Source organism: Petromyzon marinus, assembly GCF_048934315.1.
Source record: "Petromyzon marinus isolate PM22_M1 ecotype Great Lakes invasive population chromosome 68 unlocalized genomic scaffold, UKy_Petmar_22M1.pri1.0 chr68_unloc.1, whole genome shotgun sequence".
Classification (NCBI taxonomy): domain Eukaryota; kingdom Metazoa; phylum Chordata; class Hyperoartia; order Petromyzontiformes; family Petromyzontidae; genus Petromyzon; species Petromyzon marinus.
In genome coordinates this window covers 631837-685691 of record NW_027422597.1, presented here as the reverse complement: position 1 = coordinate 685691, position 53855 = coordinate 631837, and the positions used below count along the sequence as shown (strand labels likewise).

Sequence of the window (53855 nt, the reverse complement as noted above, 5' to 3'; positions counted from 1 at the left end):
TGCTCCGTATTTGTTTTTGTTTCGTTGTATGTAATGGCAGAGATTCGGGATTAATAAAGTACAACCATGACCACAATCACGTAAACATAAATCTACGCGTTGATTTATATGAAGACGAGTCCAGATATTGTGGCCAAGGTATAGCAAATTTTTATTTACATAGCATAGCAATTATTATAGCAATATATTAGGGGTGGGCATTTTGAGCATATTTGAATATAGGGGGAGGATGTGTCCCCCCCAATATATATAGACTAGCTTTAACTACCCGGCTTTGCCCGGGACTTAGATTCACCACGCCCGGCCGCCTTTGTCTCCCCAGTGGCGATGTTCACACAGCACACCAGTTACTCGTTTGAGGCTGAGTCGACCTAGGGGAGGCCCGGGACCGGTTCAGATAATCGTCACTGGTGTTGGCCGTGAGCGGGAATCGAACCCGGGTCGCCAGGTTCATAGCGCAGCGTAGCGCTAACCACTACACTACCGCTCCCCACTAGGCACAGACACACACACACAGACAAAGATCCCCCGTATAGCCTTAACAGACTGTAGGGGCAAGTGCTGTTAGCGAGCACCTATGAAGGCCGGAACGGTACACGAGGGGGTGGGTGGCCAGCACCACGCCCGACCGCCTTTGTCTCCCTAGTGGCAATGTTTACACACCGCACCAGGTACTCATTTGAGGCTGAGTCGACCTAGGGGAGGCCCGGGACCGGTTCAGATAATCGTCACTGGTGTTGGCCGTGAGCGGGAATCGAACCCGGGTCGCCAGGTTCATAGCGCAGCGTAGCGCTAACCGCTACAGACACACACACAGACACACAAACACACAGACACACAAACACACAGACACACACACAGACACACAAACACACAGACACACACACACATATACACACACACAGACAGCGCGCTAACCACTCCACTACAATGCGTCACGCTTCCACGTGCGCGGGTCACGTGACAGAATTGACGTCACAGCTCACTTCCCGTGCACAAAATAAATGCATTAATGAGCTCGCCCCCCACACCCAAAAAGAAAAATATACAAAAGTTTTATTTTTATAATGTTTGCATGGTGTACAGTCTGGAAAGTACCCACGTGCCAAATTTCAAGTTTGTTGCATGTCGGGAAGTACGCTAAAACATTTTCAACACATAATCACAACTTCTGCCTTTTACACATGTGTATATATAGATTACGGCCTTGGTGCAGATACACATCTGGGAAGGAGGCGCTGGGCATTCCTCGCATTCCACGCGTGCATAACCACGGGAGGAGCGGTGGCGCAGCAGTTAGCGCGCTGCGCTACGCGACCAACCGGGCCTAAGACCCGGGTTCGATTCCCGCCCACGGCCACGGCCACCGCCACCGCCACCACCGGTGGAATAGATGAACCGGTGCTGGGCCTCCCCTAGGTCGACTCAGACCCAAACGAGTACCTGCTGCAGTGGTGTGCGCTAAACATCGCCACCGGGGAGACAAAGGCGGACGGGCGGGCGGGCGGGCGAGATTGGTGCTGGGCACCCACCCCCCTCGTGTGCCACAGTGCCGGTAGCCTTCATAGGCGCTGCTGCTAACAGCACTTGCCCCAACAGTCTGTTACAGGCTACACCGGGGAAGAACCTTTGTCTTTGTACATTGCCACTCCCTTCTCTTAGCGCACCTCACGACTGACGTCACGCTCACCTGACCGCATATTTTGTGATAAGCGGCAGGTGTTTATTTTTTTATTTTATAACGCAGTGCAGGGTTTTAAATTTGATTCGGGAAGGGTCGCGTTGCTTGTTGAAGACGAACAAGGCCAAGCGGAGCTCACTCGCGTTTTTATCCCAGTCGAATCACTCTCACGCTCATCCACACACTCACTCACTCTCACTCTCGCTCATACACACATTCACTCTCGCTTACTCTCACTTACTCTCACTCACACACTCACACTAACTCTCATCCACACACTCTCACTCTCATCCATACACTCTCACTCACTCACTCACACTCACTCTCATTCACCCTCACTCTCGCTCATCCACACACTCACTCTCACACTCACTCACTCACTCTCACACTCAATCACTCTCACGCTCATCCACACACTCATTCTCACTCACTCACTCTCACACTCAATCTCACACACAGACAAACACAGACACTCACACTCAAACTCACACACACTCAGACACTCACACTCAATCTCACACACACTTAGACACTCACACTCAATCTCACACACACTCATACTCAATCTCACACACACACAGAAACTCACACTCAATCTCACACACACTCAGACACTCACTCACACTCAATCTCACACATACACACAGACACTCACACTCAATCTCACACACACACTCACACTCAATCTCACACACACACAGACACTCACACACACACTCAATCTCACTCACACACACTCAGACACTCACAATCAATCTCACACACACACTCAGACACTCACACTCAATCTCACACACACTCAGACACTCACTCACACTCAATCTCACACACACACACAGACACTCACACTCAATCTCACACACACTCAGACACTCAAACTCAATCTCACACACACACACACAGACACTCACACTCAATCTCACACACACTCACACTCAATCTCACACTCACACACACACTCAAGCTCACACTCACTCAGACACACACACACTCAATCTCACACACACACAGACACTCACACACACACAATCTCACACACACACTCACACTCAAGCTCACACACACACACAGACACTCACACACTCACACTCAATCTCACACACACACAGACACTCACACACACACACACTCAGACGCTCACACTCAATCTCACACACACTCACACTCAATCTCACTCACACACACTCAGACACTCACACACACACTCAATCTCACACACACTCGCACACACACACTCAATCTCACTCACACACACTCACAATCAATCTCACACACACTCACACACACACACTCAATCTCACTCACACACACACTCACACTCAATCTCACACACACTCACACACACTCAATGTCACTCACACACACTCAGACACTCGCTCACACTCGACGCACATGACAGGCGGCCAGCAAAGTGAGGCGAGCGACTGGGAGACTGAGCGGAGTCCGTGACGAGTGGCAGGAGATCCTCACGACCCCCTGGACAGCGATGCTCCGTCTGTTTCTCATGGTGAGGACAACCGCTCCTCATTCACTCACCTTCGTCATCGTCACGGTGGTGGCTAGGAGATGTTAACCACCTCGCCTGGTACACAGGGAATGTCGTGGGTTCGATGCCGACCGACGAAGCCTGCTGCTGCTGCTGTTTATTTAGAATTTGCGTGTCTCTCTCTCGACAATATGGTCGCGTGGATTTTTCTCCACGTGACGATGATCTCCGGATCTCTTTGGGGCCCCATGGGTTCTCTCGAAACACCGCTTGCGTTGCGTTCGAAACGACGTGATTTATTTGCTTTTCCAACTACGTGATGACTTTACCGAAAGATCCAAAGAGTTTGGATTCATTCCTGCAGTCACGAAAGCTTCAAATCAAGATTTCTGGAGCGTAATTGCAACCTGTACTTCACTTCCGTAAGAGTTTTATTTTTTTTTGGGGGGGGGGGTGGGGGGGGGCAGAGGTTGTGGTTATATCGCGTGAATATTAATGTTGTGTCGTCGTGCAAGCCGCCACCACCACCACCCGACACAGCCAGTCAGTAAGAGGGGTTTGTCAGGTAACACTAAAAACGTAGCCAATGAGTTACTAGTTTCAGTACCCAACCGGTCGTGTTTCTGTGTTGGAAAGTAACCCCACTACACAACTGTCAACACGTACGGGTTATTGTAGATTTGAAGTTTTCGTGACTGCAAGCATCCTTACGCTTGGTTCTTTTGGTAAAGTCACGTAGGCGATGAAAGGTATAAATAAAAGAAAAGATTCATCTTCTTTGGTTCTTTCGGTAAAGTCACGTAGAATGATAATAAAATAATAAATTGATAAAATAAAATAACACAATAATATTCTCACGACGTTTCGGCCACAACACAAGCGGCCTTCATCTTGTGTTGTGGCCGAAACGTCGTGAGAATATTACTGTGTTATTTTATTTTATCAATTTATTATTTTATTATCATTCTACGTGACTTTACCGAAAGAACCAAAGAAGATGAATCATTGCAGTCACGAAAGCTTTAAATCGAAAAATAAAAGATTACTAATTAAAATAACGAGTTTCGGTAGCAACACAAGCAAATCATCGTTGCAACACAAGCAAATCATCATCGATGACGATTGCGTGTGTTGCGATAGAAATGTCGCGATTTAATTTAACTTATTTTTTTTAATATCTTTTAGTTTATTTCTATGTTGATTTATTTTATTTGTTTTTTATTATTTTGCTTTACCTACGTGGCTTTACTGAAAGAAACAAGAGCAAGTATACATACCGTGTACTCCCTATTCATACGATTCGCTCCGTGATCTTGTACAGGGACATTGAGTTTTCAGGTCCACACAGCATACAGCCGTTTCGCTACGGGCAAAACAAAAAAAAAACACAGTATTTGTTTTTTTCTTCTTTGGTTCTTTCGGTAAAGTCACCACCACCACGTAGAATGAGAATAAAATAATAAATTGATAAAATAAAATAACACAATAATATTCTCACGACGTTTCGGCCACAACACAAGCGGCCTTCATCAGGTGAAGGGACGAGACTGTCTGGTAGGACAGCGCTGGAGTTAAAAAAAGCCACGTTCAGATCACGACCTTTAAGCTGTGTGAGAGGAAACAAAGCGCCTTGACAAAGGAATTAGCATTTTACAGACCAATTCAGACCTCTAATTGTGATGGGACTTTGTAGGATGAACGTTGAGATTTATAAGGGGGCACGGGGGTGACCAATAAGGTCTTAGTTAGTCTGTAATAAGGTAGGTAGGGGTACTGATTAGGAGTTGATGCAGGCAGTAGCGGTGTGTGTACTAGTTGTGAGTGCAGTGGTGGTGACTGTCTAGTTGTTTGCGTTTCTCCCCTTGCGATGGGACTTTGTAGGATGAACTTTGAGATTTATAAGGGGGCACGGGGGTGACCAATAATGTCTTAATTGATCTGTAATAAGGTAGGTAGGGGCACTGATTAGGGGTTGGCAGGTATTCATTCCGCGATTGTGATTTTATTCAGATGAATCCAGAGAAGTCTGCAGAGAAAAGAAGAAGCCGACTGAACGTAAACAAGCAGCAGAGATGGCGCAGTTGATAAAATCGAGAAAACCCGGATCGTTTACTTACTTGGAAAAATACCAATACATGTCCACCTCTTATTAGCGCCTCCCATTTTACAGACCAATTCAGACCTCGTTGCTCACCCAATGCCCTCATAAATCTCACAGCTCATACGACAAAGTCCAATGAGGTGGGAGAAACACAAAAAGACCATTGTTTTTTATTACTACACGCTTTTATTTAACTCACTCAGTGTGTTGTCCTATCCTCAAAAAATCTTGTAACTAAATTTTTTACCCGCTTCCCAATGTGGTATCGACTGAAAACTTGGTATACTTACGTCGCACTGATGTCAAGACTGTGTTCTATCGTTAAAATTAAAAAAATATAGATATATTTTTTTACATTTTATACACGCTTTTATTTAACTTACTGTCTGTTGTATTCTCAAATCTTGTAACTCAATTTCAACCATTTTCCCAATGTGGTATCGACTGAAAACTTGGTGTATGTATGTCACACTGATGACAAGACTGTGTTCTATCGTAAACATTTTTAATTATATATTTTTTTACATTTTATACACGCTTTTATTTAACTTACTGTCTGTTGTATCCTCAAATCTTGTAACTCAATTTCAACCATCTTCCCAATGTGGTATCGACTGAAAACTTGGTATACTTATGTCATACTGATGACAAGACTGTGTTGTATCATTAAAAAATGTAAATATATTTTTAAACAATCCTTTTTTTTACGGCTCGAATTGTACCACGCTCAATATTTGATTTTCTTGACTTAAATAAGGCTTTTCTTGACTTAAATAAGGCTTTTCTTGACTTAAATAAGGCTTTTCTTGACTTAAATAAGGCTTTTCTTGACTTAAATAAGGCTTTTCTTGACTTAAATAAGGCTTTTCTTGACTTAAATAAGGCTTTCGTGAATGGCAGGAATTCACATTATTTGGGTATTTACGTTAAAGTCACGTGGATTGATTCAAAGAAAATAACAAGCGATCGCCATCAGGAGGAAAAAAACAAAATAAAAGATCGCTCGTGTTGTGATCGAAACGTGGTCGTAGCTTTTTTTTTCGTAATTTTATTTTGTTATTTTCTTTGAACCTATCCACGTGACTTGACCGAAAGACCCAACGAATATGAAGAGCATTGTTTGAGCAAGAGCTCAACGCCGTATGGACCTGCAAGCTCAACTTCGCTGACGAAACGGCGACGCCACTCGCGACGTCTACGTATCGTGCACCGTGACTTTTCTCCGGCAATTCACAACGACGACGACGACGACCACGAGGACGAGGAGGAGGACGAGAGCAAAACCGGCGTCACGATGAGCCGTCAACCCCCGATGAGGCTGTTCGCCGACCCACCCGGAGGCCCACCGTTACAACTCCCCCCCCGGGGACACTTGGACACTTGGACCGGCGATAAAAAAATAAAAACACCCGTCCACTAAGGCAGCTCAAAGGTCACCACCCTGCCCACACACCTGGGTGGCCATGAGGTCAGTGACGTCAAACTCGGCACTCCCGCTCCGATTGGTTCAGCCACGATGGCGTGATTGAATCGCCCTCACCTGGGATGCAGGGAGGTTTTCCGTCGTTTCGATCTCGATTCCCCCCCGGGGCCCTCGCTGCTGCGGATTTGGAGTCTGCAGTCTCCTCTGTAAGATAACTCGCGATCAAAAAAACGTCAATCCATACGGCAGCCCGGAAGGATGTATTGAAGACGTTTGTGAACTCATCCACCGTCAAACAACGCTTGCGGGCTTCCTAGAGTCAAGCGGTTACTTTGAAGGGTTGGCGTATGGCCGCACGTAACACTTGGACGATTTCGCGAAAAAAAAAATATTTGATGTTGATTATAATTAGGGGACCGTCCATAAATGACGTCACGCACCTTGGGGGTGAGGGGTCAGACATTTGTGACGATTTGTGACGAGGGGTGGGGGTGGGGGGTTCAGAAATGTGACGTCACATCAAAATGCTGCAACTTTATAAATAAATACGGACAACACGTTCTACTTAATTAAATTGACTTTTTTAAATAAATGTTTTCTACCTACAACATCAGAGTGTAGCGCCACATTAAATACGCACTACTACAACGACAATAGTTTAAAGCGATTTGAAGCGTAAAATTTTAATTTAAAGCTTTCGTGACTGCAGTAATTCGTACTCTTAGTTTTTTCGGTAAAGTCACCACGTTGAAGAGAAACAACAAAATAATATATAAATATATATAAAAACAATAAAAAATTCTCACGACGTTACGACCATAACTCAAACGGTCGTCTTCAGGTGTGTTGGTTCGCATTAATTTATTTTTAAACGGCGCATTTATTTATAACTGCCAAATCGTTGCGCGTGGCGCTAACTTTTTTTATAAATAAATAAATGCGCCGTTTAAAAATAAATTTATGCAAACCAACACACCTGAAGATGACCGTTTGAGTTATGGTCGAAACGTCGTGAGATTTTTTTTATTGTTTTATATAAATATTTTATTATTTTGTTGTTTCCCTTTCAAAACTAAGAATACGATTTGAAGCGTGTTTTATTTTTGAGGGGGGGGGGGTCAGAGCTTTGTGACGTCATATTTGAGGGGGTGGGGGTGTCTGACTCTTTGTGACGTCGTGTGACGAGGGGGGGGGTTAAAAAAAATCGTCCAAAATCGCGTGACGTCATTTATGGACGGCCCCTTAACATTATTTCTCAGAACCACGTTGGGGCGACAGGCAAGGGTGGGGTCCCAACGACTCGGCTTGAAATGCAAATTCAACAAGTGGCCAAAAAAACAGGTTGACAACCAGATTAGGATTTTAAAAAATTAATGAAGTGAAGCTGCCTTGCACTGTGATGCGTTGTGGCCGATGGTCACGAACAGGGGCGGAGTGGCAGGGCTATAAGTATCTGTGTATCTGTGGGTCTCTGTGTATCTGTGGGTCTCTGTGTGTATCTGTGGGTCTCTGTGTGTATCTGTGGGTCTCTGTGTGTATCTGTGGGTCTCTGTGTGTATCTTTGGGTCTCTGTGTGTATCTATGGGTCTCTGTGGGGCTATGGGTCTCTGTGTGTATCTGTGGGTCTCTGTGTGTATCTGTGGGTCTCTGTGTGTATCTGTGGGTCTCTGTGTGTATCTGTGGGTCTCTGTGTGTATCTATGGGTCTCTGTGTGTATCTGTGGGTCTCTGTGTGTATCTTTGGGTCTCTGTGTGTATCTATGGGTCTCTGTGGGGCTATGGGTCTCTGTGTGTATCTGTGGGTCTCTGTGTGTATCTATGGGTCTCTGTGTGTCTATGTGTCTCTGTGTGTATCCGTGGGTCTCTGTGTGTATCTATGGGTCTCTGTGTATCTGTGGGTCTCTGTGTGTCTATGTGTCTCTGTGTGTATCTATGGGTCTTTGTGTGTATCTATGGGTCTCTGTGTGTATCTGTGGGTCTCTGTGTGTATCTGTGGGTCTCTGTGTGTATCTATGGGTCTCTGTGCGTGTCTATGGGTCTCTGTGTGTATCTATGGGTCTCTTTGTGTCTATGTGTCTCTGTGTGTATCCGTGGGTCTCTGTGTGTATCCGTGGGTCTCTGTGTGTATCTATGGGTCTCTGTGTGTGTCTTTGGCTATCTGTATCTCTCAAGGTCTCTGTATATTCATGGGTGTCTGTGTATCTATGGGTATCTGTATCTCTATGTGTCTCTATGCGTATCCATTGGTTTATGTGTGTATCTACAGGTCTCTGTGTGTATCTATGGGTCTCTATGGGTCTCTATGCATCTCTATGAGTCTCCATGCGTAGCTTTATGCTTTGCGCCTCTTGCTTGAGCTTCTATCAATTTGTGACGACCAGGTCGCTCCTGAAATCAAATCTGCACAGCAACTCATTGTGAACCTTGCCTGGTAAAATAACACGGAGTAAGTAGCAGGGGTACAAGTACGTCCAAACGTAGGAGACGCGGCGTTTGGCGGATCCTTTGCATCGCAGAGCCGTGAAACATTTCAGACGGCTTCGGGTAAGGCCTTCATCAGGCAACAGATTGATTATAATCAATTATTGATTGACGCCGATGAATGTTTAGCCACGTGTCATTCCATCTAGACTCAATGAATTCTGTCCGGAGATTGCAATCTCGGGAAAATTCCGAGAAACCCCTCCCCCCACCACCACCACCTGGTACCTGTACCCTGCATCCCCCGGAAGTCGACTCAGCCTTAACAACAACAACAACAACTAAACACACAGATGTACCTGGTACGGTGTAGTAGTGCTTATCATCATTGGCACGTGGGCGTGGGGTGTGGTCCTGCCCACGCGCCGACCACGACAAAGGTAACGACAAAGGTAACGACTCCCCGTATAGCCTTAGCAGACTGTCGGGGCAAGTGCTGTCGGCGAGCTCCTATGAAGGCCGGTAACGTCACACGAGGGAAGTGGGTGGCCACCTTTGTCTCCCTAGCGGCAACATGTTCACACACCGCTACACCAGGTACTCGTTTGAGGCTGAGTCGACCTGGGGGGGGGAGGCCCGGGACCGGTTCAGACAATCGTAACTGGTGATGGCTGTGAGCGGGGATCAAACCCCGGGTCGCCGGGTTCACAGTGCGGTGCGCTAACCGCTGCGCCACCACTCCCCACCAGCGCTTCCCCGTCGCAGCAAGCGGCAGTGTGTGTGGGGCCATCCTGGTGGGTGGGGGGGGTGGTCGCTTTGTTTTTGTGCCTCTCTCATCAACTACAAACGAGGCCCTCCCTTAAAATGGGCAAGGCAGGGGGGAGAGAGCCCCCGAATTGGCCCATGTGCAGCCGAGTGAACTCGCCTCTGTGGCTCCGTCTGAATGTGAAATTTGCAGCTGTCGCTCTGCCCTCTACAATCAGCCGCTCAATTCCGCCGCGAATCTTCCCCTGCAGATGCTTTTCCCGCAGCAACTGTCCTCCGCCGGGGAGTGCGGCGATGGATTCTACAAAACGCCGCAAGGAGTTTGCTGTGAGCTGTGCCGTGCAGGTAAAGCGACACAGACACGGAGGCTTCCGATCTATGCGCCTCTGTGGAATGACAAAGTGTGGTGACCGGATGCTTCCGTTCCTCCACCCAAGTCAGCTCCTCTCACTGCATTCTAGGCTATGGGGTTGGTGGTTACTGGAGAAATGAGAAATGAGAGATGTTGCCACTTGAGAAATGTATTGCTGTCGAGGTGGATACTTGCTGCGTCAAAGAGCTGACCGACGTAGAAGTCAATTAAAAAGGTAGCGCCATAGAAGAAGACAACCTGATGATGATGATGATGCAGGCAGGGATCAAAGGGAAACTGACACTAGTTCATACCTGTCAACCTCTTATCTCAGTGCCTTACCTTATTACAGGTCAATTCAGACCTTATTGGTCACCCCTTTGTAGGATAAACGTTAAGATTTGAAAGGACAAAATCTCATCACAACGAACAAAACACCAACAAATAGACACAACAATTGCCTGTATTGAAACGGCTGAACGCTGTATGGACCTGAAAACTCAATTTCCCGGTAAGACATATGGGTTGACAGGTGTGCTATTTGGACGCACATGTGTTGTCGGATGAACAACGACAAGAAATGCATAAGTGTGTTGTTGTTACTTACATTATGAGACCTCATTTGCCAGTAACAAGATACAGTAATAGGTTTTTACCCTTTTTATCCGGCACAAAAACTGACACCTTTATTCAAGGGGATCATGTTTGCAATAACCACAACACAAGCAGTCAAAATGCAAACAAAAAAGACAACTCTGATAATAATAATATTGGCACTGTCCTTGAATTTGATTGGTCCACACCCGAGACGACTTTTCTTAGAGCCCAGTCTCCACTGGTGTTGGACCAGAAGACGCCAAAAGGCGTACAACTCAAAAACAGCGCACAATCAGAGTTATTGAGGGCTAGGGGTGAGCATTTACATTATGAGACCTCCTTTGCCAGTAGCAAAGATACAGTAATAGGGTTTTTGCACTTTTATCCGGCAACAAAACTGACACCTTTACACAAGGGGATCATGTTTGCAATAACCACAACACAAGCGATCAAAATGCAAACAAAAAAAGAGACAACTCTGATAATAATATTGGCACTGTCCTTGAATTTGATTGGTCCACACCCGAGACGGCTTTTCTTAGAGCCCCTTAGTCTCTCCACTGGTGTTGGACCAGAAGACGCCAAAAGGCGTACAACTCTTGTGTTGTGGTTATTGCAAACATGATCCCTTGGGCAGGCTGGGTATGGAGACAATGAGGGAAGGCGGCTACACCAGCTTGTAAGTAAGAAGCTCTTGACAAAAACGAAATCGCAACATATTAATAACTAGTTAATAAAGTGCTGAACTTTGAAAAAAATCAAAGACAGCTTAAAAGTAGCTCAGATTAATGCGAATAGTAGTAAAATAATAATGCCAGCGGGAGAGGCAGGATTGCCCACGTCCCATGCGGGTGGCCACTACTTCGCCGTATTTGCACGACAAGGCTCAGGAATGCGTGATACAAACGACGAAATGTGCGGTGGAAAACCCATGGATCGTGATGATGACTGAAGAAATTCGTGTTCAGTTGAGCCACTGCCCGTCACATAACTTAAACGCTGGTTGACAGTCAGTGCAGCCCGTGACTCCCAAAACCAACTTGTGATCACGTGTGTGTGTGTGTGAGCGTTGGTGCAGCGGTTAGCGCGCTGCGCTACCAACCCGGTGTCCAGTGTTGAATTCCAGCTCAGGGCCAACGCCATTGACGATTATCTGAACCGGACCTGGGCCTCCCCTAGGTCGACTCAGACTCAAATGACTACCTGGTGCAGTGTGTAAACAACGCCACCGGTGGAGAAAAAGGCGGTAGAGCATCTGCCCCAAGAGTCTGTTAAAGACTATACAGGGAGATCTTTGTCTGTGTTCTAACAACAACTCCTTTGTCCTTCAGGGATGTACAAGATGTCGGACTGCATAGCTAATGGTCGTGCTGCCATGTGTGAGTCGTGCCCTAAGGGCACATTCATGGACAGAGACAACCAGGAGAAGGTGTGCTCGTGGTGCAGCAGCTGTGGACCAGGTGAGTGTCAGCACAGCAGAGTAGGCGTTTCCCCTCTCTATGCATTGTGCGTTTCAGAATTGTGTCTTCTTGCATGCGGCATAGATATTGCTTCATCATCGTCAGGATCCATGGACAGAGAGCCCGTAGTAGGTGGTCACACTGCACATTTCATCATTGGTCGTTTCCAATTTCCTATCTTGTAGTGCTACATCATAGTGGTGTAGTGTATACTACTGTAGTTTATGAGTGGTGTAGAGCGGAGCGTATTGCAGTGGTGCATAGTGCAATAGTGTAATGTTTAGTAGTGTAGTGTTTAGTAGTGTAGTGTATCGTCATAATTACAATCCATGGGCAGATAGCCCATGGTAGTACGTGTTCACTGCAAATTTCGTCATTTGATGTTTTCACCTTCCGTCTTGTGGCAATATGCTAAAGTCGTGGCACATTTTTCTGGCAACGCCCTCTTGCGATGTCATCAAGCCGTTATCTGTTAGGTCTTCCTCTCTTTCCATTTCCTTCCATTTTCCAAATAGTGTCAATTTCCTTCTCATCGCTCCCTGCATCATCATCAGCATCATCAGCATCAGCATCATCATCATGTTGTCTTATACTACAATGCAACCTTTTTATTCTATACTAGCGGTAAGTACCCGGCGTTGCCCGGGCGAAAAAGGCAGACACACACACATCGACTTAGACACGCTTTCTATGTACATGAGTTTAGTGGAAGAAGCAAGGAACAATAATATCATTTGTCGGCACACAAACATTATGATTGTAATATTAGCAAGGTGATTATTGAAAAAATTGGTTTCTGTGAAGATGATTTGACACCAAAAAAAAGGAACGCAGAGCAAGTTAATAATAAAATAATACAAACATTTATATTCTTAGTTTTTTCGGTAAAGTCACGTTGAAGAGAAACAACAAAATAACAAAATATATATAAAACAATAAAAAATTCTCACGACGTTTCGACCATAACTCAAACGGTCATCATTATTGTTTTATATATATTTTGTTATTTTGTTGTTTCTCTTCAACGTGACTTTACCGAAAAAACTAAGAATATGAATTACTGCAGTCACGAAAGGTTTAAATCAAAATTTAATACAAACATTTGTTGTCTGCACACAAACTTTATTAATGTATATTCTTGGTTCTTTCGGTAAAGTCACGCTGATGAAGACTGTTTGTGTTACAGTCGAAACGTCGTGAGAATTTTATTGTTTTATATATATTTTATTATTTTATTGTTTCCCTTCAACGTGACTTTACCGAAAGAACCAGGAATATGAATCACTGCAGTCACGAAAGCTTTAAATCAAAATAAAAAATCACGACGTTTCAGCCACAACACATTATTAATGTACATTGATTTTGTCTTTTTGGCAAAGTTACACGGATAGAAAAATAATGAAAAGTGTAAAAAAATCACACAATACCATACAACAACAAGAACCGCCATTCGGCACTAAGTGACATCACCACGACGCTTGTGCCAGGCTAGGTGCACTTTGAGGACACGTGAAGTGTCGAATGCCTGCTGGCAGGAGGTGACGGGGCAGACCTAGGTGCCACAGGTCGACTGGCTGAGATGACTGAGATGACTGGCTGATGCACCACCTGTGCCCCCTACTGTGCCAACTTGCTGTGCTTTAGCCACCCGGCGCTCCGCTCATTGTTGTGAGCATCGCTCCTCTGCCCCCCGTTGTTGTTGGAGGGCGAATGCCTCCAACTGCCCCGTAGCGTCCTTCACGAGCCTTCTCCACAGAGGCCGATCTTGAGAGCACTGGTACCAGTCATCAGCAAGTCCACTCAGCTGCACATCCTCCTATAGCACATCACTCCATCTCTTCTCTAGCCCGTGTTGCGCCCGTTTATCCCCCACGATCCGGCCGAACAAAAGCTGTTTAGGCATGCGGTGGCTGGAAATGTGCGCTACATGGGCCAGCCAACGCAGCCTTTAAGGATTTGTGAGCTCCTCACACAATCCAGCCTGCAGGTTAAGCCCAGGATGGATCGTAGGCAGGCCAGCATAAATATTTGTAACCGGTTAAGATGTTCCATTAGGGGGGTCCATGTTTGGCATGCGTAGAGAAGGGAGGGAATGACTGTGGCCGAGGAGACCTGAAGCTTAGTGCGGAGTGACACACCAGGTAGCTTCCATGCAGCGTTACACAACCGATGATAAGATATTGCTGCTGGACTGATTCGGAGTGAGACCTCTCCTGTCAAACCGGAGACGGTAATGAGCACACTGCCCAGGTATGGCAAACTCTCCACTCTCCATCACCAATTGGGAGTTGTTGGGGTGGAGTGTCCAATGGTACAAAAAACCAAGGCAGGTGCTTGGTTTTGGTGGGGCTGATGGCAAGGGCCCACCTCTTAGTGGCAAGCTCCAGGTTCAGCAGCAGGGCCTCCAACTCGTCCTCTGAGTGAGCAGCTGTTACCAGATCATGGGCATACATAACATCGTTGAGCAATAAGGAGGAATCCCTTGACGGCACCCGGGCATCGATCAGCCTCCCATTGTATCTGTAGCAGATTGAAGGCTTCACTAAGTACGTGGTAAAAAAATATATGTAAAATAATGTGGAAACCAGAGGACATCCCTGTCGCAGTCGAAGGTGTAGAGGGAATGGCTCCGACTCCCGGCCATGTAGTTTTACCCGGGCGGCAAAGAATATGAATTCCTGCAGTCACGAATGCTGTAGTGAAGAGAAGTAATGTAATAATGGGAAGGTTATATTTGCATAAAGAGGTAATGTAATGTAATAATGGGAACGTTATATTTGCATAAATAGGTGAATTTCAACGTGAGTTGAAACAATAATGAAGATGAAAGGAATGGGCAAATTACAAAGCAAAAACAATTGTTGTTTGCACACACTATGGTGTGTATGGCATTGTGATAAATGCAAAATTACTTGAAATGTTTGTAGGTATGTGACGTAAGAGAAAGAGGCAAAGATGTTGAAGTCCAGCAGTCACGAAAGCTGTAAGTGAAGAGAAGTAATGTAATAATCGAAAGGTGATATTTTTTTTAAAGTAGGTGTATTAGAACTTGAGTTCACACAATAATAAATCAGATATTTGAACGTGAGTTCACACAAATAATGAAGATGAAAGTAAGCAATACATCGTCTTGTTGTGAGCACACGACCAAAAATAATAGAATACTTCCAAGGTGATGAATAAAACAACGGTTTTGTACGTGCGTGATTGTAGCGTAAGAAGCAAGGAAACTTGTACTTACCATAGCCGTGGTGAGGCCTAGTCCCGTGTGGAGCCCCCGTCCTGACCTACATTGCCGAGCCGGCGGAGGTGGCACGTTGGCAGGCTGGGGGCTGGGCCGCTACCCCCCCCCCCCCTCCACCATCCCCCCGCCCGTGCAACAATAATGCTATCTAAGCACTATAATAGTTTTGATTTAAAGCTTTCGTGACTGCAGTAATTCATATTCTTAGTTCTTTCGGTAAAGTCACCACGTTGAAGGGAAACAACAAAATAATAAAATATGTATATATTATTTTATATATTGTTATATATATTTTATTATTTTGTTGTTTCCCTTCAACGTGACTTTACCGAAAGAACTAAGATATATAACACTATAATAGTATTAGCTACGGACTCTGTAGTATTAACTGCACACATTGTGTTGGGAGGGGGAGGGGTAAAGAGGACATCACACTGTGAAGAAATAGCCGCAGGGCTATGTGTATATTTATTGCATGTTCAACGCGTCAAACAAAATGTGAGCTCGACCGAACACGCATCACTTGGTAGGGTCCACCCCCCCCCCCCCACCCACCCAATTGGCGTGAGTTGGTACGGTCGAAGTCACGCCATAAATAAGTAGCTAAAGCTAAATGCCACTACATCGCTAATTCAACTAATGTAAAGGTGACGGACGTGAGAAAGGAATTAGGCTATGCCCACGGTGGGGCTTAGGGCGTGCTGCCCGTCAAATTTTTTTTTCAACGTGAACCCCACCGGTTGAGAGACAAATCCTTCGCAAGCACGCACGCGCAGATACTTTTTTTTCATATATATAAAAGAGTTTAGCGAATCCTTTGGATACAGCAGCTTAGATACAGCAGAGTGATCTTCTATAGCGATATATTTCTAGTGCCAATATCTTATTTTTTTTTTATTTTAACTGGAGTTATTTGACCATACTTCAGGTTTGGGAAAGGTAGAAGCAGGCGTGGGCACATAGTACAATAAATAAATACAAATTATGAACTGCCTATAATGAAGCCCATGCATCAGCCTGTAGCGACTGTTTTACCTGTGTACGTACGCTTTTACTACCACTATTGCTCACAATAAGTTTGTTTTTGAAGTTACATAGTGCTGGTATGAAGCCAATTTAAAAAAAAAACCTGAAATCCATCACCACCCGACAAAGAAACTCAAGTTGTCAGGTGGCCAAAAAAAGCACCGGTTGATTTGGTTTTTCAGCAAACCGAAGGAATGTCGAAAAGTAGGCAAAACTTTTTTGGCATTTTTCAGTTTGCGCGGTGGTCGCCCATCCAAACTCTGTCCAGACTCAAACCTCTGCAGCTTCTAAGAGCGGCGGGCGGGTGATGTCAGCCTTCTCGCGGCCCACCCTGTCACGTGGAACGAAGTCCACACCAAAGTTCATAACGAACGGCATCACTAAGGAAGCCGTCTGTCGCCAGTCGACCTCTGAGGTTACAGCGGAAAGAACAGAGCCTGGCAACGAAGCTCCTCCTCGGGCCAGACGAGCAGTTCCATCAGCCCCATCGGTTCGTCTATGCCAGCTAAATGTTGAGAGCCCATTCCGTGCAGAAACATGCATCCTCACAAAGATCATTCGGCAAGAAAACATTCACATCCTCAATGTATCCAAGAGACGTGTGGAGAAAAGCGGCACTCTACAATTGAACATTCCAGGGTACATCCTCACACGGAACAAGGTTTGCAGACACTCATCGACCACCTTGCCAATGCCTGCAACAACTTTGGCCTGACAATCAGTCTAAAAAAGATACAATGTCATGGGCCAGGATGTCGGAGACACCCCTTCCATAAACGTTGGCAGCTACACCCTGGAAGTCGTTCAGGACTTCACCTACTTGGGTTCTACCATCACCTACTACAATTTGTCCCTCGTCACAGAGATTGACGAGCGCATTGGGAAGGCGTCAACAGCTACGTTCAGGTTGACTAAAAGAGTGTGGGAGAACAAGTCCCTAACGCTCAACACCAAAGTACAAGTGTACCGGGCCTGCGTCCTTAGCACCCTCCTCTATGTTGTCTGAGTCCTGGACAACATACGCCCATCAAGAACATCGACTAAACACATTCCACCTCCGATGTCTCAGGCGCATCCTCGATATCAGATGGCAAGATCACATTCCCAACACCTCAGTTCTCAACTTGGCCAACATTCCCAGCATGTACTCTCTACTCAGTCATAGGCGCCTGAGATGGCTTGGACACGTGCACCGCATGCAGGGTGGAAGAATACCCAAGGGGATGTCTTGTACGGCGAGCTGGCATCAGGCAAACGGGCCGCTGGTCGCCCGGTCCCGCGCTTCAAAGATGTCTGTAAACGGGACGTGAAGAGCTGCGACATCAACCCAAGTGACTGGGAGAAAACTGCCGGCGACCGACTCAGCTGGCAGCAGGCTGTGAAGACGGGCCTCGGGAGAGGCGAGGAGAAAAGACGCACCGCTTGGCAGACCAAGAGGGAGCGACGTCAAGAAAAAGCAACAAACGCCTCTGGAGCTGCCACCGCATTCACTTGCAACTGCCGTGGCAAGGATTGCCACTCAAGGATTGGCCTACTAAGTCATTCTAGGCGCTGCAAAACCTACAGCTGACCTCGTAAGGCGCAAAAAAGAATTGCCTCTCGAGACACAAGGGCCTATGATGATGGCCATCCTCGCCGATTCCAAGGGCCACGCTAAACAGTCTGGCTACTCGAATCGTGCATCAAGCCAAGAGACGCAGCAGGATTTATTCACAGGCAACGACTTCCATGCCACGAATACAAATCAAGCCAAGAGACGCATGCAAGTCTGAACTGAGGCCGACATCAAAAGTAAACTTCTCGATTTAAAGCTTTCGTGACTGCAGTAACTCATATTCTTAGTTCTTTCGGTAAAGTCACGTTGAAGGGAAACAACAAAATAATAAAATATATATAAAACTAAGAATGTAGTAAACTTCTCGTACAGGATTCTTCCGTCGGCCTCCCGGCTTCAAACCATCCACGCTGCCGCTGGCCGACCATCAACCGAATCAGGACGGGGCATGGCCAAAGCGGCCACCTGATGCGCACTGAAGCGCGTGGAATATTCGGTGGGCCCCGCCGATCGCGGCCATCAATCCAAAACCATCGGCCGCGTTGCAAACCGCTGCCGTCTTCACCGCCTCAAAGGAGGTGGCCGCGGGGGCCGGCATCCACCCCACCGCCCTCCCTCCTCCACGGCCTCGATCGGCTCACCGCCGGGCCCCCAGCTAAATGGGCTGGCTCACCGCCGCATGGGGCTATTCCACGCAACGCCCACTCTCCCGCTGGTGATCGAACTCTGCGACGCGCACGCCCCACGGTTAACACTACAGCGGCGGGTGGTCATGCACGACCCCGCACACTCGAGTCGCAAACACTGCGCCGACGCTGAGCTAGAGCCTCTCCCATCGCTCCCCAATTCCCCCCCCAGATACTCACACGCCCTGTCGCGGACCTCGCGGACGCACCCTGCCGGCGTCGCGCGGGCGCTGCGGGCGGCTCGAGGAGGAGGAGGCGGGCGGGGAGTCGGTCTGGGCGGCCCAGGCGGGTCGGGGATGAGACAACTCGCTTGAACAAGTTTCGGGTTTCGCCCATTTTTTAACGGCCCTTTGATTTCGGGGAAAAAAAAAAAAACCCATCCGGGGTTAACGTTATAGCCTGCGCAGACGATCGTGCGGCCTACCGGTAAATTTTCAAAGAATTCTCCGTCCTCACGTGGAGCGTCACGTTACGTTACGTTATTGTTCAGGCCATTGTCTCTGCGCCCGTGGCCATTAATCCCTGACTCAGCCGGTTTAATATCTGGGAGGGCGTTCGGCTGGCAAAAATACACACCCGGTGTGTACTTGGTCGGTGGCACTAGGATCCCCCCCACCACCCACCCTCACTGTCTGCTCTGCTCACTTAATATTTCACCCCAGCCCTTTTGCCGATGTCATGCGTAACTCATCGCAGCTGGCCCGGTGGACCTTGGTGCGCCCCTACAATTTGAATCCAGTTTAGGGGCGCCACCAAGGTGATTTGTCCTGGGAGGGTCGGCCAACCTCCTGGCACCGGGAAACCACGGGACTTCCCACCTAGGGGCCCTTCGGATGAAAACCCGTTGTGCCAAGCGATCCCCCGCCGGGACACTACGTGTATGTGTGTGTGCTGTGTGTGTGTGTGTGTATGCTGTGTGTGCTGTGTGTGTGTGCTGTGTGCGTGTGTGTGTGTGTGTTGTGTGTGTGTCTGTGTGCGTGTGTGTGTGTTGTGTGTGTGTGTGTGTATTGTGTGTGTGTGTGTGCTGCGTGTGTGTGCTGCGTGTGTGTGTGTGTGTCTGTGTGTGTGTGCTGCATGTGTGTGTGTGCTGCGTGTGTGTGTGCGTGCTCCGGGGGAGGGGTAGGGGGGAATCGTGGCTCTTGCGGAGTTGACCCACCGGTTAGTACTGAAACTAGTAACTAATTGGCAACGTTTTTGTGTTACGTGACAAACCCCTCCACTGATTGGCTGTGTCGGATGGTGGTGGCAGGTTTCATGACGATGATGATTTGCAGGTTCATCCCAGGATGCTTCTGTTGCGCGTCGTCGCTTTAAGATGTTTCTCTGTTCATGTTTTGTTTGTTGCGGTTGTACCCGACTCAAGAGCCGCATGGCTCACAGGGCTCTATACCTAATAAATGAAAACTTGAAAACTTGAAATGACGACACGACATTCATATTCAGGCGATATAACCACCACCTCTCACCCCCCTTGGGATGCTTTTTGTTGTTGTTTCCTAATCGCAGGCGAGGAGGCGGCTGTGAACTGCTCCGTGGCCCAGGACACGGTGTGTCGGTGCGCAGAGGGCCTCAAGAGAGACGACGACTTGGGAATTTGTGTGCCTCAGGAGTTGCAAACCCCAGGTAGTAGTAGGATTACAAAGCCGCTCAAGTCAACCGCAATACGCCGTTTGATTTCTCAGCTGTCAGGGAGAGCACGGGACAGCCTGGTCCACTGAAACGGCAGAAGCGTTCTGCAATAGAAGCACGAAATTCAAACTCAACCTCACGTCTATTGAAAGCTTCAGGAACTGCATGCACGGTCAAACACAGCCACGTGTGACGTTATCAATTCACGACCCTGTGCAATACTGAACACCGAATTTTTTATTTATTTTATCTACGCTCAAGTTTTAGACTGGAGTCCCCTTGCCTCCAAATATTCACACTGGGTAGTAGCGCTTTTACTGCTCGTTTCGGAGGTTTGTAGTTCAAAACCCCATCGGCTACCCTGGTTAATGCGACTGGTGCATTCAACAACTTAAAATGCGCCATCTGCTTCACAGTGAATTATAGTGGTCTGGTAACCTTATGCTGGTAGGAACGAGGTTGTAAACTGAGTGTACCAGCCTGCAATAGATTAATGTGTCCTTCCGTCCGTCCGTCTGTCCGTCCCCTTTCAATACTTTAACGAAGTGAAATCTCGTGCTGTTGGGGTGTATAAAATCAGCAATAGACAGCGCAGAGACTTGATATTACGTCTTATTGCACCCAACATTTGGAAGTGACGTTATCTCATTTGCGAACTTCGCTTTTGGGGATGTGGCAAATTCACAGAAAGCCCACAGCCGAATACAATTTGCGAGGCGCAGTTCGAAGGCACCGTGACGTTACTTTGCCAATAGTTCCTTCCAGCCCACCCTGCAGGGATCTGTTTTGAAAATAGAATGCCATGTGTTCTGGCATCGCGGTTCGAATGTGAAATTATCTGTAAAGTTCGTTTATGGGGGGAAGGCAAATCGTAAAAAAAAAAATAACATCACCCGCAACTGTGAAACTGCTGCAGATGATAATCTGTGAAAAAGCGCCTTCGCAGAAAATTTTCGTGCTTAAAGAAACTATAGAAATGATGCAAAGAGCAGTGATTTAGTGCGGCCTGGAGGCGTATTATTAAATAATGCATATTACAATTCCTCATAGGGGAAACGCATACTAATTAACGGATTACTAACGTAGCATATAATCACAATAACACACATTACAACTAATTACTAATCTACAACTCATTACTAATCATAACCATTGACTGATTACTAATCGATTACATAATTACAATACCCCCCCCCCTCTGCCTCAAATCACTGCACCTGATATGAGTTCAATGATGACGTCACCCTGCTGCTGCTCTATATAAAACCGGGAGCAAGTGGAGAGGGCTTTACCATTCTGGCGAATTGCCCGATGATGCTGGATGTATTTACCAGCGAAACTTCACAGTACAACTCAAACTGTAAATGTACATTCACTCTTCAACACACCGGTGGGCTAAAGTAGTGAATTATTTGTCTTTTGTCAACGTGACACTTTTATTTTTGCTGATTGGCCGTGTCGGGTGGTGGAGGGTTACGACACATTTATAAATAATGCGATCTAACCCAAAAACCTTTATTATGAGCAGTGATTTGATGGTTTGATTTTGATAGAGGTTGTGTTAATGCAACGTACTGCATTCGTATTCATTGCAATGTATCACATAGACCTGACAAGTTGGCGGAGAGGGGACTGCTGTTCACAGCTTGTTGTTTTTTTTCTCCTTCATAAAATTTTCAGACTCCACGTCAGTCGTGTTGGCGGCAGTCCTCATCTTCGTCGTGACTGCACTCGTGTTGCTCATAGTTTACTTCAACATGAAGCAGAAGGGGTTGACTTTAAAAACGATGGTGAAGCGATCAGGTAAGTGGCAACGTTCTGTGCTTAATCCAAAGATCACATCCTGCTATTGGGGCTGAAATGATGCACCTGAAGTGACATTGAATGAGTCACCGTAGCGATTGGTAGACAATCGAATTAGCAGTTCTACCAGTTGGACCTGTGGTCAAGGCACGGAGCCCTCTGGAGGAACCGGAGCGGGGGCAGGGCTGAGGGCGGGGCCTGGCCACGCTGGTGCAGGATAAAAGGACGAGCTCCGACTAACAATCGGGACTGCTGCGATCTGGAGTGGAACCCCTCGTAATGCCATCGTCGTTGATGATCTTCGCCCTCTTCAAGCTGTCGGTCTGGCAGCGTGTTGGCTGTCCCGACCCGGTATGTGATTATCCCCTAAGGCCGTGAAGGCCGGAATGAAAGAGGGACAGCACCTCCTAATAGTGTCTGTGAATTAGTACGCTACACATCTACCAAAATGTATTTTTACTCATACGGGAATTCAATATGTGCAGAGAAATCACGTCTCGGCACGAGCCGCCTCTGAATGCTCTCTGCAGACGCCACTGCACAGAATGAAAACAATGAGTCGCATTCCTTTTTAGAACTTGGAAATTGTCCCTAGGAGAGTGTTGCTACTGGTGACGGTGACCCCTTTCATGCCTCAATTCATCCGACAATATTTCACACCCGAGTAAAGTCGTGTTGGACAGGACGCTCAATTGAAGCGTCGTCGTTACTTCGTTCTGTGCTTACCGCTCTTGTGACAAAGGGAGGAAGTTGACAATTGTCGAGGTCCCGAGGGGCATCGAGGTAGGATTTGGACTGATTCAAAAACGACCGCAAAACTCTCTGTTCATGGTCTTTAGCTGCAGGTGATGACATTTTCATCTTGGCTATGCAATTATGCAACTTTACATTCCAGTTTATATCTGTCCAATCTTAAAAAATATACGTAGTAGAAATGTTCTCCTTGACTCCAATATCGCCATGTTTAGTATTCTGTGTCGAATAATAGAACCGTTTTTCGTTTTGGACCTTTCCAAAATTATTCAACCGCATAAACTTTGCTATGAATCGGTCATGAACTAATTTCATTGGATTTTTTTCAGACACTCATACAAATAACGAGCATGATGAAAATCTACCGCTTGTTATCGTGCAAAATGAACACAAGGTGCCATATGGAGGTCAGGTAAACTCAACGCAACATGGTGGCATGATGACCCTACTCTACATTGTTTCCGTGTGTCGGCATGCACCAGTACACTGAAAACTCCATCCCAGATAGACAGAAATAATCGTGACCGTGTCTTCTCCACACGCTACAGAGGAGCAATGAGAGCAGCGAGACAATGCAACAGATCCGAGAGAACAAAGAGAAACTCAAGGCCTGGATCGGAGCGGATCCCTCGGCTTTCCTGGAGCATCTCAACGGCTTCAAATTGATTCCACGACACGTGCACCAAGCGGCCATCGACAAGGGCGGAGAGGAGAGTGTGGAGCTCGTTCTGGACCACTTCATCAGCCAGGGAGAGGCACGCTGTGAGACGCTGTGGGACGCCCTCTACTCTGTGAGGAAGCAATACGTGCAGCTGTGGAAGTGGATTCAGTCACACGGTACGACCCACGTGAACGCACCGGTGTATTGACATCGAATGCCATTTTGTGAGAGTCGAGGAAGAAAAACCATGCATATGCGTGGCTTCCGTAATGCTTTCCAGCACGAGTTCGTCCTCGGGGAAGTAATCGGAGACTACGACGCTACGTTTAAAGCCGCACAGGAATGATGTCATGCTGTGCGTGACTGAACGACTTCACGTCACACTTGACTGTTTAAGTACCAGTATGAACCTAAATATGTTATACGTTGTGCCTTGATTCCAGAAGCACAATTGTAGCTGAATAGGATATAAACTCAATTAAAATCTGTGTTAAACGATTCGTTTGAAATTCATATGAGCCTCTGTCGATCGCAGGCGAGGCGTTGAGGGCCATTCGAGATAAGGAGTCGGATCTGAAGCTCTGGATCGCCAGAGAACCCAAGCATCTTCTGCTGCAGCTGATGAGTCGGGGACGGATCCCGAACGAGCTCTTCACCGAGGCCAAGGGCATCCGGGATGGCGTGGAGTGCACGGAGCTGCTGCTCAACTTCTTCAAAGAGAGAGGGAATGACGACTGCCTCAAGCTGCTCTTTGCCCTGCAGGCCGTGCAGAACGAGTATCCTGGACTCAAGGAGTGGCTGGGAGGCCTTGGTAACAAAATAATACATTTATAATTAACATTTAATTTCAGACACAATCCACATTTGTCGCATTAACCAGCCATCATTCCTTCTGGTGACATGTCCTGCCCAGGTGCAATTAATTAACAAAGCAATGCCCTATAACCCATGCACTGTCGTTCTGTTTTTCTACCTAACTTGAAACCGTGTACTATTTCATGCTCTTGCAGTGCTGTTCCTTTTAATTGTTAGTGTCCACGTGTCTGATCCGTACGTCATAGCAGGTAATGCGGGCCGATTAAAACTTTATTCTTCAGGCACATTGGTTACGTTACATTTCATTATTTTGTTCAATTTTCCAAAAGCACTCCAACCTGCTCTCATCCACCTTTGAAGGCTGAAACGGCGCCAATTGCCGCTGCGTTTCGCCCCCTGTTGTGGTGCCGCAGACTTCCTCCGGAGACTCTCCAACAAGTCCCCCCTGGTTCTGAACAAGTACAACGACTTTGTCCTCCGAGACAAAATCCGCTTCAAGACGAGGGAGCTCCTCGTGGCGCTGCGCGACGACCTGACGCCTCTGCTCTCCCAACTGCAGATCAGGAACATCCTCACCGACAACAGCGTGCGGGTAATGTCCAACTAACACCATTGGAAACCTCATTTGCCAGTAACAAAATACGATAATTGGTTTTTTACCCTTTTAATCTGGCAACAAAACTGACACCTATTTTTTTACAAGGAGTCATGTTTACATTGACCACAATACCTGCGGTCGGAACGCAAACAAAAAACAACAACTCTGATAATGTATGTGGCACTGTCCTTGAAATTGATTGGTCCACACCCGAGACAGCTTTCTTTAGAGCCTCGTCTCACGTTGGTGTTGGACCAGAAGACGCCAAAAGGCGCACAACTCAAAGACAATGCACCATCAGAGTATGAGAGCTCGGGGAATAGGAATACAACTTTATCTGGAAGTGTTGGTCATGTTGGATCATCTTTACAAGAGTCACACTTGGTCATAAACGCTGCTGCTTTACAACGCAAACACAGAGTGCTTCTGGAGTGTTGCATGCAAGCGGCTCTGAAGAACCGCCATCGCTACAGAAACGTCGTTCCGCTCTGAACGTCGCGTCTTTGCGTTCGTGTGTCCACCCGCAGGCCGTGAAGGAGATGCAAGCTCGGCAAGGCAGCGAGAAGGCGACACAGCACATGGTGGAGCTGGTGATGGCGAGGGGGCGACCCAGGGTCAAGCAGTTCTGGGAGGCGCTGTGGGACCTCAGGGAAAGTTACCCAGACCTGGAGAACGTCTTTGAGAAGTTCTAATGGGTGGAACCGGAGAGCGAGAGGGGAAGACCCTAACGGAGAATGGCTTGACAATGACATCATAACGAGATTGGTGCCAGAAAGATGATGCGGCCACTACTTTAGCATATTGGCACGACAAGACAGAGAGAGAGGAAAGTGGAAACAAACCACCACCTACGACTATGGGGATATCTGCCATATGGATCGTGATGATGATGATGAATGGTGCGTGGGGGGTAGTTGTGGTCCAGTGGTTATTGCACTGCACAAATCACGGTGGCTAGGATATGTTAATTACCCTGCCCCGTATACAGGACAGGAGGTCGTGGGTTCGATCGCGACCCAGACGCCTGCTGTTTATTTGGAGTTTGAAACATCTCTCTCCCCGTGGTCACGTGGATTTTCATCCAAGTCGTCCTCTTGAAATTCCACGTGATGATGTTGATACGAATTCGTTGAGCTATCGTTTTGGATAGCCATGTCGCTTCTGAATAAGAGCTACTGTATAGCTCATTGGGCCTTTACTGGTAAAAACACTAAAATATTGTTTTTTTTATCATTTATATTTCTTTGTTACACAGTGATTCAGTCACCGTGGCCAAATAAGCTAGTTATCAAAGAATACTTTCTGGACAGAATCTCAACAAGTCCCAAGGCTTCGCTACTAGGCAAGTTAAGATGCATTGATTCCTAAACAAATTTCTTTTTAAAACTACAAAAAATAAACAATTGTTTTATTTTACCAGGCAATGCCTCCCTAAAGCTGTGTATCTCTTTTTTTCAGAGGCGACTTGGCTATCACAAATGATAGCTCAACGAAGTGGCTTATCACGTGGAAATTTACAGCAGCCAAATGCACGTTGATCCTGAACGTGGAGGGGACAAAAAAAATCGGAGGCACCCGAAGGAAAAATCCACGCCACCGTGCGGAGAGACACGCACACTCCATATAAACAGCCGTCGGGTTCGGGATCGATCCCGACACACCCTGTACACCAGGCGAGGTAGTTAACATCTCGCCACCGTGGCGGCCCTTAACAAAAAAAAACTAAAACTAGATTCCCACGCTTACTATACACGCATCTAAATTGCGCTCGTCACAATTCTTCGACCGTGCATATGATTCGCCAATGCCGCGTTTAGGCTTATGGAGAAAATACACGAGATGACGAAAAGAATCAATGAACAAAAGAAACGCATGGGACACACGGAACACTTTCCAGCTTTGCATCTGGCTTCAAAGTACTCAGGTTAGCGATGACGATGATGATGACGATGGCGGTAGCGCTTGTGCCAGGCATAAGTCCATAGGCTGGTTGTTTTGGCGCTCCCGACTCTGACGCCTGCTGGACTTTGCGTGTCTCTCGCCGTGGTCACGTGGATCTTTGTCCGGGTCCTCCAGGTTTTTCCCTCCCAAATTTAGAAAACAGCGTGCATTTGGTGTATTTGGCTGCTAGAAATCATTTATAGATATATCCAAGTCGCTTCTGAAAAAAAAATACTACTTCATAGGTCATTGGGGCCTAACCCGGTAAAAAACAAAACAAAAATAAAAAGGTAGTTTTGCTTAGAGAATGAGAAGAATAAATTCGGTGGCTGCCCTAATTATCACTGCGGATGTAAAAGACCACACTAATAACTATGACGACTGCTACAAACCCACTATCTGCGTTTGTAAAAGTAGCCCCATTAAGGCTTAATGCCAGAGTCCAAATTTCCAACGGCAAAAAAAAATCGGAAATGTACACTCCAAGTTATTTAATTGGGATCACGCCACGCACACAGCAGCATCCGTCACCCTCCCGCTACCCTCTATTAACGGACTAATACCTCCCGGGCAGGTGGGGAGTTACTCTTGCAAATGAGACGCGTTCCTTGTTATAATTAGGGTAGTGAGTCCTAAAATCATCATCATCATCATCTTCTTTGGTTATTTCGGTAAAGTCACCACGTAGAATGAGAATAAAATAATAAATTGATAAAATAAAATAACACAATAACATTCTCACGACGTTTCGGCCACAACACAAGCGGCCTTCATCAGGTGAAGGGACGAGACTGTCTGGTAGGACAGCGCTGGAGTGAAAGAGCCACGCTCAGATTACGACCTTTAAGCTGTGTGAGAGGAACAAAGCGCTAAAGTTGAGGGCGCTTTGTTTCCTCTCACACAGCTTAAAGGTCGCGGTCTGAGCTTGGCTTTTTCACTCCTGCGCTGTCCACAGTCTCGTCCCTTCACCTGATGAAGGCCACTTGTGTTGTGGCCAAAACGTCGTGAGAATATTATTGTGTTATTTTATTTTATCAATTTATTATTTTATTCTCATTCTACGTGGTGGTGACTTTACCGAAAGAAGCAAAGAAGATGAATCCTTGCAGTCACGAAAGCTTTAAATCATCATCATCATCATCTGGAGATCCTTCGAGGTCGAGAATGATGGTCGTCCGTGGGTAGCAATGATGGTTCAGAGGCTTTGTGTGGGTGCACAGGCGGCTGATTGGGCCAATCCTGGAACCACGCGGAGTCGTGTTGTCCTATAACGTGGTAGGAGAACATTTCATTCCTGAAGAATGCTGCGTGATAAAAAATAAATAAATTGCGTTACAATAAATAACGTACAAAGTACGGGGGTACAGCGCAGTTCATGATAACGCGTGAGATGATACCTTCGGCAGGCCGAAAAAAAAGACTTGAGGCACGTGGGTAGCATCTAGAAGCATCCAGCAGCATCCCCGACTTGTGTGATGACGATGCTACGCTGAGGCAGCTGTTACACACCGCTGCGACGTAGTTCCGTTCGCTCCGGTCGCGTTGTATCCAATTTGTAATCTGCGTTTGTATGTGAAGAAAAAAATGCATTCCCCCTAGTGCATTCACCGCGTTACATCCAAATCGCTTTGTGAAAACAACAACAACAACAACGCTTCATAGGAGGCTCCGACTGCATCCTGTTACAGTGGCTGTACGTGCGTGTGTTGTCGTTATCGATAGTTTGGGGAGCCCTTGAGTGTCCCACCTGGCCTGGGGGGGGGGGTGCGTTTCTACGATCCATCCTGGGTTTGACCTGCAGGCTGAATTGTGTGAGGAGCTCACAAATCCTCGAAAGATCTGGACACAGACCCATCGGTGAGCTCCTCCGGCAGCCGAGGCTGCGTTGGCTGGGTCACGTAGCCGCTGTGCCTAACCACCGCATGCCCCAACAGATTTTGTTTGGTCAATTTGAGGGGGCTAAGCGCGCGCGGCACGGGCTGGAGAAGAGATGGAGTGATGTGGTACAGGAGGCACGGGGCTAGAGAAGAGATGGAGTGATGTGGTACAGGAGGCACGGGGCTAGAGAAGAGATGGAGTGATGTGGTACAGGAGGCACGGGGCTAGAGAAGAGATGGAGTGATGTGGTACAGGAGGCACGGGGCTAGAGAAGAGATGGAGTGACGTGGTACAGGAGGCACGGGGCTAGAGAAGAGATGGAGTGATGTGTTACAGGAGGCACGGGGCTAGAGAAGAGATGGAGTGATGTGGTACAGGAGGCACGGGGCTAGAGAAGAGATGGAGTGACGTGGTACAGGAGGCACGGGGCTAGAGAAGAGATGGAGTGATGTGGTACAGGAGGCACGGGGCTAGAGAAGAGATGGAGTGACGTGGTACAGGAGGCACGGGGCTAGAGAAGAGATGGAGTGATGTTGTACAGGAGGCACGGGGCTAGAGAAGAGATGGAGTGATGTGGTACAGGAGGCACGGGGCTAGAGAAGAGATGGAGTGACGTGGTACAGGAGGCACGGGGCTAGAGAAGAGATGGAGTGATGTGCTACAGGAGGCACGGGGCTAGAGAAGAGATGGAGTGATGTGGTACAGGAGGACGTGGAGCTGAGTGGACTTCCCGATGACCGGTACCAGCGGTGTCAAGATCGGCCTCTGTGGAGGAGGCTCGTGAAGGATGCTACTGGGCAGTTGGAGGCAGTCGCCCTCCAACAACAACGGAGGGCGGAGGAGCGACGCTCACAACAACGAGCAGAGCGCCGGGCAGATAAAGCACAGCAGGTTGGCGCAGTCGGGGGCACAGGCGGTGCATCTAACCGGTCATCTCAGTCAGTCGACCCATGGCACCTTGGTCTGCCCCGTGACCTCCTGCCAGCAGCGAGCATTCAAAACTATCAGGTGACCTCAAAGTGCACCTGGCGCTTTGGTGGCATCACCACCACTTAGTGGCAAATGGCGGTGGTTGTTGTTATTGTTGTTATTGTTGTTGTTTCGCGACGGCATCTCTGCTGACCCACGAGTGTCGAACAGCCCTGGTCGACTCGAGCCCGACAAGGCGAACGCCTCGAGGTTTTTGCGAGCCGCTGCCGCAACGTTGTACTTGGAGTGGTTGCTCTTTCTTCGTGGATGTCCCCGGTAACAGCGTTTCCATCTCCGGAGCGTGTCCCGATCTTGAGTTTGGGAATTAGAAAAAAAAACAAAAAAAAGACTCGGTCGGGAAGTCCAGATGGTTGAGGATTCTGACAGCGTGCCCAACCCAACGGGGTGCTGATGTTGAGTTGACCACCAGATTATGATGTCATTCATAATGCGCCGATTTCGCAGGCAAAGACACCGCAGAGGCGCAGAGCCAAGCTCATGGCTGCTCGAAAGCCCGGACCCAGACACAGAAAAAAGGCCTTTAAGATGGTTCTCGAGAGTGAATGCATTTGATGTTGCGGATGTCCAAATGGATTGGAGAGTTCCACACCGAAGGGGCGACAGCAGAGAACCAACATGAGGCTGTAACAGTGTTGTTGTATAGTGGTGTAGTGAATAGTGTGAAGTATACAGCCGTGTACTATATAGCAATGTAGTGCATAGTTTAGTGTATCGTAGTGTATAGTGTATTGTATAGTAGTTTATAGTGTAGAGTAGTGTATAGTGTAGTGTATAGTAGTGTAGAGTGTAGTGCAGAGTAGTCTAGTGTATAGTGTAGTGAATAGTGTACAGTCGTGTAGTGTATAGTAGAGTAGTGTATAGTAATGTATAGTGTAGTGTAGTAGTGTATAGTAGTGTCATGTATAATGTAGTGTATAGTAGTGTATAGTAGTGTATAGTGTAGACTAGTGTAGAGTAGTGTATAGTGTAGCGTGTAGCGTAGAGCGTAGTGTAGTGTATAGTAATGTATATTGTAGTGTATAGTGTGTAGTAGTGTATAGTAGTGTCGTGTATAATGTAGTGTATAGTAGTGTATAGTCCATAATAAAGGTTTTTGGGTTAGATCGCGTTTATTTATAAATGTGTCGTAACCCTCCACCACCCGACACGGCCAATCAGCAAAAAAAGTGTCACGTTGACAAAAGACAAATAATTCACTACTTCAGCCCACCGGTGTGTTGAAGAGTTAATCCACATTTACAGTTTGAGTACGACGTTTCGCTGGTAAATACTTCCAGCATCATCGGGCAATTCGCCAGAATGGTAAAGCCCTCACTTTGTCCCGGTTTTATATAGAGCAGCAGGGTGACGTCATCACTTAACTCATCAGGTGCAGTGATTAGAGGCGGAGGGGGGGGTAATGTAATTATCACCCACGGGGATTCCAGGAAGGCATTGCAATGTCGTAAAAGCGGGGACAGCCCGTACTGTATTTGTTTTTAAATCACCCGCTTATAGTAATTATTCCGCATGTGTGTACGCGGTGAGATATCTTAGTTGCGTTGAAAGGTGTGTTTTAGTTTGCAGATTTTCCGTCAGAAGGTATTTTTTCTGAGGTAAAGGCACCTTTAGAGGTTGTATGATGGGACCTTAATGGGAAATACGTTTCGTGTTGAAAATACGATGTGTCTACCTTCAACCGTTCAGGTTTTTCTTCAAGAATGCAAATCAACCCGTGCATTGAGGTATACGCCACGCACATTGATAATACCTGCCAGTGGCATCGGGTGAGTGGTGGGAGAGGTTAAATTGGGATTTTGGAATGAAGCTACCAACTCGTGGCTGAACCAAAAATCATCTGCAGAGGTAATGGCCACAAAAAAGTAAATATTTTAAAATACTTTATTTTTTTTTAACACGCTTTTATGAACGGTACCGTACTAGTAAAAAAAGTGTCAACGTGACGCAAAAAAAGTGTCACCGTGACACTTTTTTTGCTGATTGGCCGTGTCGGGTGGAGGAGGGTTACGACACATTTATGAATAAACGCGATCTAACCCAAAAACCTTTATTATGAGCAATATAATTAATCTTGATAGGAAACCACCGCATCTGACAATCGAATAAATCCTCCAATAGTTGTCAGCCGGATACGTAATGGACACCAGCGATAAAAGACAATTTTTTTATGAATCTCAGTGGCCTGTAACCTGGCTAAATGTATTTACGCGAAGGCTAAATCTCACCTCTTGAAACAAAAAGCCCTACGAAATTAAACTTAACTACGACGAAATTAAACTTAACTACGACATCTGGACACAGCCCTTCCCACAGTCAAACGGCCTCCGACTGGTAGCTCCCGTCTCTCTCTCTCTCTCTTTCTCTCTTTCTCCGCCGAGCTGTTACGGACGGCTTGCCTGGAAAAAAGAGGGCTCCCCGCGCCGATTAAATTCTCGTTTCGCACCAACGCGGCTTCTTCAGGGCCTCCGTGATTAAGTAGACACACACACTGTGTGAGTCTGTGCGTCTCTGTGTGGGTCGCTGCGAATGACGTCAAGTCTCGGTGTGTGCTGAACGGGAAAGGGGGCGCCAAGTGGGGGGGGGGGGTTGAAATAAAGAACTTTCCTGATCGATGCTCCGGAAAGTCGCTCCGAACTCGGCGATTTTTCACGAGGTTTTTTTGTTTTTGTGCGCTACCAGGTTTTTCACACCAGGGGGCGATGTTGACGGTATGTAATTGAGAGTGACCGCCGCTAGAGATTCCCCACGTGGTGGTGGTGGTGATGGTGATGATGATGGTATCAGCCAACCTCTTTGAGCTTCGGGACCGCCCATAAATGACGTCACGCGATGTTTGACGATTTTTGACCCCACCCCCCATCGTCACACGGCGTCACAAAAAGTCAGACCCCCCCCCCCTCAAATATGACGTCACAAAGCTCTGCCCCCCCTCCCCCCCCCCCAAAAAATATATAAAACATGCTTCAAATCGCTTAAAACTATTGTCATTGTAGCGGGTGTATTTAATGTGGCGCTGCACTCTGATGTTGTAGGTAGAAATACAATTATTACCAAAGTCTATTTACATTTTGATTTAAAGCTTTCGTGACTGCAGCATACATTATAAAAAAAATTCGTCTCCCCCCTCCTCTTTTCAGAATATAGATGGACTAGTCCTAAATAAACTGCCAAATCGTTGCTCGTGGTGCTAACGTTTTTTATAAATAAATAAATGCGCCGTTTAAAAATAAATTTATGCAAACCAACACACCTGAAGATGACCGGTTGAGTTATGGTCGAAACGTCGTGAGAATTTTTTATTGTTTTATATATATTTTATTATTTTGTTGTTTCCCTTCAAAGTGGTGACTTTACCGAAAAAACTAAGAATATGAAAGTCTATTTAATTCAGAAGAACGTGTTTGTCTATATTTATATATAAAGTTGCACATTTTGATATGACGTCACATTTCTCACCCCCCCCCCCCACCTCGTCACACATCGTCACAAATGTCTGACCCCCCCCCCTCCCAATAGGTGCGTGACGTCATTTATGGATGGCCCAGAACCAAATGTACCGTTTCGTGTGGGTTTTTGGTGCAAGTCAATGGAGACGGGCAGTGAGCATCAACTCACTACACTTGAAAACGCGGTTGAACCACAACTATTCATTTGAGTCTGTGGGGCTCTTTGTTAATCGATGGGTTTCGGTGGGAGTCTGTGAGTCTCTGTGTGAGTCTGTGTGTCTCTGTGTGAGTCTGTGGGTCTCTGTGTGAGTCTGTGTGTCTCTGTGTGAATCTGTGTGTCTCTGTGTGAATCTGTGTGTCTCTGTGTGAGTCTGTGTGTCTCTGTGTAAGTCTGTGTGAGTCTGTGTGTCTCTGTGTGAGTCTGTGTGTCTCTGTGTGAGTCTGTGGGTCTCTGTGTGAGTCTGTGGGTCTATGTGTCTCTGTGTGTCTCTGTGTGAGTCTGTGTGTCTCTGTGTAAGTCTGTGTGAGTCTGTGTGTCTCTGTGTGAGTCTGTGTGTCTCTGTGTGAGTCTGTGTGTCTCTGTGTGAGTCTGTGTGTCTTTGTGTGAGTCTGTGGGTCTATGTGTCTCTGTGTGTCTCTGTGTGAGTCTGTGGGTCTCTGTGTGAGTATGTAGGTCTCTGTGTGAGTCTGTGTGTCTCTGTGTGAGTCTATGGGTCTCTGTGTGAGTCTGAGTCTCTGTGTGAGTCTGTGTGTCTCTGTGTGAGTCTGTGTGTCTCTGTGTGAGTCTGTGGTCTCTGTGTGAGTCTGTGTGTCTCTGTGTGAGTCTGTGGGTCTCTGTGTGAGTCTGTGTGTCTCTGTGTGAGTCTGTGTGTCTCTGTGTGAGTCTGTGGGTCTATGTGTCTCTGTGTGTCTCTGTGTGAGTCTGTGGGTCTCTGTGTGAGTATGTGGGTCTCTGTGTGAGTCTGTGTGCCTCTATGTGAGTCTATGGGTGTCTGTGTGAGTATGTGGGTCTCTGTGTGAGTCTGTGTGTCTCTATGTGAGTCTGTGGGTCTCTGTGTGAGTCTGTGGTCTCTGTGTGAGTCTGTGGGTCTCTGTGTGAGTCTGTAGCCTTTGTGTGCGTTTGTGGGTCTCTGTGTGAGTCTCTGTGTGAGTCTGTGGTATCTGTGTGAGTCTGTGGGTCTCTGTGTGAGTCTGTAGTCTTTGTGTGAGTTTGTGGGTCTCTGTGTGAGTCTGTGGTCTCTGTGTGAGTCTAGTGGTCTTTGAGTTTGTCGGCCTTTGTGTGAGTCTGTATGTCTCTGTGTGAGTCTGTGGGTCTCTGTATGAGTCTGTAGGTCTCTGTGAGAGTCTGTAGGTCTCTGTGTGAGTCTTTGGTCTTTGTGTGAGTCTGTGTAACCCTGTGTGCGTCTGTGGGTCTCTATGTGAGTCTGTAGGTCTCTGTGAGAGTCTGTAGGTCACTGTGCGAGTCCGTGTTTCGTATGAGTCTGTGATCTTTGTGTGAGTCTGTGTGTCTCTGTGTGAGTCTGTGTGTCTCTGTGTGAGTCTGTTGGTCTCTGTGAGAGTCTGTAGGTCTCTGTGTGAGTCTGTGGTCTTTGTGTGAGTCTGTGTGTCCCTGTGTGGGTCTGTGGGTCTCTATGTGAGCCTGTGGTCTTTGTGTGAGTCTGTAGGTCACTGTGTGAGTCTGTGGGTCTCTGTGTGAGTCTGTGGTCATTGTGTGAGTCTGTGTGTCCCTGTGTGGGTCTGTGGGTCTCTATGTGATTCTGTGGTCTTTGTGTGAGTCTGTGGGTCTCTGTGTGAGTCTGTGGGTCTCTGTGTGAGTCTGTGCATGTCAGTGCCAGTCGACGTCTATATGTAAAGTCTACGCGGGGTCTGCGTTGCCACAGCGCCACCCACTGCTCGCTTGGAAGATGACTCACTTCTATACTCTTTGGTTCTATTCAGTGAAGTCACGTAGGTAAAAATAATATAACAAAAAATCACGACGTTTCGGCCACAACACAAGTGGCCTTCATCAGGTGAAGGGACTGGACTGTCCAGAGGACAGCGTTGGAGTGAAGACAGCAAGCCCAGGTGGCGTCCTTTAAGCTGTGTGGGAGGAAACATAAAAACGCCTTGACAAAGGAATTAGCATAACAATGATGTAGAGGACCGACATAAGCTACTTGAATAAATATACTGTACCATTGAAAATAAGTTTAATGTTTGGTTTGATTTAGAACATCTTTCCAATGATTGCTTAATTTGAAACCATCTTCTCGGTTGAAATTGTGTCTGTGTTTGTAAGTCTGAATTGCCTCGTGGACAAATCTCTGATAAAAAACCCTTGGGTTTGCAAAGAACCTTGGTATCTGAGAAAATTATATCGTGATCACCCACAGCGTTGTAACAGTGATCAGCTACGGCAGAATAATTCGTTCTACCGTGTTTCAAATCTGATTTGTGCTCGCGAATTCGGTCAGAGACATGTCGTTTCGTCTCCCCGATATAGCAATCACTGCAGGTACAACTAAATTTGTACACCCCAGGGTACTGTAAGTCAGGAACGACATCCTTCACGGATGGGATCAGGTCACGCATTTTGTGTACTGTATTGAACCGGACCAGTATCTTGTGTTTGTTTAGAATTTTGGAGATCTTTTTAGTAACGCCTGCTATATATGGTAGTGTGATGGTTTTGACCGGAGTATCAAGTGGTTGTTTCTGTATGGAGGGAGAAACAGCTTGGCGGATGGTATGGTCAGAGTATCCGTTTCTCTTGAGGGCCAGGTGTACATGTTTTAATTCACTGGTCAGGTGGTGTTGGTCCGAAATGCAATGTGCCCTGTGGTATAACGTTTTGATGAGATAATTATTTTGAGCTGGGTGGTGGTGGGATTCAGGTTTTAAGTAGGAATCTGTGTGGGTGGGTTTCCTGTAGACAGAATGCCCCAGTGAGCCATCAGGTCTCCTCTCAAACAGAACATCCAAGAATGGTAGCTTGCCATCTTTCTCCACTTCCATGGTGAATTTGATGGCGGGATGTCTAGAATTGATGTGGTGTAGGAAAAGGTTCAGAGCTGGGAGGCCATGTGGCCAAATGACGAAAGTGTCATCCACATATCTCTTCCACTGGGAAGGTCTGAGGGTGGAAGTCTGGATGGCGTCTGATTCAAATTTCTCCATGAAAACATTGGCTATCACGGGTGATAAGGGAGAACCCATGGGGGTACCCTCATTTTGTTTGTAGAAGGTGCCATTCCAAGTAAAGTAGGTATTTGTGAGGCAGTGCCTAACCAGCGCAGGTGTATCGGGGTCTAGTCCATGTTGTACCAAATTTCCAATGATTTCAATGGTGTCAGGTACCGGGACCTTGGTGAACAGGGAGACCACATCGAAGCTGACAAGGATATCGTCAGGGGACAGTTTATTTTTACCCACGTGACTTTACCGAATAGAACCAAAGAGTAAGGATCCTTGCAGTCACGAAAGCTTCAAATCTAGAATTTACTCACTTCTGTGTGCATGATACGCCTGACTCGGTATCTACGCTGGATACTTGTGTAACGAGAGCGCCATCTCCTTTATTATGTGGGGCGTTACTTGTTATGCATTTATGGTCTATCTTTGGTAGGGTTTATATTTGGAGCAACGGTGAGGGGGCGGATCCACCAGGGAAGCCTCTGGAGCGTTCCTGAAGGTTCCAGGAGGGGCGTGGCCAGAGGCGGGGCTTAGTCGCCGGGGGAGCGAATCGAAAGCCGGGGACAGAGTCACGTGAGGGGGGCGTGGCCAGAGGCGGGGCTTAGTCGCCGGGGGAGCGAATGTAAGCCGGGGACAGAGTCACGTGAGGGGGCGTGGCCAGAGGCGGGGCTTAGTCGCCGGGGGAGCGAATCGAAAGCCGGGGACAGAGTCACGTGAGGGGGGCGTGGCCAGAGGCGGGGCTCAGTCGCCGGGGGAGCGAATCGAAAGCCGGGGACAGAGTCACGTGAGGGGGGCGTTGCCAGAGGCGGGGCTTAGTCGCCGGGGGAGCGAATCGAAAGCCGGGGACAGAGTCACGTGAGGGGGGCGTGGCCAGAGGCGGGGCTCAGTCGCCAGGGGAGCGAATGTAAGCCCTGGGACAGAGTCACGTGAGGGGGGCGTGGCCAGAGGCGGGGCTTAGTCGTCGGGGGAGCGCATGTAAGCCGGGGGTTGGGGCAAGGTGCGGGGTTCAGTGTCTGAAGAATCAAGGGGAGCTCCCCGTCGCTGCTGCCGCTCCGCCATCTCCATCGGCCACAGTGGCGGCTCGACCTTCAGCCGCTCAGCCGCTCAGCCGCTCCCTAGCGCGCCCCCGTCAGACAGAGTGAGAGAGAGAGACAACCGAGCTGTATCGAAGATTTATTATGAAACGACGTAAAGTTCTCGCCGTGCCGGAGCCACTCACCACACTTGCATCCACGCTCTCGGTGCCAGCAGAGAGTGAAAGATGCGGTGATCGAGGTAACACGGCGAGATTCACAGGCGGGGAATCCTGTCCCACGTTTTGGGGCTCCTTGCCAACACACATCGAGTCCCGGATTCCAGAAGCAATCCAAGACCGGTGCAGCCTTCGTGGACTTGTCCGTCGGCCTGCGACACGATTCTGGATTAAGGGGCTTGATGTTGAAGCTCGCAAGGACCCTTTCCCCGTCTCGAAACACACACGCCCTGATGCCTACGTTGCTGAGCAGCAATAGGCCGGCTGTGCGTCTATGTGGGGCAACAGCAGCAGCAGCAGCAATCAAAAAAAAAACAGCTCACCTCCAGTTCCTCAATGACGGATTGCCAAAAGGTTCAGTGCCCGCGCCAGCGCTCTTGAACGCCTGCACGAGCGACACGCCCCCCCCCAAAACGGGGTCACGCAAAAACATTTGTAAATGCGGATGACCTCGCCACTGGAAATGCCAGCAGCCACCTTCAACGACATGGAATCCACGCCGACCCGAGGCCCAGACACGACGGGAGAATAATTCCAGAAATGGCAGCTCGTGGCCAAATACCCAGAAAGCGGTCGCCGCATTTCATCTTGATAAGAGGAGCGCCAAGCACTCGCCTGAAAGTGACCTCATGCGGGAATTCTGTGTGACACGGCCCCCAACTCCAACCTATGCCGGAGTTGAAGCTGGCCACTTGACAACACAGCTGCCAAGACTCAAACAAGGGGACAACCTGGTCCAGAAACTGGCAAGCGCAAGCCGTGGAGAGCATCGGCACCCGGTGCCACGGACATCAACGACGGCCCTTGTATGCTCTGCAGCCGGGCACTGCGCACCAGTATGGGCCATGAGCAGTCACCGCTCGACTCGCTGATGTCCAACTGACCGCTGCAGCAATGCGGTGGCATATCACTGGAACCTTCAAGGTTGACCCAACACTGCCCCCCACCACCACCACCACCACCACCTTCATCACTACCACCACCACCACCACCTTCATCACTACCACCATCACCAGCGCATTCACCACCATCACCTTCATCACCACCACCACCACCACCACCTTCATCACTACCACCACCACCACCACCACCTTCATCACTACCACCATCACCAGCGCATTCACCACCATCACCTTCATCACCACCACCACCACCACCACCTTCATCACTACCACCATCACCAGCACATTTAACACCACCACCTTCCACACCACCACCATCACCAGCGTATTCACCACCATCACCTTCATCACCACCACCACCTTCATCACTACCACCATCACCAGGGCATTCACCACCATCACCTTCATCACCACCTCCACCACCACCAGCGCATTCACCACCATCACCTTCATCACCACCACCACCTCCACCACCACCAGCGCATTCACCACCATCACCTTCATCACCACCACCACCACCACCACCACAACCACCACTACCACCACAACCACCACCAAATTCCCATCCGACGCGACGCTGCAACCCTCTGGGAAGTTCTGCGAATGGACCTCAATAAAGTCCCTCTTCATCACTTGAAGTGACGCTGCAAAGCCCTTTTGGACCCCGTGCGCTTAAGCTTCAACGATGAACGTTCAAAACCCCTGATGGAGCCTGGAGAGCGGAATGGAGTTCAAAAAGAACTCGCAAACAAAAACACGACGTTGTTGTGGAAGACCCCGTCGCAGAATATCCCCGGTGTTTGGTCATTCCAACGAAACTGGTCATGGGCTCCCGGGATCCAAAAACACAAACGGGTGGGGAGGGGCCAGTGAGGAGAGAAATCTTTGCGTGCTGCCGAATGTACGGGGACTTAATGCCAAATTTGGAGAGCGTGAAAATAAAGCAGCTAGCTTTACTACCTAGCTTCGCCCGAGACTTTGATTCCTGTCTTGGATCAATACACGGCCTACGCGGACGGTTGGGGGGGAGGGGGGGGTGCGTGACGTCAGCAGGCACACTGCGTGACGTCATCACAGATGTGACGTCACCGCCCACTTGACGTGCAAAATATATCAATTATTGCGCACACCCCACGCAAAAAATACAAAAGTCTATTTTTTATACTTTTTGCATTGCGTACAGTCTGGAAGCTACCCACATGCCAAATTTCAAGTTTGTTGCATGTTGGGAAGTACGCTAAACATTTCGAACAGACACACATTCACAAATTTCCCTTTTATATATATAGACTAGCTTTAACTACTCGGCTTCGCCCGGGACTTAGATTCACCACACCCGGCCGCCTTTGTCTCCCCAGTGGCGATGTTCACACACCACAGCAGTTGCTCGTTTGAGGCTGAGTCGACCTAGGGGAGGCCCAGGAGCGGTTGAAATAAATCGTCACCGGTGGTGGCCGTGAGCGGGAATCGAACTCGGGTCGCCGGGTTCGTAGCGCGGCGTAGCGCTAACCACTACACCACCGCTCCCCCCACACACACAGACACACATACACACATACACACATACACAGACACACACACACAGATACATACACACAGACACACACACAGACACACACACAGATACACACACAGACACACACACACAGACACACACACACAGACACACACACAGACACACACACAGATACACACACAGACAGCGCGCTAACCACTACACTACTGCTCCCCCCACACACACAGACACACACAGACACACACAGACATACACAGACATACACACAGACACACACACACAGACACACAGACACACACACACAGACACACACACACAGACACACACACAAACACACACACAAACACACACACAGACACACACACACACACACAAATACACAGACACACACACAGACACACACACATACACAGATACACACACACAGACACACACACACACAGACACACACAGACACACACACACAGATACACACACACACACAGCGCGCTAACCACTCCACTACAATGCGTCACGCTTCCACGTGCGCGGGTCACGTGACAGATTTGACGTCACAGCTCACTTGCCGTGCAAAAAAATCTATGCATTATTGAGCTCCTCCCCCCCCCCAAAAAAAAATATATTTATACAAAAGTTTTATTTTTATAATTGTTGCATGGTGTACAGTCTGGAAAGTACCCACACGGCAAATTTCAAGTTTGTTGCATGTCGGGAAGTACGCTAAAACATTTTGAACAGACACGCACACACAATCAACAACTTAGCCCTTTAATATACATACGGAGATGGAGCGCACACACCCCCATTAATTGTGGACCACACGGAACCGCGCCCGGACGCATCGCGCGAGACGCGCGTCTTAACACGAATGGGAAAAACTCAAAGAAATCGCCCCAAATCTGCAACTGCGGTAAAGCGCCCACCACCACCACCCCCAAAACCACCCACGACATACCCCGGACGGCATCGATCTGATACCCATACGGGCGTCTTCTGCTGCTGCTGCTGCTGCCTCGGATTGGTTGAAGGACCTCATAACATTCAACGAATGACATCGTCCACACAAACCATCGCTTGCGTGTTCTACACACACACAGAAAAAAATTATTAAAATCGTAGAAGGTTTTTTTTTATAATTATTATTAAATCCTCTTGTGTCTTTTGACTGTGGTCACATTTTCAGTCCCCACTACCACCCCCCACACCACCACCCACCACCCCCCCACACACACACAGACCCGGCACACCAGGGGGGGTGGGTGGAGTGGGTGGAGTGGGTGGAGTGGAGTGGGTGGAGTGGGTGGGTGGGGACCATTTCGCCCTCTGGCCATGTCCCGTTGCGTGAGTCGACAGCCAAATTGCAGGCGCGGCCATCAACCTGACACTCACCGGAGACGCCACTCTGCTTCACACCCCGACGGGGAAAGCGGTGGCGAGGGAAGAGAGAGGAGGGAGAGAGAGAGAGGAAAGGAGAGAGAGAGAGATGGGTGGGGGGAGTGGTGGGGCGAGGTGGAGAGAGAGAGAGAGACGGAGATGGGTGGAATCTCGCACGCAACACCTTGCATGCGAGATTCTGATGAATTGTGCGTACAGCTAATAGGGCTGTGTTCCGCCCGATGCATCGCTAACTCCACTTGGACGAATTGACTACAAGTTTTGTTCCGTCTCGGCGAGAGAAACTGAACGCACGACATAAATTCCAAAGGAGAGACATCGTGGATTATAAACTTCCAATTATGCCGGATTGTCATAAACTGACACGCAACCGCATCGCTTTACAACACAGCGGGTCCCTTACTGAAAATGTAAAATGTTCAACCTCAGAGCAATTATCCAAAATGTGCCACTGTCAAGCCTGCTATATGTTAACTCTTAAACCACTTTTATTTCCGCAGGCAGCAACAACGCGCCGGGGCCGACGTCGATGGCTGAGCACGAAAGTCACCGGCAACGAAATAACCGAACGACAATTTTTATTTTTTTTAGGTTTTTAGTTTTTTTTAGTTTTTTTGTAAACGCTCGACGCGTCACGCAACGACGCAGGCACGTCACGTGGTATCTGCCAAGTGACTGCGTGCACGTGAGACTGCTGCACGTGACTGCGTGCACGTGACAGACAGCGTGCACGTGACTGCTACACGTGACTGCGTGCACGTGAGACTGCTGCTCGTGTGGCTGATGCACGTGACAGACAGCGTGCACGTGACTGCTGCACGTGTGACTGCGTGCACGTGAGACTGCTGCACGTGACTGCGTGCACGTGTGACTGATGCACGTGAGACTGCTGCACGTGACTGCGTGCACGTGTGACTGATGCACGTGACTGCGTGCACGTGTGACTGCTGCACGTGACTGCGTGCACGTGTGACTGCTGCACGTGACTGCGTGCACGTGACTGCGTGCACGTGTGACTGATGCACGTGACTGCCTGCACGTGTGACTGCTGCACGTGACTGCTACACGTGACAGACAGCGTGCACGTGACTGCGTGCACGTGACTGCGTGCACGTGTGACTGCTGCACGTGACTGCGTGCACGTGTGACAGACAGCGTGCACGTGACTGCGTGCACGTGACACTGCGTGCACGTGACTGACAGCGTGCACGTGACACTGCGTGCACGTGACTGACAGCGTGCACGTGACTGCCAGCGTGCACGTGACACTGCGTGCAATGAACGCTTCGTGGGTGATGGTGCAGGGAGCGGCGGCGGCGGCGTTGGTGTTTGACGGCGTCTCGCTAACCCGGCCACCCCGATTGTCGATGCCCAGCGAACGCCTTCCAACACGGGTGACTGGGCCGCTCCTGGATCCCTCTCCTCCCCCCGCCTCCGCTAGGGTCGGCTCAGCCTCAAATGATTACCCGGTGCGGTGTGTAAGCATCAGAACCGGGGGTGGGGGAGGGTGGGTGGCGGGGAGAGACAGATGCTGGGACGTGGTGCTAGGTCACAGGCAACCTGGTGTGCCGTGCCAGCCTTCATAGGTGCTCACGAACAAGCGCTTGTTGCGTCGATTAAATATTGGGCCGCTTTTAAATGTCCACACGATAAGGGCCACTTGGTTGATAACCGGCGTTATTCGTGATGGACAGGTCGCGTCTGAAGAACAAGCGTTCATCACGTCGATTAAATATTGGGCCGCTTTAAATGTCCACACGATGGGGCCACTTTTGATGACCGGCGTTAATCGTGATGGACAAGTCGCGTCTGAAGAACAAGCGCTTATGACATCGATTAAATATTGGGCTGCTTTTAAATGTCCTACACGATAGGGCCACTTGGTTGATGACCGGCGTTATTCGTGATGGACAGGTCGCGTCTGAAGAACAAGCGTTCATCACGTCGATTAAATATTGGGTCGCTTTTAATGTCCGCACGATAGGGCCACTTGGTTGATGACCGGCGTTATTCGTGATGGACAGGTCGCGTCTGAAGAACAAGCGTTTATTACATCGATTAAATATTGGGCCGCTTTAAATGTCCACACGATAGGGCCACTTGGTTGATGACCGGCGTTATTCGTGATTGACAGGTCGCGTCTGAAGAACAAGCGTTCATCACGTCGATTAAATATTGGGTCGCTTTTAATGTCCACACGATAGGGCCACTTTTGATGAGCGGCGTTATTCGTGATGGACAGGTCGCGTGTGAAGAACAAGCGTTCATCACGTCGATTAAATATTGGGCCGTTTTAAATGTCCACACGATAGGGCTACTTTGTTGACCGGCGTTAATCGTGATGGACAGGTCGCGTCTGAAGAACAAGCGCTTGTTACGTCGATTAAATATTGGGCCGCTTTTAATGTCCACACGATAGGGGGCCACTTTTGTTGAGCGGCGTTATTCGTGATAGACAGGTCGCGTCTGAAGAATAATGTAACAGCTCAGTAGGCCTAAACTGGTAATGAAGCAAAAAAAAATACATCTGGCTACCATGAGAGATTCGTTCATGAGGCCATCCACATATGCAAACACAGAGACAATTTCAACCGAGAAGATGGATGCTGGCTTAGCAATCATTGGAAAGATTTGATAAACCATTTCAGGTCTTAATTGATTGTTCACGCTTACGGTGGCTTTCAGACAGCGTGCATTAATTTTTCGTCTCCCCCCTCCTCTTTTCAGAACATAGATGGACTCGTCCTTCTAAATAAACTGCAAAATCGCTGCGCATGGTGCTAACGTTTTTTTTATAAATAAATAAATACACCGTTTAAAATAAATAATTTATGCAAACCGACACACCTGATGACGACCGTTTGTGTTATGGTCGAAACGTCGTGAGAAAATGTTTTTATTGTTTTATATATATTTTATCATTTTATTGTTTCCCTTCAACGTGGTGACTTTACCGAAAGAGCTAAGGATATAAAAAAAAATAGTTGAGTTGCATCTGTGCTATTCTGCAAGGATCCATTTTCTTTGGTTCTTTCGGTAAAGTCACGTAGATGAAATTTTTTGTTTGTTTTTTTTACGTTTAATTTGTAATTGTTTTATTGTTATTTTTATTATTATTTTCACCTACGTGACTTTACCAAATGAAACAGAGAGTATCTGTGCTCTGTCTTTGGGTCTTTCCGGTAAAGTCACGTAGAGAGGTTCAAAGATGGAAAAAAAAGTTATATTTTAAAATATAACTTTTTTTAAAAAAAAACACGCTTTTATTAAATGTACTAGGAATGGCAGAACTGTCCACGACTCCAGGCAGTGGCCCAGAAGTTTGGCCACAATGTTAGCGACCCCTGGTGATATACAGCCAACGTGAGTTGAGCGTGGATAATTAGCACACAAGCCGAAACATAAACACGTACAAATGAATGATTAAACAAATATATTTTAATTTGTAATGATAGCATATAACATTGTCATCAATATGACGTAAGTATACCAAGTCTGCAGTCGATACCACTTTGCAGGGAAGTGGGTTCAAAGTGGCTTACAAGATTTGAGTCATATGTACTGTGTGTGTATGTAGTGTGTGTGTGTAGTGTGTGTATGTAGTGTGTGTGTGTATGTAGTGTGTGTGTATGTAGTGTGTGTGTATGTAGTGTGTGTGTATGTAGTGTGTGTGTATGTAGTGTGTGTATGTAGTGTGTGTGTATGTAGTGTGTGTGTATGTAGTGTGTGTGTAGTGTGTGTATGTAGTGTGTGTACACTGTGTGTGTGTAGTGTGTGTACACTGTTTATGTAGTGTGTGTACACTGTGTGCATGTAGTGTGTGTACACTGTGTGTGTGTAGTGTGTGTGTATGTAGTGTGTGTATGTAGTGTGTGTATGTAGTGTGTGTGTGTATGTAGTGTGTGTATGTAATGTGTGTATGTAGTGTGTGTATGTACTGTGTGTTTATGTAGTGAGTGTATGTAGTGTGTGTATGTAGTGTGTGTATGTAGTGTGTATGTAGTGTGTAGTGTGTGTGTGTATGTAGTGTGTGTGTGTATGTAGTGTGTGTATATAGTGTGTGTGTGTATGTAGTGTGTGTGTGTATGTAGTGTGTGTGTATGTAGTGTGTGTATGTAGTGTGTGTGTAGTGTGTGTATGTAGTGTGTGTGTGTATGTAGTGTGTGTGTATGTAGTGTGTGTGTATGTAGTGTGTGTGTAGTGTGTGTATGTAGTGTGTGTACACTGTGTGTGTGTGTAGTGTGTGTACACTGTTTATGTAGTGTGTGTACACTGTGTGCATGTAGTGTGTGTACACTGTGTGTGTGTAGTGTGTGTGTATGTAGTGTGTGTGTATGTAGTGTGTGTGTATGTAGTGTGTGTGTATGTAGTGTGTGTATGTAGTGTGTGTATGTACTGTGTGTTTATGTAGTGTGTGTATGTAGTGTGTATGTAGTGTGTAAGTAGTGTGTGTGTGTGTATGTAGTGTGTGTATGTAGTGTGTATGTAGTGTGTGTATGTAGAGTGTGTGTGTGTATGTAGTGTGTGTATGCAGTGTGTGCATGTAGGGTGTGTATGTAGTGTGTGTGTGCATGTAGCGTGTGTATGTAGTGTGTGTATGTAGAGTGTGTATGTAGTGTGTGTGTATGTAGTGTGTGTATGTAGTGTGTGTATGTAGTGTGTGTATGTAGTGTGTATGTAGTGTGTGTATGTAGTGTATATGTAGTGTGTATGTAGTGTGTAGTGTGTATGTAGTGTGTGTATGTAGTGTGTGTATGTAGTGTGTATGTAGTGTGTGTATGTAGTGTGTATGTAGTGTGTAGTGTGTATATAGTGTGTAGTATGTATGTAGTGTGTGTGTGTAGTGTGTATGTAGTGTATATGTAGTGTGTGTATGTAGTGTGTGTGTATGTAGTGTGTGTGTATGTAGTGTGTGTATGTAGTGTGTGTATGTATTGTGTATGTAGTGTGTGTATGTACTGTTTGTGAAGTGTGTATGTAGTGTGTGTATGTAGTGTGTGTATGTAGTGTGTGTGTATTTAGTGTGTGTATGTAGTGTGTGTATGTAGTGTGTAAATAGTGTGTAAGTAGTGTGTGTATGTAGTGTGTGTATGTAGTGTGTATGTAGTGTGTGTATGTAGTGTGTGTATGTAGTGTGTGTGTAAGTAGTGTGTGTATGTAGTGTGTGTATGTAGTGTGTGTATGTAGTGTGTAAATAGTGTGTAAGTAGTGTATGTATGTAGTGTGTGTATATAGCATGTGTATGTAGTGTGTAAATAGTGTGTAAGTAGTGTGTGTATGCAGTGTGTGTATATAGCGTGTGTATGTAGTGTGTGTGTGTATGTAGTGTGTGTATGTAGTGTGTATGTAGTGTGTGTATGGATTGTGTGTGTAGTGTGTGTATGTAGTGTGTCTATGTAGTCTGTGTATGTAGTGTGTGTATGTAGTGTGTGTATGTAGTGTGTGTACACTGTGTGTGTGTAGTGTGTGTAAACTGTGTGTGTGTAGTGTGTGTACACTGTGTGTGTGTAGTGTGTGTATGTAGTGTATGTATGTAGTGTGTGTATGTAGTGTGTGTATGTACTGTGTGTGTATGTAGTGTGTGTATGTAGTGTGTGTATGTACTGTGTGTGTATGTAGTGTGTGTATGTAGTGTGTGTACACTGTGTGTGTGTAGTGTGTGTACACTGTGTGTGTGTAGTGTGTGTACACTGTGTGTGTGTAGTGTGTGTACACTGTGTGTGTGTAGTGTGTGTATGTAGTGTATGTATGTAGTGTGTGTATGTAGTGTGTGTATGTACTGTGTGTGTATGTAGTGTGTGTATGTAGTGTGTGTATGTACTGTGTGTGTATGTAGTGTGTGTATGTAGTGTGTGTACACTGTGTGTGTGTAGTGTGTGTACACTGTGTATGTGTAGTGTGTGTACGCTGTGTGTGTGTAGTGTGTGTTCACTGTGTGTGTGTAGTGTGTGTACACTGTGTGTGTATGTTGTGTGTATGTAGTGTGTGTACACTGTGTGTGTGTGTAGTGTGTGTACACTGTGTGTATGTAGTGTGTGTGTGTAGTGTGTGTGTAGTGTGTGTATGTAGTGTGTGTACACTGTGTGTATGTGTAGTGTGTGTACACTGTGTGTGTAGTGTGTGTACACTGTGTGAATGTAGTGTGTGTACACTGTGTGTATGTAGTGTGTGTAGTGTGTGTGTACACTGTGTGTGTGTAGTGTGTGTACACTGTGTGTGTGTAGTGTGTGTGTAGTGTGTGTATGTAGTGTGTCTATGTAGTCTGTGTATGTAGTGTGTGTATGTAGTGTGTGTATGTAGTGTGTGTACACTGTGTGTGTGTAGTGTGTGTATGTAGTGTATGTATGTAGTGTGTGTATGTAGTGTGTGTATGTACTGTGTGTGTATGTAGTGTGTGTATGTAGTGTGTGTATGTACTGTGTGTGTATGTAGTGTGTGTATGTAGTGTGTGTACACTGTGTGTGTGTAGTGTGTGTACACTGTGTATGTGTAGTGTGTGTACGCTGTGTGTGTGTAGTGTGTGTTCACTGTGTGTGTGTAGTGTGTGTACACTGTGTGTGTATGTTGTGTGTATGTAGTGTGTGTACACTGTGTGTGTGTGTAGTGTGTGTACACTGTGTGTATGTAGTGTGTGTGTGTAGTGTGTGTGTAGTGTGTGTATGTAGTGTGTGTACACTGTGTGTATGTGTAGTGTGTGTACACTGTGTGTGTAGTGTGTGTACACTGTGTGAATGTAGTGTGTGTACACTGTGTGTATGTAGTGTGTGTAGTGTGTGTGTACACTGTGTGTGTGTAGTGTGTGTACACTGTGTGTGTGTAGTGTGTGTACACTGTGTGTGTGTATACTGTGTGTACACTGTGTGTGTGTAGTGTGTGTACACTGTGTGTGTGTGTAGTGTGTGTACACTGTGTGTGTGAGTAGTGTGTGTACACTGTGTATGTAGTGTGTGTAGTGTGTGTGTATGCTCTGTGTTTGTGTAGTGTGTGTATGTGTAGTGTGTGTATGTAGTGTGTGTAGTGTGTGTACACTGTGTGCATTTAGTTTGTGTAGTGTATGTGTAGTGTGTGTACACTGTGTATGTAGTATATGTAGTGTGTGTAGTGTGTGTACACTGTGTGTATGTAGTGTATGTGTAGTGTGTGTAAACTGTGTATGTGTAGAGTGTGTAGTGTGTGTATGTGTTTGTAGTGTGTGTACACTGTGTGTACACTGTGTATGTGTAGTGTGTGTATGTGTTTGTAGTGTGTGTACACTGTGTGTATGCTCTGTGTGTGTACACTGTGTGTATGTGTAGTGTGTGTACACTGTGTGTATACACTGTGTGTGTGTAGTGTGTGTGTAGTGTGTGTATGTAGTGTGTGTACACTGTGTGTGTGTGTAGTGTGTGTACACTGTTTATGTAGTGTGTGTACACTGTGTGCATGTAGTGTGTGTACACTGTGTGTGTGTAGTGTGTGTGTATGTAGTGTGTGTATGTAGTGTGTGTATGTAGTGTGTGTGTATGTAGTGTGTGTATGTAGTGTGTGTATGTACTGTGTGTTTATGTAGTGTGTGTATGTAGTGTGTATGTAGTGTGTAAGTAGTGTGTGTGTGTATGTAGTGTGTGTATGTAGTGTGTTAGTAGTGTGTGTATGTAGAGTGTGTGTGTGTATGTAGTGTGTGTATGCAGTGTGTGCATGTAGGGTGTGTATGTAGTGTGTGTGTGTATGTAGCGTGTGTATGTAGTGTGTGTATGTAGAGTGTGTATGTAGTGTGTGTGTATGTAGTGTGTGTATGTAGTGTGTGTATGTAGTGTGTATGTAGTGTGTATGTAGTGTATATGTAGTGTGTATGTAGTGTGTAGTGTGTATGTAGTGTGTGTATGTAGTGTGTGTATGTAGTGTGTATGTAGTGTGTGTATGTAGTGTATATGTAGTGTGTATGTAGTGTGTAGTGTGTATATAGTGTGTAATATGTATGTAGTGTGTGTGTGTAGTGTGTGTATGTAGTGTATATGTAGTGTGTGTATGTAGTGTGTGTGTATGTAGTGTGTGTGTATGTAGTGTGTGTATGTAGTGTGTGTATGTAGTGTGTATGTAGTGTGTGTATGTACTGTTTGTGAAGTGTGTATGTAGTGTGTGTATGTAGTGTGTGTATGTAGTGTGTGTGTATTTAGTGTGTGTATGTAGTGTGTGTGTATGTAGTGTGTATATGTAGTGTGTGTATGTAGTGTGTGTATGTAGTGTGTAAATAGTGTGTAAGTAGTGTGTGTATGTAGTGTGTGTATGTAGTGTGTATGTAGTGTGTGTATGTAGTGTGTGTATGTAGTGTGTGTGTAAGTAGTGTGTGTATGTAGTGTGTGTATGTAGTGTGTGTATGTAGTGTGTAAATAGTGTGTAAGTAGTGTATGTATGTAGTGTGTGTATATAGCATGTGTATGTAGTGTGTAAATAGTGTGTAAGTAGTGTGTGTATGCAGTGTGTGTATATAGCGTGTGTGTGTATGTAGTGTGTGTATGTAGTGTGTATGTAGTGTGTGTATGGATTGTGTGTGTAGTGTGTGTGTAGTGTATGTATGTAGTGTGTCTATGTAGTCTGTGTATGTAGTGTGTGTATGTAGTGTGTGTATGTAGTGTGTGTACACTGTGTGTGTGTAGTGTGTGTAAACTGTGTTTATGTAGTGTGTACACTGTGTGTGTGTAGTGTGTGTACACTGTGTGTGTGTAGTGTGTGTACACTGTGTGTGTGTAGTGTGTGTACACTGTGTGTGTGTAGTGTGTGTACACTGTGTGTGTGTAGTGTGTGTATGTAGTGTATGTATGTAGTGTGTGTATGTAGTGTGTGTATGTACTGTGTGTGTATGTAGTGTGTGTATGTAGTGTGTGTATGTACTGTGTGTGTATGTAGTGTGTGTATGTAGTGTGTGTACACTGTGTGTGTGTAGTGTGTGTACACTGTGTATGTGTAGTGTGTGTACGCTGTGTGTGTGTAGTGTGTGTTCACTGTGTGTGTGTAGTGTGTGTACACTGTGTGTGTATGTTGTGTGTATGTAGTGTGTGTACACTGTGTGTGTGTGTAGTGTGTGTACACTGTGTGTATGTAGTGTGTGTGTGTGTAGTGTGTGTGTAGTGTGTGTATGTAGTGTGTGTACACTGTGTGTATGTGTAGTGTGTGTACACTGTGTGTGTAGTGTGTGTACACTGTGTGAATGTAGTGTGTGTACACTGTGTGTATGTAGTGTGTGTAGTGTGTGTGTACACTGTGTGTGTGTAGTGTGTGTACACTGTGTGTGTGTAGTGTGTGTACACTGTGTGTGTGTACACTGTGTGTACACTGTGTGTGTGTAGTGTGTGTACACTGTGTGTGTGTGTAGTGTGTGTACACTGTGTGTGTGAGTAGTGTGTGTACACTGTGTATGTAGTGTGTGTAGTGTGTGTGTATGCTCTGTGTTTGTGTAGTGTGTGTATGTGTAGTGTGTGTATGTAGTGTGTGTAGTGTGTGTACACTGTGTGCATTTAGTTTGTGTAGTGTATGTGTAGTGTGTGTACACTGTGTATGTAGTATATGTAGTGTGTGTAGTGTGTGTACACTGTGTGTATGTAGTGTATGTGTAGTGTGTGTAAACTGTGTATGTGTAGTGTGTGTAGTGTGTGTATGTGTTTGTAGTGTGTGTACACTGTGTGTACACTGTGTATGTGTAGTGTGTGTATGTGTTTGTAGTGTGTGTACACTGTGTGTATGCTCTGTGTGTGTACACTGTGTGTATGTGTAGTGTGTGTACACTGTGTGTATACACTGTGTGTGTGTAGTGTGTGTACACTGTGTGTATGTAGTGTATGTTTGTAGTGTGTGTACACTGTGTGTATGTAGTGTGTGTATGTAGTGTGTGTATGTAGTGTGTGTATGTAGTGTGTACACTGTCTGTATGTGTGTAAACTGTGTGTATGTAGTGTGTGTACACTGTGTGTAGTGTGTGTACACTGTGTGTATGTAGTGTATGTATGTAGTGTGTGTACACTGTGTGTATGTAGTGTGTGTACACTGTGTGTATGTGTGTACACTGTGTGTATGATCTGTGTGTACACTGTGTGTATGTGGTGTGTGTACACTGTGTGTGTACACTGTGTGTGTGGAGTGTGTGTATGCGTAGAGTGTGTACACTGTGTGTATGTAGTGTGTGTACACTGTGTGTATGCACTGTGTGTACACTGTGTGTATGTAGTGTATGTATGTAGTGTGTGTACACTGTGTGTATGTAGTGTGTACACTGTGTGTATGTGTAGTGTGTGTGTACACTGTGTGTAGTGTGTGTGTGTAGTGTGTGTACACTGTGTAGTGTGTGTGTGTAGTGTGTGTATGTAGTGTGTACACTGTGTGTATGCTCTGTGTGTACACTGTGTGTATGTGGTGTGTGTACACTGTGTATGTGTGTACACTGTGTGTTTGCTCTGTGTGTACACTGTGTGTATGTGGTGTGTGTACAATGTGTGTGTACACTGTGTGTAGTGTGTATGTGTAGTGTGTGTACACTGTGTGTATGTGTGTACACTGTGTGTATGCTTTGTGTGTACACTGTGTGTATGTGGTGTGTGTACACTGTGTTTGTACACTGTGTGTGTGGAGTGTGTGTATGTGTAGTGTGTGTACACTGTGTGTATGTGTGTACACTGTGTGTATGCTCTGTGTGTACACTGTGTGTATGTGTAGTGTGTGTGCACTGTGTGTAGTGTGTGTACACTGTGTGTATGTGTAGTGTGTGTACACTGTGTGTATGTAGTGTGTGTATGTGTAGTGTGTGTGTACACTGTGTGTAGTGTGTGTACACTGTGTGTATGTAGTGTGTGTGTGTAGTGTGTGTACACTGTGTGTGTGTAGTGTGTGTAGTGTGTGTACACCGTGCGTGTGGAGTGTGTGTATGTGTAGTGTGTGTGTACACTGTGTGTAGTGTGTGTACACTGTGTGTATGTAGTGTGTGTGTGTAGTGTGTGTACACTGTGTGTGTGTAGTGTGTGTAGTGTGTGTACACCGTGTGTGTGGAGTGTGTGTATGTGTAGTGTGTGTGTACACTCTGTGTAGTGTGTGTACACTGTGTGTATGTGTAGTGTGTGTACACTGTGTGTATGTAGTGTGTGTGTGTAGTGTGTGTACACTGTGTGTGTAGTGTGTGTAGTGTGTGTACACTGTGTGTGTGTAGTGTGTTTGTGTAGTGTGTGTACACTGTGTGTGTAGTGTGTGTACAGTGTGTGTGTGGAGTGTGTATGTGTAGTGTGTGTACACTGTGTGTAGTGTGTGTTCACTGTGTGTATGTGTAGTGTGTGTACACTGTGTGTGGAGTGTGTGTATGTAGTGTGTGTACACTGTGTGTGTGTAGTGTGTGTATGTGTAGTGTGTGTACACCGTGTGTGTGGAGTGTGTGTATGTGTAGTATGTGTACACTGTGTGTAGTGTGTGTTCACTGTGTGTATGCTCTGTGTTTACACTGTGTGTATGTGTAGTGTGTGTGTACACTGTGTGTAGTGTGTGTACACTGTGTGTATGTGTAGTGTGTGTACACTGTGTGTATGTGTAGTGTGTGTACACTGTGTGTATGTAGTGTGTTTACACTGTGTGTGTGGAGTGTGTGTATGTGTAGTGTGTGTACACTGTGTATGTGTGTACACTGTGTGTATGCTTTGTGTGTACACTGTGTATGTGGTGTGTGTACACTGTGTGTGTACACTGTGTGTGTGGAGTGTGTGTATGTGTAGTGTGTGTACACTGTGTGTATGTGTGTACACTGTGTGTATGCTCTGTGTGTACACTGTGTATGTGTAGTGTGTGTGTACACTGTGTGTAGTGTGTGTACACTGTGTGTATGTGTAGTGTGTGTACACTGTGTGTATGTAGTGTGTGTATGTGTAGTGTGTGTGTACACTGTGTGTAGTGTGTTTACACTGTGTGTATGTAGTGTGTGTGTGTAGTGTGTGTACACTGTGTGTGTGTAGTGTGTGTAGTGTGTGTACACCGTGTGTGTGGAGTGTGTGTATGTGTAGTGTGTGTGTACACTGTGTGTAGTGTGTGTACACTGTGTGTATGTGTAGTGTGTGTACACTGTGTGTATGTAGTGTGTGTGTGTAGTGTGTGTACACTGTGTGTGTAGTGTGTGTAGTGTGTGTACACTGTGTGTGTGTATGTAGTGTATATGTAGTGTGTATGTAGTGTGTAGTGTGTATATAGTGTGTAGTATGTATGTAGTGTGTGTGTGTAGTGTGTGTATGTAGTGTATATGTAGTGTGTGTATGTAGTGTGTGTGTATGTAGTGTGTGTGTATGTAGTGTGTGTATGTA

The 53855-nt window shown here is 46.8% G+C and overlaps 1 protein-coding gene across 3 annotated transcripts; it reads left to right on the top strand.

Moving 5' to 3' along the window:
* The first annotated feature begins 1820 nt into the window (after positions 1-1820).
* LOC116958019 (uncharacterized) lies at positions 1821-27234 on the top strand. Of its 3 annotated transcripts, none has more exons than XM_076058078.1 (10): positions 1821-3188; positions 10128-10221; positions 12157-12285; positions 20303-20419; positions 22106-22228; positions 23311-23393; positions 23530-23818; positions 24178-24453; positions 24872-25050; positions 25584-27234. In XM_076058078.1, exons 1-10 carry the CDS (start codon positions 3168-3170, stop codon positions 25746-25748), a joined length of 1476 nt encoding a protein of 491 aa, XP_075914193.1. In that variant the 5' UTR covers positions 1821-3167; the 3' UTR covers positions 25749-27234. The 3 variants fall into 3 exon arrangements, with proteins under 3 accessions (XP_075914193.1, XP_075914192.1, XP_075914194.1); XM_076058077.1 differs by having other exon boundaries at positions 20303-20422; XM_076058079.1 differs by lacking the exons at positions 1821-3188; positions 10128-10221; positions 12157-12285 and having other exon boundaries at positions 19936-20422.
* Positions 27235-53855: the final 26621 nt, after the last annotated feature.

Coding starts and splice junctions, on each gene's coding strand:
- LOC116958019 (XM_076058077.1), top strand. CDS start 3,168: ATGCTCCGTCTGTTTCTCATG. Junction 10,222..12,156: donor CTGTGAGCTGTGCCGTGCAG/GTAAAGCGACAC, acceptor TTTGTCCTTCAG/GGATGTACAAGATGTCGGAC. Junction 20,423..22,105: donor GGAGTTGCAAACCCCAGGTA/GTAGTAGGATTA, acceptor TAAAATTTTCAG/ACTCCACGTCAGTCGTGTTG.